At 37.0% G+C, this 72,089-nt stretch overlaps 2 protein-coding genes and 2 long non-coding RNA genes across 8 annotated transcripts; 3 read left to right on the plus strand and 1 right to left on the minus strand.

Moving 5' to 3' along the window:
• Positions 1 to 2,060: 2,060 nt before the first annotated feature.
• Positions 2,061 to 6,189, plus strand: LOC131022571 (uncharacterized). Its single transcript, XR_009101341.1, has 3 exons — positions 2,061 to 3,427; positions 5,280 to 5,346; positions 5,950 to 6,189. It is a non-coding gene; the product is annotated as an uncharacterized LOC131022571 (long non-coding RNA).
• A 23,705-nt stretch (positions 6,190 to 29,894) lies between these two features.
• LOC131022573 (uncharacterized) lies at positions 29,895 to 30,984 on the minus strand. The gene is made up of 3 exons (XM_057952080.1): positions 30,557 to 30,984; positions 30,322 to 30,468; positions 29,895 to 30,247 (listed from the first exon to the last, which is right to left on the minus strand). The coding sequence occupies exons 1-3, from the start codon at positions 30,557 to 30,559 to the stop codon at positions 29,909 to 29,911; spliced, it is 489 nt and encodes a 162-aa protein (XP_057808063.1). The 5' UTR covers positions 30,560 to 30,984; the 3' UTR covers positions 29,895 to 29,908.
• A 17,615-nt stretch (positions 30,985 to 48,599) lies between these two features.
• Positions 48,600 to 52,274, plus strand: LOC131022574 (uncharacterized). Its single transcript, XR_009101342.1, has 3 exons — positions 48,600 to 48,968; positions 51,229 to 51,291; positions 51,914 to 52,274. It is a non-coding gene; the product is annotated as an uncharacterized LOC131022574 (long non-coding RNA).
• Positions 52,275 to 58,982: 6,708 nt separating this feature from the next.
• Positions 58,983 to 66,308, plus strand: LOC131022575 (uncharacterized). Of its 5 annotated transcripts, none has more exons than XM_057952081.1 (20): positions 58,983 to 59,151; positions 59,284 to 59,502; positions 59,830 to 59,938; positions 60,031 to 60,402; positions 60,498 to 60,553; positions 61,048 to 61,291; positions 61,363 to 61,418; positions 61,555 to 61,801; positions 61,898 to 62,061; positions 62,210 to 62,352; positions 62,435 to 62,536; positions 62,823 to 62,958; positions 63,136 to 63,222; positions 63,279 to 63,440; positions 63,917 to 64,270; positions 64,474 to 64,622; positions 64,749 to 64,870; positions 65,323 to 65,504; positions 65,616 to 65,804; positions 65,912 to 66,308. In XM_057952081.1, the coding sequence occupies exons 1-20, from the start codon at positions 59,107 to 59,109 to the stop codon at positions 66,191 to 66,193; spliced, it is 3,420 nt and encodes a 1,139-aa protein (XP_057808064.1). In that variant the 5' UTR covers positions 58,983 to 59,106; the 3' UTR covers positions 66,194 to 66,308. The 5 variants fall into 5 exon arrangements, with proteins under 5 accessions (XP_057808064.1, XP_057808065.1, XP_057808068.1 ...); XM_057952082.1 differs by having other exon boundaries at positions 65,326 to 65,504; XM_057952084.1 differs by having other exon boundaries at positions 59,040 to 59,151; positions 59,834 to 59,938.
• Positions 66,309 to 72,089: the final 5,781 nt, after the last annotated feature.

A 72,089-nucleotide genomic window follows, 5' to 3' on the forward strand; every position in this document is an offset into this window, starting at 1 on the left:
GATTCAGCTACAAGAATTGCTCGAGTTAGGTTTTATTAGACGTAGTGTATCTCCGTGGGGAGCACCAGTCTTTTTGTCAAAAAGAAGGATGACACGTTGAGAATGTGCATAGATTATCGAGAGCTGAATAAATTGACACTCAAGAACAAATATCCTTTGCCGAGGATAGATGACTTGTTTGATCAATTACGAGGAGCGAGTTTTTCTTGAAAGTTGACTTGAGATCATAATACCACTAGTTCAAATTTTGACAGGAGGATACACCTAAGACAGCTTTTCAAATGAGGTATGAGCACTATGAGTTCATAGTTATGCCATTCGGTTTGACGAAGGCACCAGTAGTTTTCATGGATCACATGAATCGAGTGTTCCATCAATAACTGGATAAATTTATCCTAGTTTTCATAGATGATATTCTCATCTATTCGAAGAATGAGCAGGAGCGCCAAAACATTTGAGAACGATGTTGGAAACGCTAAGAGTTGAGAAGCTTTTTGCCAAATTCACCAAGTGCGAGTTTTGGTTGAACGAAGTAACTTTTCTAGGACATATTGTATCATCCGAAAGAATTAAAGTTGACCCCGTCAAGGTACAAGTTGTACATGAGTGGAGATCACCAACTACGCCTAACGAGATTCGCAACTTTTTAGGTTTAGCAGGATACTATCAGAGGTTTATTAAAGGATTTTCCATGATAGCAAGACCGAGAAAAGAAGTTAAGTACAATTGGAAAGAGGAGTGTAAAGAGAGTTTTTAAGAGCTTAAAGGAAATTGACTACAGCACCAGTGCTGCTAGTCCCGGAAATGGATAAAGAGTATACCATCTACACAGATGCGTCAAAGAATGGGCTAGGATGTGTTTTGATGCAAGAAGGAAGAGTTATAGTCTATGCATCACGACAACTTAGATCCCACGAGATAAATTATCCAATGCATGATTTAGAGCTTGCAGCCGTTGTGCATGCCCAAAAAAAAAAAAAAAAAAAAAAAATTGGAGACATCATCTCTACGGAGTTAGATGTGAGATTTTCACGGACCACAAAACTTTGAAATACTTTTTCAAGCATAAGGATATTAACATGAGGCAAATGAGATGGCTCGAATTAGTAAAGGATGTTAACTGCGACATTAACTATCACCCTGGCAAGGCCAATGTAGTAGCCGATGCATTGAGCCGAAAGGTCTCGTCAAAGTTAGGATGTCTTCTCACGAGAGAGGATGAGCTTATAAAGGACTTTGACAAGATGAGGATAGAGATGATAAAACCACCAGGGACGATAGCGAGTATTGTTGCGACGATGCATAGTTTGAGGAAAATGGTGATTGAAGCACAAGGAAAGATGAGACAATGAACAAGTTACGAGAAAGGATAAGAGCAGGAGATCTCAAGAGTTACAAAAAAAAAAAAAAAAAAAAAATCAGACAATGCTATCTTATTTGAGGGGAGAAGATGCATTCCCCGCGATGATGAACTTAAGAATACGATCATGAGTGAGACTCATGACACGCCTTACACCGCCCACCCAGGAGGCACACAGATGTATCAGGTTGTGGAAAAAAAAAGAGATTTTTGTGGGACGGAATGAAACGAGACATAGCTTCGTTTGTAGAGCGATGCTTAGCTTGTCAGCAAGTGAAAGCATTACACCAACGACCCTATGGGAAGTTAAAAACCGTTGGAGATTCCCGAGTAGAAATGGGATCACATAGCGATGGATTTTGTGACAGCTTTACCCAAAAGTCAAAGAGGAAATACAGCAATTTGGGTGATTGTAGATCGACTAACAAAATCTGCACATTTCATACCGATCCTAATCGCGTATGGACCAGATAAGTTAGCACAATTGTACGTTCGTGAGATTATAAGATTGCTTTGAGTACCGGTGTAGATCACCTCAGAGAGAGATCAAAAAAAAAAAAAAAAAAGTCATCACGTTTATGGATGAGTTACAGAAAGAGTTGGGTACAAGGATGAATTTTAGCATAGCACGCGATAGAAGATATGATAAGAACTACTATCCTTGATAGAGGAGTACATCGGGAGAATGTGTTGCCACTAATTGAGTTTGCCTATAAGATGTGAGACAAAGTTTCGAGATAGGAGACAAAGTTTTCTTGAAGGTTTCACCCTCAAAGGGGATGAATAGATTTGGAGTTAAAGGACAGCTTAGACCCAGAGTTATAAGTCCTTACGAGATATTGCAAAAGATAGGTCCAATAGCGTATAGGTTGGCTTTGCCACCTAGCTTTGGAAATGTGCATAACGTGTTTCACGTGTCACAATTGAGAGGATATATATTTTCGACCCAAACCATGTGGTTTACTAAGAAGAAATGATCTTAGAACCAGACTTGAGTTATGAAGAGAGACCTCAGATGATGCTAGATCATAAAATTCGGCAATTGAGTAATAAGTCGATTGCATTGGATAAGGTCCAATGGAGATATGATAGTTAGAAAGAAGTGGAAAGAGAGCTTGAGGATAAGATGTGAGAGAAGTACCTGAAACATTTACAAGAGGTACAAATTTCGGGACGAAATTTATTTTAAGGGGGAGGGTATGTAATACCCGGGCTTTTGATGACGTGTTTAATTGCTTGAGTTTGAGTAATTAGGGTTTAGATCCCTTGTTTGATTTACTTTGTAAATAGATGAGGAGTTATATGAAGTTTTCTTGTTATTTTTTTAAGATGTTGAGATGTTCTTTCGATGATGTGAGAATGATGTGGGATTTTATATCCGTATTTGAGTTTGAGTATTTGAATAATTCGAGATAATTATTTGAATGAGAACGATGAACTCGGAAGTGAGATCTGAGTCCGTTAAGACGTTTTTGAAAATTTTGACTTTTTGACGATGAATAGTAAAATACTGCTATTTCGTCTTTTTGTCGACTTTCAAAATCTTACGTGCACGTCGTCGAGAAATATTCTTAGTTTTTCGATACAAGTCCAATAATGAAAGTTTTTATTTTTGGACGACGAGTGAATAGTAAATCGGGATTTCTCGATAAACGAACCGAGCTCGTTTATCAGAATTTTGAGAACGAGCTTGCGTTTTCTATATTTATATAGAATTACGAGTGCAATGAAAGTGAGTAGAGGTTGAGAGGGCGAGTAACAAAGAGTATGGGTTGTTAGTTGTTAAAACGAGACGAGACGAGATATTTAACGACTAACGGGTTAATATCCTAAATATCTAACCTACCCTACCCCTAACCACCCCCAAACCTCCCAAAACCCCTTTCCCCTCACTAACTCACGCTATATCAGCCCACACCACACACACAACTCACATATTCACACACACAACACCTAAAACACACACTACACACGCCATTTTCCATTTAAGCTTGGACGGAGCTTTTGACCTTCGATTTGAGCACCGAGACGAGCGCCGATCATCTTTTCGATCACGTATCTAAGTAGGTAAGATCTCTACCTACGTTTTGATGGTTTTCTTTTCGATTTTCGTCGACGTCGAAAAACGTCGATTCTCGACTTTATTTTGAAACGACGTCGGATCGTCGTGAAATTTTAGTATGTTGTTCTTGGGTAGATGTTGAGCATGTTTAATGAAGAGAGTAAGAACGGAACGAACCGTAGCTATGAAACCCATGAGGGCAGCCCCGTTTTTCACATATTAGCTTGTCTTTCGATTTTTGTTTGATCGTTTTGACTTGATATTTGTGCTTAGGGGTATGCTAGGATCGATATATATTAAATTCGTATTTTTCCAAGCACGAAAATTGTATAAGTTTTTAGAGCATGATTATTTAAATTCGTGAAGTTTGAGACGTTACATAATGAATATTATTGCGTATATGTGTTCTACGATATCACATGAGCATGCTAATTGATTTACAATTTATGGATGATAATTGTTGAACGAAATTAAAACTGGAATTCTGTCAAAATTTTACAGCAGCTTCAAGCTTATGTTTCGATGAGTTTTCATTGCTTGATGGCTCTGAAATTTTAGTATGTTTATCTATGATATGTGTATTTCGTTGCTGCAAAATTTCATGTCTTTTGGATGATGTTTGCTATTTTAAAGATATTTTGAAAAATCCTTGACAGAATCTGTCAACTATTGGTAGACTTTACAAAAACGTTTATATCTATTAATCCATGAAGGATTTTGCATCACCGTTTTTTTTAAACGAAACTAGACTTCAATACTTTTCTAAAAACATAAGATTTCGATTTTTATGACCTCTGAAACAGAGCAGTTTATTATTTCAAAAATGCCCTGTTCTGCTGTCATATTTTTCCAACAGTAAAAGTGTATGAGTTTCATTGTTTATTTGGCAGATCATATGAACGTTTTCTCTTGTGAAATTTTAACCAAATCTTCAAGGATACCTTAGTTTTGGCTGATTAAATTTGATGGAATTTTATTAAGGTTTGCCTTGGTTTCTAATGGCCTAAACAAAATTGGCAGAGACTGTCAATCCTTGACAGCCTGCACTAAAAGAGCAATATCTCCAAAAACCTTTAACCTTTTTGGTTAACTACCATTTTTAGAGTGAACTACACTTCATGGAGTTTTTGAGATCAATTGGTATGAGAGTTTATGATGATTGAGTTGGTTGTTATGAATTTTTAAAGATGACACAAAAACAGCAAAACTTTCTAGAAAACAACTTGATTATATTTGTTTTGATGGATGATACGATATGACTAAATGGTGTGAGTTGTGAGAGTTATGATTAACGCACATAAATGTTGGTATCTGACACTCGAACAATTGGTGTCGAGTATAAATGATAGTTTACTGATAAAGAGTTTTGATGATTTTGAATTGTTTGGTTTGCGTTGAAAAGATGTCAAGATGTTAAGTTTTGAGTCGAGAGACGAGTTCACGTAGTGAGATTCACGCGTTGAAATCTCGTGACTGACATTATATATGAATAGGTCATGCCGAAATTTTTAGTGAAATTAGAATTTGAGCATAGTCAATTCTTGTTGACCCGTGACTCAAATACATGCCTAATGGGAAGTTTAACTTTCTAATCGGTTAATTAGACGAGATGAGAGCGAATAGATCTGCTAAGAAAGTGGACTTTTCGATGTGTTAAATATTTCTTTTAATTGAAGCGCTGCTAATTATAACATAAGGATGTTATAATTAATGAGTAATGACGAGAGATAATAATTGTTATATTGATTAACAATCAAGAGAGATGAACATTAGAGATACTAATGTTTCATAAAAGAGATTAGATTATTAATCGAGGTTTCTTTTATAACTTCTCACCAATTCTTCATAACGATGAAGGTCCTTTTGGGAAGTAACGACTTGAGGGAGAGAGTGACGTTACTCATTGATACAGAGACACAACGAGGTGGGCATTACTTTTACTATACGTATATAGAGATCCCCTGCTTGTCGTAGGCCTCTTATACGAATGAATGCATGAGATGATTTAACTGTTAATTTCAGTTTTATATATCTATCAAACGAGTTTAATGCTACCTTTGAGCAAGTTATTTCATGACAAAATCTTTGAGTTAAAGTTATTTCAAGTATTGTCTTGCCATAAAATGTTTAAATTTTAGTATGATATCTATCTGCTTTGGCTTTGCCAATGATGCAATCGAATTCGGGTCCTGAGCAGTTGATAGCTATCCTGCCAGGACTAGTGTACACCAGTGACCGTGAGTCATCTAGCGGGTTGGCCGGTCAAGTGACCGTGAGAGGTGGCCACCTCTCCGGCACACAGTTTCAGATATGATAGATTACAAAAGAACTTAGTCTGATCAGACGAACTTTAAGAATCACAAATGAACTTAGTAAGCTTGGGCCTTTTTAGCGAAAAACTCCCTTGCTGTACTGTTTATGATGGCATGACAATTTACAGTTTTGAAGCATGTATTTTTATACCTAGGCATACATGCCCACTGAGTGCTTTTGTACTCAGCCCTGCATATGTTTTCTAAATGTGCAGGTTGAGCTGATGTGATGATGGTGCTGCAATGAGCGGAGTCTCCAGGGTTGTTAATAAATAGTTAACCTGTCTAGAATATGTCTTCATACATATGTCTAGCTACTTTCCGCTGCAAGATGTTGTTGATGTTATAGTATGTTATGTCATACTTTGAGTCTTAAGAGAATGGTTTCATACGATGTATAACTTGATTAATGATATTAATTAAGTTTTATGCTGTCTTTCATAGACTGTTTTCAATTGAGTATTAATGAATAAAAATGACGAGTTTTATTAAGATGAGTAAGTTTTACGGCTATAAATGACGCCCCTTTTCTTCCCCTTCTTCTTTAACCCCATCCCTAGTCGTGGATCACTCGGCCTAACTATCCATAGTTAGGGCGGGCTGTGACATATAGGTTTGAAACTTGCCACATCTCAGCCATACACAGGAATAAAGTTAGCGTAAATGAATCTGTGCATGCAGTTTTAATAATTGACATCATAAATAAGTGTCTGCAGACAAGTAAACGACATGTATGTACCGCATCTACAACTCATCATTATAATCAAGGTACTGAGAAGTAGGCCTCCTTCTCAAGCACCGTGACCGGCTGACCTGAAGACGGCTCACGGTCACCTCTGTGTACACAACCCTGCTTGTGGCAGGATCCGAATTCGTCTCATCTCATCAGTAGAGGGTAACATACAAGCTCAACATCAAAAATTGGCAAGTCAAACAGTTCTCAAACATCGTTTATCTCAAAACATTTGTTAAACTCATAACATCATCAAATCATTTTAGAAAGCTCATATGATATATGTATACTCAAAATATTGCCCACCTGAAGTCCTTCGCTAATCCTGGAAAGAAATTAGGCGACTTACTTCTTCGTCTCGCTCGGGCCTTCAAATATCATCATCATCGTCATCGAAGGTTCATGTGATAAAACAAACCTTAGTCAGAAACTCATTTACTAAAACGAATCTCATCTCAAACTATAACTTCTCACTCAACGTCTATTTACCCAATAAAACTCAATCCCTAGGTATACTTAACTTCTAAGGATTCACACGTCCTACTCTCAACTTAACTCTCAACTCGGATCAAACTCATAGCAATCAAGCACAAAAACAAGCATAAACACTTAAGCATATGAAAATTCACACATAGACAAGTCAAAAACAACCTTCACTCTGCACTGACTCGATTTCAAAACCTCACCAGACTCGGTGCAGAACTCCACTGGGGTCGTAAGCTATACCAAACGAAACCTCTTTGAGTCTAGTTTCATTTTAAAAAAAGTAGGATTAAAAACTCCAAGTATTTTAGGAGATATGACTGTTTTACTACAGTCTACTATATTCGGCAGTTTTTGGCAATCGAAAGCTTTGATTTTTGAAAAATAGTAAACGTTGTCAAAAAGGTCTGAAATTTAGTGGGTACATAGATAAGACACTCATGTCTTAACAATAAAAATTTGGTTTCCAAAACGTTAGGGAAAGATACTGGAAAAGGTGACTCTATTGGCCACTCACCAAACATTTCGGCAGAACGTAGCAGTTTTGGTTTTACATTTTATACAAATAATAAACGAAGTCCAAATTACTTGAAATTTCCGGAATGCTCAAAAATCTCAAATATACTTACCATAAAAGTTTCATGGTGTTTGGGTAACAAAAACCCCTCTAAAACAGTAGGTCAGTGCGTCAAGAAAATGACTCCGAACTCAATCACACAAGCAAACATGCTCAACTCAACATTCCTTCAAAGCAAACTCATCAAAGCTCATTTTAAACACTTATAGCACTAAAAAACATTCAAGCACAACATAATACTCATCATACTCAATCTCGACTCTTCTCTTACATCTTAAACTCAAATCTCAAGGAAAACGTTTCAACGAACGCATCATTTCAATTCTCTTCTCATTTTCATGCTCAAAATTACTCAAATACTCAAACATGATCTCATACATCATATAGCTCATTATGCACACATAGATTCCCTTTTTATCATGCAAACTAAACTCTAACAAAAACTCACGTATCAACGTAAACTCTTAATAAAGCATGGCAAACGTTCACATAATGGTCATAAAGCAATTAGACCTCATTATATCATTCATCAACTTCTCAAAATATGAAAACTCAAAAACTCATATAAACTAAACTAAGTCAAAATTTTACTTAGCCAACAAAAGACGTAATCAAGCATAATTAGACACTAATACCATGCTCAATTACATATATCCTAAACCAATTCACTTATTAACACATAGGCAAGAAAGTCCTAATTTTTATTAAACTAAACTCTTTGAAATTTTATAAACACACATGAAACCTTAATCTAATCATAGATCTATCAATTTAACCATTTAAACTCACATATAAACCATCAATTTACAATTTAGGGCATAGATACACATATCCCTAATTTTATTAAACTAACTCACCTCAAATTCATCAATTAACATCATATACTCAATCTACTCCATCAATAATCATCATAAACATCTCATAGACTCATTCTCATCATCAATTCATCACTTAATACATCAACTCACAAATTCCCAAATTTTGGGTAAACTAAACTCATCCAACTTTCACATCTCAAGGCATAGCCTTTCACAACACACATCAATCATCACCAAACATCACATAGATCTCATTTTTCACCCCAAATCAAGGAAAGAAAAAGAAAATTTTTTGAAGGGTTGAGACCCATTTTTTTCGAAAATTTGGAAAACAAAGGAAGGGTGATTTCTTGCTTCAATCTTCCAAAAAAAATACTCACATATAACATCATACAAGTTATATCTATGGATTTAAAGATCACTTACCCAAACTTACACCAAAACTCACACTTTCTGTTTCTAACTTTGAAACCAATCTTCAAGGATCTTCTTGGATTCAAGTAGATAGGAGGTATTTAGGTAAGATTTTGAAGGTGATTTATGTGTTTGGCATAATTTTGTGAAGCTTCGAAGGTTTCATTAATGGTTGACAATGGTGGAAATGTGAGAGATGAGAGAGAGAGAGAGCTCGAAAATGGGGTGGAGGGAGAGAGAGAAATATTTTGCAAGATTTGTGAGGATTTGGTAATCTTAGAGAGATTTGGCAAATCTTAAGGAATATTTGGCATTAAATGCCTTGATCTCTCTCTCTAATCTCTACACTCTCTCAATTAATCGACTTGGCAAGTGGGTAATTAGGCACATGCTCAAAAGAATAAAATAATAATGTGAGAAGGGTGATTGAATAATAATCATAATAATTATGGAAATGTTACTCATTAATAAAATACCATAGCATAATTATTCATGTGACCAAATAAAATAATTATAGCACTAATATTAGTGCACTCGCTCAATTATAATATTCCTCTTCATAGGAAAAATAATTTAAAAATATTATGCTAGGAAAAATTTTCATAAACCGGCATCATTCGATTTCTCGGTAAAAATAAACCGCACTTGCTTTGGAAACTTAATCAAAATTCCAAGTGCTAAAGTCCTCAAATATAAATCATAATAACTTGCTCATAAAGACACACGTAACAAAAATCACATCGTCAATCAGTCACGTAAATTCACATAATATCACGTCAAAGCAGTCGGCAAACACAGACAACTAAACGTCTCTCTGACCGACTCTTTTCATCAAGGGTTCTCACTCTGTCTTTCTCAACTCTATGTCAAACTCATTATTCCTATTTTCTTAATAGGACAGTCAATCTCTGATAACTCGGTATCCGATAATTCTATTCCCGGTAGTCGGAAATAAAATAAAATCTCAACTCAATTCAATCAGCATCTCTAACTCAACTCATTTCTCAAATCTCATCACTCTAACTCTATCATTGGTTTGTCCACTCGTATCTCTATTTAAAAGACAATCTGTCTTATCTGGTCATAAAAAAAAAATCTCACATCTCGTCATCTCAGTACTCTCAATAGTGTTAAGACACTATCTCATAACATAAGGAAAAGTACATGGTGTTACAGGGTCGGGCCTGATTAAAACCTGCATAAAGAAAACCGAGTGGGGTATATAACAATATTATCAACTCAAATAGTATAATATTAAATTTAATGAGTAGTAGTAGTAGTAGTAGTAGTAGTAGTAGTAGTAGTAGTAGTAATAATAATATTAAGAGTTAAGTACCAAATTCCCCCTATCGATGACGTCCCTATTGCGTACAGGACTCTATAGTCAGGGTAAGTGCTGCTTACTACCCCAACGTGGCAAAATCGAACCAATCACCCCCCTCCCCCGACCGTATTTTAACAAACGTTAACAGCGTTAGAATATATATATTCTTTTTAAATTAAAGTGGCCCCAGCTCGCCTCTTTCTCAATTCCGGCGAGCAGCAACGAAGGTTGCTGCCGCCGCCTCTCGCCCTGGTCTCCCTCTTCCTTCGTTCGACCGGACAGTAGCTCCGAGCTACCGCCGCGTCCTAGCCCCTGCCTCCTTATTAGGGCTGTCAAACCTTGCGGGCCGGGCCGGGCTGGCCCAACCCAGCGGGTCAAGGTAATTTTTTGGGCCGGGTCGGGCCGGCCCAAAATTTCAGCGGGCCTCGAACATTGAAGCCCATCCCGGCCCTATACGGGCCGCCGGGCGGGTCGGGCCAAAACGGGCCAAAAATTGATAAATTAATATATATATATATATATATATATATATATATATATATATATATATATAGTTCCAAAAATTAATAAATTAAATCAAATTTAAAGAAAAAAATTGAAGATAAATTCGATGAAATAAAAAGGGCCTTAAACAATCTACACCTAAATTACGTAATTGACTAAAATTAAATGTAAACAAATATGACTAAAACTAAATGTAAACAATATGAATACAAGTAAAAAAACAAAAACTAATTGCAAAAACAACAACAAAAACTGAAAACGATTTATTCACAAATGAATTAATACAATAATCAAATCAATTAGAATCAAATAACAACCACCAAAAATAATCAAAAATAAATAAATCTTTCGAGTAAAAATAATTTAATATTGATTGTTGATTGCTAATTTAAATCCTAAGTTAGACTTCGATTCGTCATTGTCGTCAATTGAAGAAATGGACTTAGATTGAGTTGGGTCCATTGGGATTGGCCGATTGGGATTTGGGAGGAGATATAATTTTTTTGAAATTTTCACCTTATATACTGACGGACCGATTTGGGCCCGAAAGCCCGACGGGCTTTTTGGCCCGTGGGCCGCGTGACCTGGCGGGCCGCATGGGCCGGGCCAGGGAGGCCCGGAAATCCTAGCCCAGCCCGGCCAAAACTACGGGCGGGCCGGGCCGGGCCATTCTCGGCCCAGTTTGACAGCCCTACTCCTTATCTCTCATCGCCTTCTTTCTCCTCTGCGTCCTTGACATGGCAGTAGCGGGCAGAGCCACCATGCCGCACCCTCACTCTTGAGAGAGAGAGAAAAGGCGAGTTGGGGCCACCTTAATTAAAAATAAAAAAATAATAATATTTCTAATGGTGTTAAGCTCCGTTAAGTGACGGGGGGAAATTGGTTCGATTTTGCCACGTTGAGGTAGTAAACAGCGCTTACCCTGACTATAGGGTCCAGTACGCGATAGGGACGCCATTGATAGGGAGAATTTGATACTTAACCCTAATAATAATAATAATAATAATAATAATAATAATAATAATAATAATAATAATAATAATAATAATAATAATAATAATAATAATAATAATAATAATAATAATAATAATAATAATAATAATAATTAAATTTATAGATTATAAAGAAATTAATTTAATTTAATCTCATTTTAAACAAATTATCAAAAATTAAATAAATCTATATAATATTTTAAATTATGATTTTTAAATATCTGACTAATTTTTCATCTACAAATGTATATTAAAATTATTAAAAATTTCACTTTTAAAATTATAAAGTTCTAAAATGAATCAATATAATTGTCTTCTCCTTAATTGCATTAAAATTATTAATATATGTAAATTTAAAATTATTATAATTAAACAATCATATAAACTTTTTGAAAAAATGACATGTACTTATTTTTTATCAACAAATGAAAATAATAAGAAAAAAGAGTATAATGTTCAACATCAAAGGTGGAATTTCATGAGAGCGATGAAAACCCTAACCCTAGCTCCACCGTAAACTTCCTCTAGCCGCTGTTCTTTCCGTCCGATGGCGTCTAACGGCGACAGTTCTCTTGGCCCCTCGGGCGCGGGAGGCCTGAACCTCCCTTCGCTCACCAACAACTTCTCCCCACGTTCGAAAGTTACGCTCGAAAAACCGATTGTTGCTGCTCCAAACCCGCATCAGGCTTCCTCCATGAACGACGATGCTGCTGCTCTTATTCCACGCGGGGACGCTGGTGTTTCTGCCAGGAACAGTTCACGTGGGAAAGAAATCGTCGATGGCTCTACTCTTGATGACAATCATAATGGTCGGTCCTATGCTGATATAACTACTAATCGCGCTCCGCGAAGGCCGGATTTACCTGCCCACCGGTACCATGCCCTTCGTCCCACCAAAGAGGGCGACCAGTTTTCCCTCAAAATCCCCAAAGAACTGCTGCGGAAGGAGATTGCTCAATTTTCTCATGCCTTGACTGGACGGCTGATACTTAAAAAGGGAGAAAAACCTAAAACTGCTATGATGGTGAAGAAAGAGTTGCAAGGATTATGGGGCATTGAAGCCTCCTGGAAACTAATTCCCTTAGGCAAGGGATATTACACGATGGTTTTCACTACTGCGGAGGATAAACTAAAAGCCAAAACTCAAGCGGTTTGGGAAGTGTCTGGTGGGCACTTGCGGATTCGTGAATGGACGAAAAATTTCGATCCCTTCAAGGAGCATTCTTCGCTGGCCAATATCTGGGTGAGGATACATTACCTGCCTATCGAATACTGGAATGTTGAAGTCCTCACTGGCATTGCGAGGTTCGTGGGCCACCCTGGAACTTCAGCTCAGAGAGACTTTGGTCAATTCGCTCGCACTCTTATTGAAGTAGATATGTCTAAACCTCTACCCAATACTCTCCTTGTGGATGGTGATGATATTGCTTTTCATGTTGAATTTACGTATGAATATCTGCCCCTTTTTTGTTCCAGATGCAAAACTACAGGTCATACTGCGGAGAAGTGTCGGAAAGGAAAATCTTTGATTGGTGAGTCCTCACGGAAAGATGGAAACCAACCTCCGAAAGCCACTGATTTAAACAAGCATTGGCAACAAGTTTCTGAGAAGGATCAGACTGCTGGTAGCGAGGAAAGGCAAGAAGGAAAAGGCAGCGATGCTTCTTTACAACAGGACTCAAACCCTACTAACTCGAGAGATGAAACTATGTACTTGCGTCCTTCTCCACAACGGAACGCGGAGGAATATAATGCCAATAGCAGCCCGGGGAGGATGATGGGGAAACAAAAGGAAGATGGGCATGTCGACAGCCGTCGAAACTCACCCGTTCTCAGCGAAAATCGGTTTAACCTGCTCAATGAGATCAGTTCGGAAGGGCAGAAGGTTGGGGCCAGGTCTGGACCAGACTTACTTGAAGACATTACAAGGCCGGTGCAAATTCTTGACTCAACGGCTTCCTCTGATGAAGAAGAACAGGTGGATGAAGAGATTATTGCGGAAGATAGTGTTCCTGGTAATGTTGGAAAGGAAATGAGGGATTCCATAGCTTTGGAAAACGCTTTGAAGGCTCAGCGTCTTGAGCAGATTCTTGCCATTGCCAAAGCCCCGATTCAAGCAGAGGCACCGGCAGTCAAAAAACGTGGACGGCCTCCGAAGAAGGAGCAAGCGATCAAGGCTGCCCAACAGATCTCTAAGCAGGCTCAGGACAGCATAAAGAGCCGGTTACGACACGCCAATGACACCGGACAAAAAGCTCATAACTTTGTCATCGACGATAGTCCTAAAAATTGCATTATTGCCATGGATAATGTTGCTAATGAAAGCTGGGCTGATGAAGTGGAACAGAGCGAGGCTTCTTTCACTCATTTGAATAACTCTTTATGAATATTCTTGCCTGGAACATCCGCGGGATGACGGATGAATCCAAGAGGCTTCTCAAGGAGCACTGTAGCTCATTCTCTCCCATTCTCCTGGGTCTTCTCGAACTTAAGAAGGCTTTTCACAAAGTTCGACATTCTTTCTGGACGTCACTCAATCTTATTCCGGTTTATCAAAATTGTCGTGGTACTAGATGCTCCAACATTTGGGTTCTCACTCACCCCTCGGTGGTCTCGACTACGGTTTTCTCCTCTGATCAGGTGGTGGTGGTGGATTGCTTTTGGCAATCGATGGATTTTCGTGTGGCTGTTGTTCATGGGGCAAACGATCAGATTTCTCGTCGTTCTCTTTGGCAGGATCTTCTCAGATTTGTTTCGGGTAACACGGTGTTCATTGGTGACTTCAATGCTGTCAAGGGAGCTCATGAACGTATTAGTTTTATAGCTCCCCATCGTGGTTCCTGTGTGGATTTCTGTTCGTTTATTGACGCTACTCAATTCATTGAGTCGCCGACTGATGGTCTTCGTTTTACGTGGTCGGGTCGCCATTTCTTGCCTGATCACGTGGAATCGTTGCTTGACAGAGCCCTTTTCTCTCAAAGCTTCGCTGATTTCTGGGACTCGATTATCACCACGGCTCTTCCTCGTCTCACTTCGGACCACTCTCCCTTGGTGATGCAGTGCCGCAGGACTACGCAGTCTGGTCAGCGCCAGTTCCGTTTCCTTAATATGTGGGTGACGTACCCTTCTTTTGGCGGAATGGTCGAAGCTTCTTGGATGAAGCCGGTTGATGCCCTCTGTCCTATAGTGCGGGTTATGTTGAAATTAAAAAGGCTTCGTGCTGAGCTTAGGGTTTGGAACAGGGAGGTTTTTGGGAATGTCGACTTTGCTTTAAGACAATGGCAACAACGATTGTTGGCCATTCAGAAGCAGATTGCTGATACTGGTTACACAGATGATTTGTTTAACGAAGAGGTGCATCTCCAGGCGGAACTCAATGTGGCGCTTTCCAGAAAGAGTAATCTTTTACAACAAAAAAGTCGCGCGACTTGGTTGTCGGATGGTGATCGAAACACCGCTTTCTTTCACAGGCTCGCTAAGTTTAAGCGGCGTAATAATACTCACACGAGATTGAATATTAATGGTGTTGATGTCTACGATCCTGGCCTTATTGAACAACACATTGTTAGTCATTTCTCTGAGCTCTTTACTGATGAGGGGGGAGCGCTCGCCGATCAGTTAGAGATTGACGCTCTTATTCCGCCGTCTATTTCTGCAATTCAAAATGCTGTGCTCATCCGGATTCCTGATGATGGGGAGATCGCTGCCGCGGTTTTTAGTATGGATGCTAACAGTGCGCCAGGTCCGGATGGTTTCTCTGGCACGTTCTTTCATACTTGTTGGACGACGATCAAGACTGATATCATTCTGGCGGTCCAAAGATTTTTCACCCATTCCTATTTGCCTGGTGGTTGCAATGCTAGTACTATGATTCTCATCCCCAAAAAAGATGTCGTCTCCACTGTGGCTGATCTGCGGCCCATTGTCCTCTCAAATTTCCTCTTTAAGATTATTTCCAAGGTGCTTGCTTCGAGGCTTAGTGTTGTCGCTAATTCCCATGTCTCGACCAATCAATTTGGTTTTATAAGCGGACGGAACATACATGATTGTATTATGCTTAGCTCGGAAGGCTTTAACTGCATGCAACGTACTAATCGGGGCGTCAATATGGCCTGTAAAATTGACATCAGGAAAGCCTTTGATACTTTGCACTGGGGCTTCATTTTTCAGGTTCTTCGAGCGAATGGTTATCATGAGAAGTTTATCAGTTGGATTTTTATTATCTTCAGCTCCGCTAGACTCTCCATTCTTTACAATGGCCGTCTCACTGGTTATTTCGCTTGCTCTCGTGGAGTTAGACAGGGAGATCATTTTTCTCCTATCTTATTTGGGATTGCTGAAGACGTGCTGAGCCGTTTGATTAGTAGCTGTGTGGATTCTAGACATCTCACTCCCATGAGTTTCTCTAGATCCTCGAATTTTCCCACCCATCTCCTTTATGCTGACGATGTCATCCTCTTCTGTCGTGCCACGGTTCGCAACGCTAAGAAAATCCTTGATATTCTTCAATATTATGGGTCTATCTCTGGGCAACACTGCAGTCAGGAGAAATCCAATCTCTTCTTCTCTAGACAGGTCACTACTGATAGAAGACGCGCGATTTACAGGGCCCTTGGTTTCTCGGTGGGATGTCTCCCAATGACTTATTTGGGGGTTCCTATTTTTGTTGGACGTCCTCGTGCCTCTTATTTTATGCAGATTTTTGATAAGATTCTCCAGAAATTTGCTAAGTGGAAAGGTCTTCAACTTTCCATGGCTGGTAGGCTCTGCCTTGTGAAGTCGGTTATTCAAAGCTCTACTGTACATTCTATGATGGTTTATAAGTGGCCCAAATCGCTTCTTCACTCTTTAGATCGACATTGCAGAAATTTTGTGTGGATGGGCTGTATTGATCAGAGGCTCAGCTGCTCGGTTAGTTGGGGACGCAGATGCTCGCCTAAGCTCGAAGGTGGGTTGGGAATTCGCTCTTTTACTCTTATGAATAAATCCTTTTTGATGAAGCTGGCTTGGAAGATGATTAGAGGAGTCGACTGGGCTCATCAACTCATGCGTTCTAGATATCTTACTCACTTCAGCTATGCCAAGGATAACATTGTTAATTCTTCTGTTTGGCTGGGATTGAAAGATGAGGTTAATCAGTTGGTGGATGATTCCTACGCCTGCATTAACAGTGGCGATTGCACGTACTTTTGGAGGGATGATTGGCTTGGTTATAAGCCTGTGGATAAGTTGAAGATTCCGCCTTACATGCACGATTTTCTTAATTTTTCTGTGCAGGATTACTTTTATGATGGTCTTTGGCACTTCTCTTCGGCTTTTGTGAATAGGTTCCCTAATGTGGTGGCCGATATCATCCTTCTCCCCGTGAATGGAGGCAAGGATGCTCGTTTCTGGAAACATTCGGTCAGCGGCAATGTTTCTGCGGCGCTTGCCTTTTTGTGGATTGGCAAAAGGTTCCCGGAGGTCAATTGGGGAAAATGGATCTGGGAACCTTTCATCCCTGAGAGACGCTCGATCCTTTGTTGGAGAGTCATCCACGGGCGTCTTCCCACTCTTGATATTCTCATTAGACAGGGCATGGTTGACCCTAATGGTTGCGCTATCTGCTATGAGTGCGAGGAATCAATTTCTCATGTTTTATGGAGTTGTTCGAAAGTGAGGCCCATTTGGATGGAATTGCTCTCGTGGTTTGACAAAGCAACGCTTGGCGATTGCTTGGATATTCACTCTTTTTTGGTTCAGGCTTGGGCGACGAATTTTAGCTCTCAAATTCTTTCTTTCTGGAAAGCGGGTGTTATCAGGACTATATGGAAGATTTGAGACTCTAGAAACTCCTTGATTTTTGATAATGAGAATTTCGATCCCCGCCGGATCTTGGCCTTCGTCAAGTCTTTTTTTAAAGAAATTGATCTCAATTTTAAAGATATTGGCAATATTAGCAACACCTGGTCGGAGTACTTGGTTTCTCGTGCCATTGGTGTTAGCAGTCGTCCGTCTCCTCCGCCTTATATGGTGGAGGTCCATTGGTGGCCGCCTACTTCTCCCTGGATCAAAGTTAACACGGACGGCTCTGCGTTGGGAGCGCCGGGAATCATTGCAGCTGGTGGCGTCTTCAGGGATCACTATGCGGTCGTTCGTGGTTGCTTTCACATTAAGGGCGGCACTGGCTTCTCTTTTGAAGCCGAGCTTCTTGCTGCCATCACCGCGATCAACATTGCTCATGACAGGAATTGGCTTTACTTGTGGATTGAGTCGGATTCCATGTATGTTGTTCGTCTGCTTGAGTCCAGATCTATGGACGTTCCTTGGCGTTTTTTTGCTTCCTGGAAGAATACTTTGCGTCTTCTTCAAAACTTCAACTTGATCGTCTCTCACATCTTTAGAGAAGGGAATCAACCGGCGGATATCATGGCTAGTAATGATCGTGTAGAAGGTTTGTGGTCCTTTGCTATTGATGATATTAAACTTGCGGTTGCAAGAGACATGAATACGCATAGCCATGTGCGAATCATACGAAAATAGGCGTTGGGAATCCTAGTGGCAACCTGCGTGTCTGGCGCTGATGAAGGAGGAGCAGTTGGTTTGGAGCGTCGTTTCAACCTTTTTTCAGTCTTTGGGTGCGCTCAAAACTGGGGTTCAAACGGTCGGGCTTCTTTGGCAGCTCGGTGGTAAGAATTTCTTCTTATCGAATTCGAGATTTTGGGGCAGCATGAATTGTCGTCGATGCGCTGGTCCCCGTTCGTGGCTGAAGCCTTTTTTCGGCTCTCTTGCGTGCCTTTTTCGGAGAGCCGTGTCTCTGCCTTCTTCTTGGCAGTTTTGGGCGCTGAACGTGAGCAGGACTCGGCGTCCGTTAGTTTGCTGTGGTTCTAGCTTTCGCCTTTTGTTCCTGTGGGCGAGCTCTTGCTGTGGTTCTCTGCTCGTTATTCTTTGCTGTGGTTCTCTGCTTGTATGCTTTTGCCTTTTGTTTCTATGGGCGAGCTCTTGCTCGAGAGGGTCGAGAACTTTTCTCGTGTGCGTGGGTTTGGTTTGGGACGTGGGCGACGGCGTCTTACCGGCCCATGTCCTGCTTCTTTGTTGCTTGTTGGGTTTGTTTGATGTTTCGTTTCTCGAGTTGTTGTTTCTTTATTTTTTCTTTTTGTTTGATTCTGGCGACGGCGTCTTACCGGACATCGTCTTTCTGGGTTTCTTTCTTTTTGTTTTGGTTTTGGCCAGCTGGAGCCGGGATCGTTTTGGGATGATGGTTAGGCCGGAGTTCCAGAAACTTTCCTTTCCGCTCTTCTGGCCCTGTTGGTTTGTCTTAGACGGGTACTCTTTTTCCTCTCCTGGTTTTTCCCATTGGGTTTTCCATGGAAAGGTTTTAATGAGGCTCGGCCCTTAGTCTGCTTTTCGTGTGCTTTCAAGGGTTTTAGGTTTTTCTTTTCCTTTTAATAAAATCGCAATTTAATAATGTTCAACATCAAAGGTAGATGAGAGAGATTTTTTTTTTGACATTATGAACGATTATAACATATTCGTCTCAAATTACTTTTTTTATATTTTACATCAAATTAAAGATTTTGCCATGATCTTTAATTTAACATTTATATTGAATATTTTTTTTTAAGAATTTACGTTTTTTTTTTTATAAACAATCAAAATAGAGAGAGAGAGAGAGAAATTTGGTGGAAAAAGAAATTAGAAGAGAAAGAAAATTTGGTGGGAAAAGAACTCCTCTTTTATATACTACATCCATCCACAAAAAAACTTCTTATCTTTCATTTTTGGGACGTCCACAAACAAATTTCCTACCTATTTTTTGGACTATACCCCACCACTTATAAATACTCTTACTTTTCATTTTTTCACAACTCTCAATATTAATTATACACTTTCTCACTACTCTCAATACATTCAACAACATTTTCTCTACTCTCAATGCACTCAATAACTTTTTTTTTAAAACTCGTGTGACTCTCTCCTAGGAAGTTCTTTTGTAGACGGAGGGAGTATTATATAGATGTGCTTTTTTGTTTGCACATTGTATAAGAGTGTTTTGTCATTAGTTGAGTCAGTTGTCTGATTAGTTTTTATGTAGATTTTTTTTATAAAATTGTGTTATTTAATAATTTAATTTATCTTGTCAAGCTTAGTTTGTCGTTGGTGATTTTGGTACTCATGGTGTGAAGTAGAAGAAAACGATTGCAGAATATGAAAATTTTGAAGATTAAGCAAAAAATGACTTGAAAGAAGAAAATTTTGGACTTGGGCATAAACTCAAGTTTGTCGTGGATGACTTGAAGAAAAAATCAAATCTTTGTAGAAAAGCCCAAGTCATTCGTGGATGACCTTAGTCAATCGTGGATGACTCGAATCATACTTGCACGCAAAACAGAACCCTGAGTCATCCATGGATGATCAGAGCAGTTTCTCAAAAATTGGCATACAAAATTCTCTTTTGAAATAGGGGGAGGAATAGTTTTTTAGGACCACTTTTATTCCATTTTATCTTGTCTTCCTTTAGGCTACAACTTGGGAATTATGTCTGTAACATTAGAATTATAAGAATCTTCTTTCACTTTTCATGCATTTATTTTATGGATTATTTTCACTTTTATTTGAATTACTTGACATGATGAACTAAATTTCTCATCTAGGGTTCGAAAAATTGATCGAGAGTGATGAGGAGTAAATCATGCAGCCGTTCAGATTATGACACGTGTAATACTACCAGGGTCGTATTTCTCCACGGTGTGTACCCAACGCTGGAGACTAAGGGAATGTCTAGAGGGAAATATACTTTTCAAACAATGCTTATCCACATTCGTGTACAGGGTTGGAAATGTATTCGTCCATCTTCACATACAGGGCTGGAAACAAGAGGTATCTTATGAGTAATATACATCTCGGGTGAAATTCGATCTACAATGCTGTCAATGGACGCCTGTGTTATAATCCATTGCTGCATGAAAATGACAAAGCCCAACAATTACTGACACCCTCCGCAACCTATACATCTATGGCCGTTAACTAGTACATGAGGAGCGCGTGTATGAGTGGGAAAAGACCATTATGCCCTTTGTTGTAATTCTATAAATAACACCTTCAATTGTATTCATCGGTTACACTCTAATTAATATAACAGTCGCCATTTCTTATTTCATCTCTTTTGCGCTATTTCTCGACAACAGGTGACTAAATTCATCATTCGCCGTAGATTTTAGGTTTACATTTTCTGAGTCATCAGAGAGTTAATTTACTTGGAGTGATTTATGCTTTATCCGATTGAATTGTCCATATTTAGATTATCAATTGGTCATTGCTTAATCTTTCTAAATAACGAATGAGATCGAGAGAAGATTTCGTTATTTGATTGTGGTTTAATGGGAGTTAGGCTTAATCGGAAATGTGTAGCCTAATTATTAATTAATTTTATTAATTTACTTTGTGTAGCTTCAATTCATGAATACGAAAGTTAATGATTGAGCATCTATGCAAAGTTATTGTTGAAATTAAACGACAACATAATTACTTGCTAGCTGTGTACTTTCGAGATTTTTGGACCCTATACTTGTTTTGTACTTTATACTTGAAAGGTTTTACCGTGTTTATTTGTCTTGATTTCTTTCTTCTTGGTTTAACAATTCTAGAAAAATGGATAGAATGTTTAGGATGTCTTTCATTTCAATGTGTATCACATAAAATCATTAGCCCTGTTAAACTTTCTTCGAGAATACGACTTGGGCAACTTATCACTCTATGATTGACCTCTTTCTCTTGCGAGCAATCAAGAAGTATACTTTAGGTTAAACAAAGAGCATGCCGCGCTGGGTGGGCTCGAGCTGCACTCCAATGAGCCACCCATTGTCGCAGCCGCACCCTGGACTCGAGAGCCGACCCTTTCTTTCGTGTCGGGCTCGCTATGTATTATATATATATTATGTGTACCATGCATGCGCCTATTATAAAAATAAAATAGAAAAAAAATTAATATATTTTTAATCCACAACTGTTTTAATGAAAAAACTTAATCAGATACATTTGGGCACGATTTGGTGCAATCCATCCATAGTTAAATTAATGTAATTTTTTTTATTATTATAATTTATTTTAATTAATGTAATTTTTTAATTTTAAATTTGATGAAATGTTCAATTTTATATTCAATATTTATTTGGGTAAATATCATATTAAGCCTTGAACTATACCCGTTTTATGAAAAATATCCTGAAACTTTCGAAATGCTCTCTAAACCCTCAAAGTATCAGAAATTTATCAAATATATCCCGCATCTTTTTTCCGGTCACCAGAAATACGACGTGGCTCGCCGGATGCCACAGTGTAATTTAAATTATATTTTTTTTAATCCATGTTATTTTTTTATTCTCTTTTTTTTTAATCCATGTCATTCTTTTATTCTCTTTTATTCTGGAAATTAAAATATACGATTAACTTCCTTTTTAAAATCTCTTAACCCTAATTGAAGAAAAAAAAACACGCTGACCTCCCTGTACCATCTCAAACTCGCGATATCTACCAGAGAAGAAAAATCTCTCAGAGAGGGTGGAAATTAAAATACACTGTTGTCTTTCTTTTATTCTCACAATTTTTGAGATGTACTGCAATGGAAAGTGCGGGTACGCGGCGGCGAGGGCGTGGACGGAGTCCGACCGCCACGTGTTGCGGACGGTGCAGAGCGTTTCGGTGGGCGCTGGAGTGATTCCGGTGGTGGACGACGGGAGAAAAGGGAGCGCCGCGGCGGGGGGGGGGGGGGTTTGTGTATATGAGGGCCCTGTTTGAGAGGGTGGTCGGCTGCCGTGACTGTGAAGCTTCCTACATGTTGAACCCGGATGGAAATGGTGGGCCGAGCTCATTATTTTTCTACTCGGAATTTGATTTTTTTTTTCTTTTTTAAATAAAGAAAATGTATGGTTGCTTGTAGTTGTTGGGTTCGATGTTATTTTTTTTTACATATATAAAAGATAAATAAATTGAGGTTGCGCTTAGGGAGGTTGTACTTTGTACTTTGTGATTTATACTTGGATGTGGGGTCAAGAGAATAAAAGAATGACATGGATTAAAAAAAGAGAATAAAAAAATAACATGGGTTAAAAAAAATAGAATTTAAATTACACTTTGGCACCCGGCGAGTCACGTCACATTTCTGGTGGCCGGAAAAGAGATGCGGATTGATAAAGTGGATATAGTTCAAGGTTTAATATGATATTTACCCTATTTATTTTATACAAAATAAACATGAATTTTTTGGAGCCCGTCTCAAGAAGAAATGGCGGCAATCACATTGCTAGTGGTAGTCGAGTGTGGAGATGTATGGGAATAGGAAGAAGAGGAGCGAGTTCGTGTTGGAGAAGAATCGGAGTGGTAGATATTCTCTTAAACACATCGACAATGGCCTCCTCCGGTTCTACTTGACGCCCATGCGAGGCAGTCGGAGAGGGGCAATGGGGAAGATCAAGCCGACAATCTGAACAATGCAGTATGCGTGTGTTTGTCTACTCGTAGCTAATGAAGGCAACAAAGAGAAACAGAAAAAATCTGTAAAAATAAAAATACACTTGACAGGATTTACATTGCTCCTCGTCGTCGTCGTCGTCATCATCATCATTGTTACAGGCTTACAAGTGCATTTGAAATTACAATAATTGTCATGAAGGAGCCAAACAAGAAGCAACTCTCAATGAGAAAAAGTTTGAGAGCTCGAGATTACCTTGTTGCGCCGGAATTTTGCGCCCATCACGGCTTGATTAGGGTTCAAACACACGATAATCTAATTACAAATTCAACACTGCCGCCAACCCGACTACATATACGAGAATAAGCACCACCGACGACGCCGTTTTGGGTCGCTTGTGGCTTATCAAAACTCAACCAGTGAGCCCACTTCTAAATCGGGCTCAAGCCCAAAAAGGGCCCTTTATGTTTGTAGTTAGTATACATTTCTTGTTTTCCATTATGGTATCAGAGCAATAATCTTCCACATCTAAACTTCATCATTCACCTCCTTACGCTTCTCAGGGCAATCTAGCTCGCATTTGTCAATTAAAGCAACAACTACTAACTTTGAAGCAGGGATCTGGTGATGTAGCCATATATTTCACCAAGTTGCGTATTCTGTGGTCCTGCACTCATACTCAAGACTTCTCTTATTCAAATTTTGCACCTATACATTATTAATTTGGAATAAAAGAGTTCTAAAAATTGTAATAAAAAAATGGTAAAAGTTTAAATTTCAAATTTTCAATTTCACTTCAAAGTGAGTACGTACCGTCGATTAATCCCCGCTCATTCCGTCCCGTCCCAATTTAAACGGATATGAATACGAAATTGAGTGCTAGTTTTTATGGTGGGTATGAAGATGAGAAACCAATATCCGACCTCAAATCGCCCTATTCCATCCCTAGTCGTGCTCAAGGATCAAGAGCTCTCTCATTAAAATTTTGCACCTATACATTACTAATTTCGTGATTGTAAAAATTGAACGAAAATTGAAGATACAATCAACAATCATAATTTATTTACAGTGTTCTTACTTAATGACTTTATTTTTTTTAAAAAACCCCGTATGAATTACTTATTGATAACGTATTTTGCCACAACAATAAGATTATGAGATGTTTCAAATAGGACAAAAATGTTTTATGTCGCGAATTTTTAGTGTTTTTCATAAAATATCCTGAACTTTCATTTTCTCTCAAAAATTTTCAAACTTTCAGCATTTTCCTTAAAATATATCGAATTTTTAGTGGTTTTCTATAAAATGTCCCAAACTTTATATAATGAGTCATTTTTCGGGTCACCAGATTTTGTATAATGAGATATTTTATGAAAACAACGAAAGTTTGAGGTTGTTTAGAGGGAAAAAACAAAGGTCGTGACATTTTATGAAAAACGCTGAAAGTTCGAGTTTTTTTTAGGAGAAAGGGAAAATTCGAGATATTTTATGTAAAATGCTGGATGTTCGGGTTTTTTTAAAAGAAAATGAACGTTTGAGATATTTTTATGAAAAACGTCAAAAATTCAGAACATAAAACACTATAAACCATCTTAATAAGATTTTCTTCGTTTTACGTGCTTTTGTTAGTTAATTTCTACAAAGGCGAAATTTTCGGAAATACTAGAACGATGTTACACCATCACAATGGTGATGGGCCCCAATTTAGATTTCAAATTCGAATCTTGTTGCACCAATTAAACTAGCCGTAGCCATTTGGCTCTTGTGTCACAAAATATAGTGTGACAATAATTTGGTTTAAAATGGGCAAAAAAAATTTGCCCCTTATATGTATATAATGTGAATATGTCCCAACTTAGATAATAACTTACTTAAATACAGGGCTTGTTTAACTGAAAAGATTGGGCTTAAACTGAAATATAAATGTACAAAAATAACAGCAACATTTAACGAAAAAGCAGTTGAACGCGGCCAGATATTTTGCCTTGAAGCTGGGCTTTGATACAGTCCCTGCTCCCTAGCCATTTGTAAATCGACTTTAGAAACCCTCCTCGTCGTAGGAAAGATTGGTCTGCATTCAATATTGATTTTCTCGAGCGCAAGGCAATTCTTCGAATGTGATCACCAATGACCCCACAAAATCCTCTAACCTCGAACACTTTGAGACATAGGTGTGGAGATCTTCTAAAAGTCCTTAAATCTCTTTCATATGAAACCACATGATTTGCAAACTGGATTCATGAAAAGACTCGTTGAAGAGAATAGGAGAGAACAAACAGCACAAGTTAATTCACCAACCTCTAATTCGAATTCTTGAAGACGAGGAGATGCCCATATTAAAGCAGTTAATGGCAGGACGCTGTACTCATACAGCACTCCTGTATCTGTAAGGATTAACTTCTTCAAGTTAGGCATTTGACGAAAGGGAAAAGCAGCATTCGAGAAAAACAACTGCAAAAAATAACAATGAAAAAAAAGCAGTTAGTAGCCAATTTTCTGAGATATATATGTGGTAGCCTAACCTGGGGATAATGGAGATTTAAGTTAAGAGTTTTCAGTAGGTAATTGCAAGAAGATATTACAGAAACAAAATGTGGTACATTATGCATACTTGCACTAGTATAGGTAAAGAATGCCCCAACAAGTTTTGGGACATTCACAGCCAACAGCTTCGTTGATGCGTCGCCAACGCCAAGCAAAGTAAGATTTCGCGCAGAAACTTTCACGGATTTCCCACCCTCGCAGTGGAGTATCTCCAAGGAAGTGATTGGTATGATGGAATGGAATGAGGGTGGAATGGAATAAAGATAGGAATGGAATGAAGGGATGAAATGAATGACAAATCTTGGTGATTCCTTTGCTTGGTATGCATAAGGAATACAAAAGGAATGGAATTGTAATTCCTTGTTTGATTTCATTCCTATGATTGGTATCTAAAAATAAATTCTAGGAATGGAATGAAATTATTTTGTTTTACTAAATTAACATTTACATCATAACTAGCATTTGCACTCGTGCAACGCACGAAAAATATTTTTATATTTTATTATATATAAAATTTATATTAATTTGATATTTATATAAAAAATTCTAAATATAATAAAAAATACTGTAATTTAAGATAAATATTTTAGTTTAATATAAAAAAATAAAGAATAATTCACATTAATAAATTTATTATAATCACAAATTTGCCACTCAAATTTGAAATTGAGAACTCTCTTTTTAATATAGTACAGATTTATCAAATTGGCATTATTTTGCATCTCTCATCTCTATTTTGTGTTATATTTGTAAGGACAAACCAAAATCTGCACTGGGGTAAAATCGAAAAGAAAAAAAAAATTGAATATTAATAATTTTTTTTAAAAGCTGGCTTATTTACCATGCATATTACTACACAGAAACATGCACCCCCGCAAGTTTTTCTTGCCACCCACAACCCCCCCCACCCCCTATCTTTTTATTAAATTTTTCTTGCCACCCCCAACCCCCCTCCCCCAAATTTTTGTTTATTTTACTCGCCACCCCACACCTCCCCCCCACCTCCCAATTTTTTTAGGGTAAATTTGGTTTAAAACAATAATAAATTTTCAAATTTTGGTTTTTCCCACAAATATGGCTGAGCATTGGTTCAAAATCGAATCGAACCGACCCGATTTATAAAAATCGAAACCGAACCGACATGCCTAGAAATCGGACCGAACCAATGGGGCATGTGTCTTTGTGGCATTTCTGCATCATGATGGATGGGTGTGGGTGTGGGTGTCGGTGGGGTGGGGGTGGTGAGTAAATTTTAAAAAAAAATTGTGGGGGTGGGGAGAAATTTTTTTTAAAAAATAAAATTTTTGGAGGGTGGGGGTGGCAAGAAAAACTAAAAAAAAAACTTAAATTTTTTTTGGGTGGGTTAAAGGGGGTGGCGAGAAAAATTAAAAAAATTAAAATGTTGGAGGGTGGGTGGGGGTGGGTGGGAGGCAGGTGGGGTGGGGAGAAAAACAAAAAAAAAAAAATTGGGGGGAGGGGGGGAGAGGGAGGGGTGGGTGAGGTGTGGGGATGGCGAGAAAACTTAAAAAAAAATAAAATTGAGGGGTGGGAATCACCCATTCCTTTAACGATAAGATAAGTAAGTATCGTGTTTGGGACAACCCGAGCCCTTAACAATAAGATAAGTAAGTATCGTGTTTCGGACAACCCGAGCCCTTAACGATAAGATAAGTAAGTATCGTGTTTGGGACAATCCGAGTCCTTAACGATAAGATAAGTCAGTATCGTGTTTGGGACCACCCGAGCCCTTAACGATAGGATGATTTTAAGTCGTGTTTAGGACTATCGAGCCTTTCACGAATACCAGATGTATGGTCGAGTTAGATTCTTTGAATCTTTCCGGCAATAGAAAAGTTTCATGAGGCATTTAATGTCAACATGTTTCTAAATCAGCTGTGCCATGGCTGCGGTGGGGGGAAATGAGAGCTGGTGTGGAGACGGGTGTGGTAGATCGCGAAGGGTATCGGGGTGGCACGGCGCGGTGGTGGACGACGGTGGAGGGAAAAGGGAGGAGGCAAATCGGCGAGACACCCATTGACGGCGGTGGTGCTAGGCGCAGGGCAGCCATTGGCGGCGGTTGTTAGGCGCATTGGTCTTCTTCTTCTTCTTCTTCTTTCCTCTAAAAATTCCGACGACTGGTCCACGTTCTTAGGCGCATTCTTCTTCTTCTTCTTCTTCTTCTTCTTCTTCTTCTTTCCTCTAAAGCTCCTCTATCAATTTCCCAATCTGAGCCCTAGTTCTCCTTCATCACAGATCGCCGCCGCCTTCACACAATCCGGCGAGGTTGATGCTCATCGGCCTGCACAGCAGCAGACCTGTTCTGTCGCGGTGAACACGCCGCTGCTTCCTCCTCTGAAGCGCCTCTCTTTGACTCGAGCTTGGACGCCAACGCACCGACGACCGACGGGATCTGTCCGGTGAGGCCGCGTGACTCCGGTGGCGGTGGCGGGCTGCAGGGAAAGGAAGCGGCTGCTGCTAAAACTTTTGAAAACCCTAGCAGCAAAAAGAGTTTGGGTTTGTGTAGAGTTTGGGTTTGCAAGAGATTTGTTGGAATTAACCAGTTAATTCGGTTAATCGGTTAACCGAATTGTAATTCGGTTCGGTTTTCGGTTATTAGTTCGGGTATAGTTCGGTTCCGGTTAACCGGTACCGATTACCAGCCCTAGAATTGGGATTAGATATTTGATAAAGTTAAAATAAGAGGGAGGGGAAAATAGATATATATAAAATAATAATTGATGTGGAATCATATTGCCACATCAGTAATACAGAATTGAGGTAGAAGCTCTATAATTGTAGGGATTTTAAACCTTGAATTCTTAGATATGTCACATAGAACTTAGGATTAAGGAGAAGCCAGGAATCACCTTAAGCCAAGAATCCTTAATTATATTATATAATAATAATAATAATAATAATAATAATAATAATAATAATAATAATAATAATAATAATAATAATAATAATAATAATAATAGATAGATAGATAGATAGATAGATAGATGACGTGTGCCATGCACGCCCCTGTTAAGCTATGTCCAACGATGACCCTATTTGAGGGTCACCAGTTAAACGACAAGAAAAGTCAGCTGCTGATTTGTCTCGGAGGTCCCCCTCATTCATCTTAAAGTTTAAACCTTGTACTGTAATGTGTTCATTTATTTATGATTATTCAGATTTTCTTTGATAAAATTAATTTTATATTTTTTACAAAAAATATATTAAAATTCTTACTAATTTTAACTCTATAAATAAAACTCAATTTTGTTATATTCTCACACACAATTTGGCATATAAGGGAAATATTTGGCACTGGCATTAAGAATATAATTTGCATTTTGTAGTTGTATCTTTAAGTTTTATGCATCAATATGTAGTTTGATTTATTTAATTTCAGTTACGTGTTTATTTATTGTAATTTTTTTTATTGAGTGAAGTATCGATTATAATGCATCACATTGTTTAATTTTAATATGATTATAAATTAAAAAATAAAATATTTTAAATAAATTTAAATTAAATTTTTTAAATATAGTGGAAAATATTACAAACTCTAAATAATTAAAATTAAAGTGAAATAAAAAAAAATATGTAGGTTAAGTTAGTGTCACTAATGGGAATAGAAAGTACTCCATATTAAGTTGTGAGTTGTGTATGTGGACGAGAGATAAATGAATATTTTATTAAAAAGTTGAGTTATGTTGGGTTGGATGAGTGTGGATAGTCGTATACAAATAAAATAGAAAAAAAATAATATATTTTTAATCCACAACCATTTCAACGAAAATTAATCGAGTACGTTTAGGCATGATTTGGTGTGATCCATCCTTAAATTAATGTAATTGTTTTAATTATTGAAATGTTTTATTATTATTGTTGTTATAAATTTGTCTCATGCCAAAGAGTATCTCCCTACTAGATTTCTCCTCGCTAAGAGAATTTCGTAATTTATTAGAGAAATTCTGCTGCATTTGTTGTGTGTGATCACATAAGGCTACATAGTTGTTTTTGCAGTGCATTTTGAATCTGTGATCAGATGAATACTGTGAGTTGTTTCAATAATGAGAACTCTATTTGATCTTGTTTACAATTGTTATTTGAATTGTTCATAGAGAATTTTGATTAGTGACTATTTGCATCACAATCTCTTTCTTTCTTTTGGAGTTGTCTGCTTCATAGTAACTAGTAAGTATATGTTTTTCTTGTTATTGCTTTTGTTAGTAGAGGGATGTTACACCATCACAATGGTGTAACATTTTGCATGCTTAGAAATAACTTACTTAAATTCAATGCTATCATTTTCAATGTACCATCACAGTAAATAATCGAAGGGCAGTTAACTTAAAAATCTTGGTTTAAACTGACAAATAAAACAGCAATATTTAACGAAAAACAGTTTAATGTCGTCATATATTTTGCCTTGAAGCTTGCCTTTGATATAGTCCTTAGCCATTTGTAAATCCACTTTAGAAGCCCTCGTCGTGGGAAAGATTGGTCTGCAATCAAGAATGATTTTTTGGAGCGCAAGGCAATTATCCGAAATGCATTTCACCAATTCGATGTGAGCACCAGAGTCCCCACAAAATCCTCTGACCTCGAACACTTTGAGGCAATAGTGTCGAGATCTTTTAATATTCCTTATATCTGTCTCAAAATAAGACACACGATTTGCAAACTGCATTCATGAAAAAACTCGTTAAGAGAAATCGAACATAGGAGAGAACAAACAGCACAAGTTAATTCACCAACCTCTAATTTGAATTCTTGAAGAAGAGGAAATGCCCATAATAAAGCAGTTAATGGCAGGGCATTGTACACATGCTGCACTCCAGTATATGTAAGGACTAACCTCTCCAAGTTAGGCATACGAGGAAAGGCAACATTCGAGAAAAGCGACTACAAAAATAACAATGAATCATAAGTAAAAATAAAACTGACAAAAAACAGTTAGTAGCAAATTTCTGAGGTATGAGGTAGCCTAAACCATGGAATCACAGAGAGATAAGGTGAGAGTTTTTAGTAGGTTTTTGCAGCGAGATATTGCAGAAACAAAATGCGGTGCATTATCTATACTTCCAGCATAGCTAAAGAATGCCGCAATGGGTTTTGGGACATTCACAGCCAACAGCTTCGTTGATCCGTCGCCAAAGTAAGATTTGGAGCAGAAACTTTCACGGATTTCCCACCCTTGCAGTGGAGTATCTCCAAGTGCTTCAACGCGAGAGTTGCACCACAAACCTCAACATGAGAGGTGAGATTCGCGCAGCAGATGCTCAATAGCTCCAACGACGGGAGCTCACGCAGGAACAGCTTGATATCTTCACCACTCACTCGCAAATGTTTCAGGCACAAGCTTTTGAGGGATGTGAAGATGGTTAGATTCCGACAACCCCAACATATCCCGCTCTCTCTGTAATTTAATGAACAACTCGTTTGGTTAAACGAATCAATCTTGAACATGACGATACTCGATTCTTTTTTATTAAATATCTAATTAACATCATTTATTTACAAAAATAGTAAACATATTACATTGTTGTGAATAAAATAGCTTATATATATATTTAAAAACTAACTTATGTATTAGAAAAATAACTAAAATTTTAAACAAAAATTTAAATTTAAAAAGCTCGATTAGACTCGGTATTATATTCGACTCGATTAAAGCTCGATCGATAATCAAAGCGAACAGCTTGGTTAGCTAAACGAGAGAAGTTCTCTCATTAAAATTTTGCACCTATACATTAGTACTAATTTGAAATAAAAGAGTGCAAAAAAATTGAACAAAATTGTAGATAGAGTTAAGAATAATACTCCCTCCGTCCTATGAAACATGACCTAGTTCTTTTTGGCACGAGAATTAAGAAATTGATATTTTGTATGTTAAGTGTGGTAAGTGAAAAAGTGAAAAGGTGAATAAATGATAAATTTTTTGTCATTTTTAGAAACATGTCAAGCTTCGTTGGACATATCAAAAAGGAAACTGGGTCATGCTTCGTGGGACGGAGGGATTAATTTATTTTAGAGTGTTCTTATTACTCTATTAAAAGAAAAAAGAACATAGTAAATGAATTACTAATTGATAACGTATTTTGTCGCAGCATTAAGATTATGAGATACTAGTTTCAAATAAAAAGATTATAAGATAGTATTTTAAATATTGGAAGCAGAGGGAGTATTTTAAATACTAGTATTCCACCTGTGCATACGCACCGGGTAAATGATTGTAATTTTTATAAATTTATTAATTTATTGTAAAATAATTAGTATTTTAATATTATAGTAAAATAATAAATAAAAATTAATGTATTGTATAGGAAAAAAATAAATAACCTTTAATTAGTTAAATGATTTTTTATTGAATAATTTGAAATAATAATAATAATAATAATAATGTAAAACTGACATTTGTAAAATTAAATAAAGCATGATAACACAAATTAATAAATCTATAAGTTTTGAAAAACTTCTTTGTAGACAACATTCATTGTACTTAATATGCTATTATTATCTTTATCACATGCTAAAATCTTCAGGACCCTCCGACTTCTTACTCTTGAAATAGCAACGTACGTAAAGTTGACCATGTGAAAATACCGGTTTCTTGAGACAAAGCCCCACATGTGACAAAGATTGTTTTTGACTTTATTGATTGTCATGGCATACGAAACAATAAGAGGAAATTGTCTCCGTTCAAACTTGATCCACTGCCAAACAAATCATGTTTGAAATAAATCCGCTATTAAACAAATCATGTTTGAAATATCCACGGAAATAGATCCACAGCCAAACAAATTATGTTTTGTAAGATGCTACTTATATTCATGGTCATTTTACCAAACAATTGGCGACCAATGCTATATCAAAGATCTTTAAATGAAAGCAAAATAAAAACACACAACTCATCACATAGAGATATTGACTAAACAATGAAGAACATACCTCAAAATTCAGAAATTGATGAACGAAGATGAAGATGAAATAGAAATTACAATTTATCTGAATGTATGTAATTTGAGTGGGGTAAAAAAGTAGAGTGTTCAAACCATTATTTATAGTTGAAAAAACTGTATAATTCGCAGTAGCCAACGATTATAAGCTTCTTATTCCTGCAAAATTCAGATAATCAAAAGTCTGATGCTCATTCCAAAAATGATGAAATTTACCGTGAAATTTCATTGACTATGGAGACATACATACAGTAAAGAAGAAAGGGTGGAAAAGGTTGGAGAGAGAGAGAGAATCGTGGTTAGTTGTATAGTAGTAGGGATTAAATTAGGGGTAAATAATTAGGAATGGACTAATGTTTTATGCATGAATGAAGCCAGATTAGACTCTGCTGGTAACACTCTCATTTCTCCTCTCTTTCTACGTCCAAAAGGGGCTGCTCTGCCATGACGCCACTTCCTTAATATCCAAAAATGAGTGACTATGAATGGGGGATAATTTAAGCCTCATCACTAATTGCATATTAGGGGCTCAATATCTATATACCATATTGAGATTACAAATATATTTGATTTAGTTAATATATATCTAAGAATATTAAGTCTCATCACTAATTTGAAAATATCTTGATTAATTGATTTGATTAAATTTCTATATTTCAGTATTGGATTTTGTTTTTTTTTCGTGCAAAATCATCTATTGCTTAAAAAGCATTTTTGCTGAGTTTTAGTTTATTACATGTTCATTATATTTGCTTGCATGGAAGCTAGTTGCTGGCAGTTTGCATGAAAGCTTTCTCGCACGTGTCAATCCTACAACTATTCATATTCAAAGACTTTTATTAGTTTATTACATGTTCATTATATTTGCTTTGATGAGTGCTATGTGCAGAGACCTCAAACTAAGATTCCATCCCCAATAAGCTATGCTCATTGGATCCTTTTGGTCCAATGGAATTTGTTTTCGCGTATCGCACTAATAAAACTTGATTAACGTCAACACTCTGAAAACAATGGCGAGAAATGGGGTGATCGCCGCCGCCTTGGTGGCTCTTGTGATGACGGCGTCGGTGGCTGAAGCGTTGGAGCGAAGCGGAAATGCTCATTGCATGGCGGAGTGCTACTTCGATTCCACACAAAACAAAATCTTCAGTGATGATGAATGCAAGTAAGATTGCGTCTCTGCATGTGCTAAATATATGCTATTGGCAAGAAAATGAGGGAGCAAGATGATGATAAATTCTTCCCTTCCTGGATTTAATTGTTATATATATTGTTGGTGATAAGTATTTTCAATCAAATGAATAACGCAAAGACTTGTGTGCGGGTGGCCGCATGGTATGCGGACCACCCGAACACATGTGTTTATATATTAAGTTATAGTAATGATTTTCAAACTTATGATGTGGTATAGTGGTAATAGCCACTATTCTTTCTCCCCAAGGTCAAGATTTCAAATACTGTTGCCCCCATTTGTGTTTTTTGTTTGTTTTTTTTTCTAGCTTTATTTCTTTCTTTTTTTTTCATTTTTTTTCCTTTTTCTGTTTTCTTTATTTTTTATCTTTATATATATATTCTTTTTCTTTACAATATTTTTTTTCTTTGCATTATTTTTAAATTTTACTATTTTTCTTTTGCATTTTTTAATATATTTTGGTTTTTTTATTCTTTCGGTATTTTTTATATATTTTTGTGAAAAATGTAATATTTTAAAATATTACATTTCTTCAAAAACGTTACATTTCTTCATGTCAATAATTATTTTTTATTATAATAATTATTATTTGATAAAATAACTAAATGTAATGTTTCTAAATAATTACATTTGTTCACGATAATTGTTACTTTTATTTATGTCACGACCGGACATAATTAAGGATAATTAAGCCGGGGAAACCGTGACTAATGGAGGGAGATTAGAAGCGGGGTAGAAAGGGGAATAATCAAACAAGAAAGGATCGCAGTATCATTGTTAACAACAGGGATATTTATAATATAACGGAGTTTTAGTCGTATAGACTCAAATAACTAGTAAGTTCGGATAACTCCGACTTATCCAAAATAACATAAAACTTCTGAGTACGCAGCGGAATAAGGTTCTGATTACATGTATGAAGACATGTAACCCTAGAGTTCATTAATACATAATAAGACAAAAGAGTCCCGCTCGTCACTCCATCACCATCGGCAGCTGCTCAACCTGCACATTTAGAAATATATGCAGGGCTGAGTACAAAAGTACTCAGTGGGCACATATGCCTACTATGAAATATAACATGCTTCGTAAAGTTGTAAATTGTCATGCCATCATAAACAGTACAGCAAGGGAGTTTTTCGCTAAAAATGCCCAAGCTTACTAAATTCATTTGTGATTCTTAAAGTTCGTCTGCAGACTAAGTTCTCTTGTAATCTATCATATCTGGAACTGTGTGCCGGAGAGGTGGCCACCTCTCACGGACACTTGACCGGCCAACCCGCTAGATGACTCACGGTCACTGGTGTACACTAGCCCTGGCAGGATAGCTATCAACTGCTCAGGACCCGAATTCGATTTCATAATAACTGGCAAAGCCACATCAGATAGATATCATACCAAACATTGAAACATTTATGGCAAGACAACAGTTGAAATAATTTTCAGTTCAAAGATTTTGCAATGAAATAACTGTTCAAACATAACATTAAACTCATTTGATATATATGAAAGTAACCCACCTGATAGCAAAGCTTTGCTACAGATTAGTGACTCCTTGACGAGCTCTTATTCTTGCGCTCGACCTTTAATCCGAGAAAATAACGTAAGACTTTAAATCGAGGAAAAATTCTCAATTAAATGAGAATGCGTAATTAAACTATGCATGAATCTCGTATGCATGAACTATTATTCTGAGATAATAATCAGGGAATTTCTATTGTTAATCCAGGCTATCGGATTTAAACAAAAGCTAAGTCTCGTCTCATGAAGCCGGATAATTAACAAAAATTAATCCGTTCTCTTCGGGGTGTTCTAATCCGTCAATTAAATAAACCCCGCTCCTCGTAGTCAATAGAAAATAAATAAATACTTCAGCTTATTCACTTTATAACCTCATAATTAATCGGCTTAATAAATAGGAATAAGTAATGTTATAAGATTAAATAATTAAAAGGCTCAACATAAGGCAACCTAATAATTAAGTAAAAGTGGGCTTGAATAATTAACATGAGAGGCCCAATTGAAATAATTCATCGGCTCAAGTAATTAAATAAATCTTGGCCCAATAAATAATTATTTGATTAGCTGGGCTCAATTAAATAAATCAAAGGAGGCCCAACGAAGATAATATAACAAAAGCCCAATGAATTAAACTAAAGCCCAATTTGAATTAAAATAAATAAGGCCCAACTAAAATATAATAACTAAGGCCCAACTGAAATGATACAGCAGCCCAAATATGTGAATAATTAAAGGCCCATATAAATAAATTAAGAGGCCCAATCAGTAATTAAAATCGGCCCATATAAATAAAATCAGAGGCCCAATTTATAATTAAAATCGGCCCAATTACAATAAATACAACAAAGCCCAAAAATAAATAAATAATGAAGCCCAAAGAAAAATAAAGGCCCAAATTTTCGGCCCAACTCAAGCCCACTGAAAATTAAAACAAAATCGGCCCACTGAAACGAAGCCCAAATAAAGAGTCCAACATAATTAAATAAAATCCGGCCCAATGAAATGGCCCAATACTCTTTTCTCCCTTATTTCTCCCCACAGCCGTTTCCCCACATCTCTCTCTTCCCATCTGCAATTTCACGTCTCACACACACACAAAAGAACGCACACCTCTCTGTCTCACTCAAAACAGTCAAGCTCTCTCTCTCTATTTCTCCCTCTCGCTCCAGCCGAGGCGCCGCCGTCGCCGCTCCGAAATCCGGCGAGTCAGTTTCTGCCACGCCAAGGTCCGATGCTTCTTTTCCCTAAAACCCCTCTTCTCCATTTTCAAAATCAGTCAAGGATTCCTCCTTCAAGAAATTCGAACTCTCTCGATTTGTCCTCCGTTGAGGAGCCCACCACCGCCGCTCTGGAATTCCGGCGTCCGTCACTGAGCAACCGGCGAATGGCTGGAAGCGTCGTCTCGCTCTCTCCTCCGACAGAGCCCAAAATCGTGCCCTAGACTTCTGGAAATCGTCACCGCGTTCTGGTCTCGGCCGCCTCCGTCGATTATCCGAGTCCCGGCACCGCTGCTGTTATAACTTCTTCTCCGGCGAAGGCATTTCTGGAGATCCGTGAGCGCTCGCCACTGTGCTTAATTTCCGCCGAGCAGAGGTCCGCCGTTGCTGCTATCTCCGGAGTCGAAGGTTCGAGCCACGCCACCAACTACAGCTGCTGTTTCGCCGGGTCGCGGACTGGAGTTCTGTCGCCGCGTCCTCGATTCACTGAGCAGGGCAGTCAGCCTCATTTCCTAAAGCTAAGTTCGATTCCCAATAGTTATGTAAAAGAAATTCTTGTGGTATCTAATACTCTATGAATCTCATAAATGTTATTGCTATCTTGAGTACTTGTTTTAGAAGCTAAAATGTTGAAACGTACTTATCTCGCATAAAAATTTTAGTCTGATGTACTGCTATTTATGCCTTTGGCTTGTGAATAAAAACTGATTGAGCTATTCTATATCTGAATTTGATTGATCTAAGCATGCTATGTTGGGGTGTGAAATATGCAAACATATAGACTAACTTGAGATGGTAATACCTTGATTGTTTTGTCCTTTTGGCTGTCTGTTGCTCTGTTTGAGTTTAATGAGAAGATAGCTGAAAAAGAGTCACATATCTTGTTTTTCTTTAACAATGCAGGGAGAACTAAGAAGAGAAAAAAAATGGATAAGGCTAAGCCAATCTTACCTCTTTGAAGTTTTGCAGCAGCTAGACAATTCTCTCAAGCTATTGATGCTTAAAGAAATAAGGACGATTGTTGGCTGAATATAAAAACTATGGAGGTGGTGGTTGATTGTAAAGCTAAAGGTTTAGAGATAGTGGTGGGGAAAAGTGATGATAATGGTGTGGAGAAGTTGGGGAACAAAATTTATGGAAGAAAAAGAAATAATAAAAAAAATGTAGAGAAGAATTAATGATGTTTTTGCTATGTCTCGGTGATTCTATAACTGTAAGATGGATCGCGTGCTCGTATCTGCTTGGTACTGTTTATTAAAATAAATCTCGTATTTCGACATGTGATTTTTCGCTTAAATCGATAAATTATAAAATGAATCTAAATTAAATCCGCAGATTTAATTAACTCACGAGTCGGAAATAATCCACGACTTGAGTAAAAATAAATTCTAATTCCATCTCGCTTAAATAAATAACGTGACTTTGCTAAGTCAGTTATAACTCTGAAATAAAATCATTGACTGTTTTAACAATATAAATTCAGGATCATAAGCTGAATTCATATCAGGATAATAACCGTTTTCATTCACTGATGAACAAAAATAAACACTCATTACTGGATTTAAAATATATAAAAGAGCGGGTCATTACATACTATCCCTCTTAACAAAAATTTCGTCCCGAAATTTGCATATTTCTTCTAAAACAGTTCGGGGTATTTCTCCTTCATTTTGTCTTCAAGCTCCCACGTGGCTTCCTCTTGTCCATGGTGTCTCCATAAGACTTTCACTAATGTGATTGCCTTACTCCTGAGTTGTTGTACTTTTCGATCTAGAATGGCCTCTGGTCTTTCTTCATAGCTCAAGTCTGGGCAAAGGATCATCTCTTCTTGGTGGATTATGTGTTTTGGATCGAAAACGTATTTTCTGAGTTGTGATACGTGGAAAACATTGTGAACGTTTCCAAAACTTGGCGGTAACGCCAACCTATAGGCTACTGGGCCTATTCTCTCCAAAATCTCATAAGGTCCTACAAATCGGGGCCTAAGTTTTCCCTTGACACCAAACCTAGTTATCCCCTTGGTAGGAGATACCTTTAGGAAGACTTTGTCTCCTATTTCAAAACATAACTCAGTTCGACGTGCATCAGCGTAAGATTTCTGTCTATCTTGCGCCTCCTTTATTCGCCCTCTGATTTGGCGGACTATCTCAACCATCTCATTGACCATGTCTGGTCCTAAAACTTTTCTCTCACCCACTTCATCCCAATAAAGCGGTGATCTACATTTTCTTCCATATAATGCCTGATATGGTGCCATATCGATAGTTGCCTGGTAACTGTTATTATAGGCAAATTCAATCAACGGCAGCACTGCTTCCCAACTTCCACCCCTGTCTAACACCACTGTTTTCAACATATCTTCAAGGGTCTGAATTGTCCATTCAGACTGCCCATCTGTCTGCGGATGAAAGGCGGTGCTAAAATTTAGCCTCGTGCCTAACTCCTTTTGTAAGCTCATCCAAAATCTATAAGTAAATTTTGAGTCTCGGTCTGAAGTGATCGACACGGGTACACCGTGTAAGCGTAAAATCTCTCGAACATACAACTGAGCTAGCTTGTCTGACCCGTGTGTGATCGGTATTGGTATAAAATGAGCACATTTTGTGAGTCGATCCACTATTACCCAAATGACAGTGTTTCCTCTCTTTGTTTTGGGCAAACTGGTCACAAAATCCATTGCGATGTGCTCCCACTTCCATTCTGGAATTTCCAACGGTTGCAGTTTTCCATATGGCCTTTGATGTAAGGCCTTCACCTGTTGGCATGCCAGGCATTTATCCACAAATGACGCTATGTCTCTCTTCATGCCTTCCCACCAAAAGTGTTTCTTTAGATCCTGATACATCTTAGTACTCCCTGGGTGGGCAGTATAAGGGGTATCGTGAGCCTCACTCATGATTTTATCCTTAAGCTCATCATCGTGGGGAATGCATATTCTTCCCTCAAAGAGGATAGCATTATCTGATGCTTCTTGATAATTCTTGACTCCTCCTTTCCTTACTGCTTCCCGTAGTTTCTCCATTTTCTCGTCTTTTCTTTGTGCTTCTACAATCATCTTTCTCAAGCTAGGTATTGTTGCAACAACGCTTGCTATCGTCCCTGGTGGTTTAACCACTCCTATGCTCATTTTTCCAAACTCTTTGATGAGCTCATTCTCTTGGGTGACGAGACATCCCAACCTAGATTGAGTTTTACGGCTCAATGCATCAGCTACCACATTGGCCTTACCCGGGTGGTAGTTAATACCGCAATCATAATCCTTCACTAGTTCGAGCCATCTCCTTTGTCTCATATTAAGGTCCTTTTGCTCGAAAAAGTATTTCAGGCTTTTGTGGTCTGTGAATATCTCACACCTAACTCCATATAGGTGGTGTCTCCAAATCTTCAGCGCATGCACCACTGCAGCTAACTCCAGATCATGAGTCGGGTAATTCAGTTCATGTGGCCTAAGCTGTCGTGACGCATATGCTATCACTCTTCCTTCTTGCATTAGCACGCAGCCAAGTCCATTTTTGGACGCGTCTGTGTAGATCACGTATTCCTTGTCAGCTGTTGGGACGGCTAACACTGGTGCCGTAGTCAACTTTTCCTTAAGTTCTTGGAAGTTCTTCTCGCACTCCTCTGTCCAAGAAAATTTTATTCCCTTCCTGAGTAGTTGCGTCATTGGCCTTGCAATTTTGGAAAATCCTTCCATAAACCTCCGATAGTAACCTGTCAATCCTAAGAAACTTCTTATCTCATTAGGGTTAGTAGGTGATCTCTATTCGCGCACCGCTTGCACTTTTTTCAGGGTCCACTTTAATCCCTTCTGATGATACAATATGTCCTAAAAACGTGACTTCGCTGAGCCAAAACTCGCACTTGCTGAATTTGGCATAAAGACGCTCCGTCCTCAACGTTTCTAGGACAATTCTCAGATGTTCCTCATGGTCTTTCTCGTTCTTCGAGTAGATCAGAATGTCATCTATGAATACCAAGACAAATTTGTCTAAGTACGGATGGAATACTCGATTCATGAGGTCCATGAACACAGCTGGCGCATTGGTTAGCCCGAATGGCACAACTACAAATTCGTAGTGACCATATATACCTAGTTCGAAATGCTGTCTTAGGTACGTCTTCTGGTCGAATCTTCAGCTGGTGATAACCAGACCGCAAATCAATCTTTGAGAACACGCTTGCTCCCTTGAGCTGGTCGAAGAGGTCATCTATCCTTGGTAAAGGATATTTGTTCTTCACTGTCACTTTGTTCAGTTCCCTATAGTCTATGCACATTCGCAATGTGCCATCCTTTTTCTTCACGAAAAGTACGGGTGCACCCCAAGGTGATACACTTGGCCTAATGAATCCAAGTTCCAAAAGTTCTTGCAGTTGTATCTTGAGTTCTTCCAACTCTTTAGGAGCCATTCGGTATGGTGCCTTCGAAATGGGAGCTGCCCCGGGCTCCAAATCAATGGTAAACTCAATTGGTCTGTCCGGTGGTGGCCCTGGCAGAATCTCTGGAAATACATCTGAAAAGTCCCGTACAATTGCTACATCTTCTATACTCTTTTCAGTACCCAGTTCTCCGTGCAAGTATACGAGGTAAGCTGAGTATCCCTTCTTCATCATTTTCGTTGCTTGCAGGGCGGAGATGATCATCTTTCTTCTTCCCATACTAATTCCGTGGAAATGTGACGGCTCACTTCCTGGGGGTCGAAACGATATCCGTCTTTCGTTACAAAGGATGGTGGCATAGTTCTCGGCTAGCCAGTCCATTCCTAGGATTATGTCCACATCTCCCATCGGTATAACATACGAGCTGTTCACTACAATCTTGAGTGACCCTATGTTCAGTTCTACGTTCAAGCACACATGATCTACTGTCGTCATCCCTCCTATAGGTGATGATATATTCAACTCCTGATCAGCTCTTTCCATTTTAAGTTTTAAGGTGTCGACACATGTACTTGAAATGAAAGTATGCGATGCGCCCGTATCAAATAGAAGTACAACAGGAGTATTGAGTAGCATGCCCATACCTGCCAGGTTTCCCTGGTTGTTCTCGGGCTGTTTCTGCCTCATAGCATAGGCTCTAGCATGACGAGGTTTTTCATGTTGTTTCTGTTGTCGCTGCTGTTGTTGGCGGACCTGTTGCTGATACGGTTGTTGAGGTTGTGGTTGGTACTGTAGCTGTTGGTGCTGCTGTGGCTGCTGATACTGTGGTTGCTGCCTTGGATATGGTTGGGGCAAAGCTTGAATTGCTCGCAGAGGTGGAGCCTGGATAGGTGGGTTTGGTCTTGAACCCGTTCCATGTTGCTTATTCGGGCACCGGTTTGCATAGTGCCCCTTCTGGTTACAGATATAGCAACTATCACTGCCGGCCTTACAGATTCCCACATGATTTTTGTTACATTTGGGGCAATGTGGGGCTCTCTGTTGGTTATTTCCCATCTGTTTCGGTGCACTCTGGCCTCCATAGCCTTGTGACTGGAAGACCCATCCCTGCCATGGCCTTTCTCGCCTTGGTTCGGTTTACTGTTGTCCCATCTCCTTTTTCCGTTAAAATTCTGATTATGATTTTGATCCTATGGAGGTGCTGGCGCAGGTACAATTGCAAGTCTTTCTCCAGGCATGGCTGCCTCAATGTCTAACGCTCGGCTGAGCGACTCAGTGTAAGACAATCCTCCGTGGCTTGCCAAAGCCATCCTAATCTCGTGCCTCAGTCCGGCACAAAACTTTTCAGCCATCTTCTCATCTGTGTCAACTTGTTCCGGTGCATATCTAGACATATCGTAGAACATCCTGTCGTATTGAGTTACCGACATCTTCCCTTGGTTTAGATTGTAAAATTCAGCCTCTTTTTTCTTGCGGTAGCTCTTGGGTATATACTTGTCATATATACCGGCTTTGAATTGTTCCCAAGTCAGGTTTTCTAACTGCTCTGCTGTCATCGTTTTCATCCTTGCTTCCCACCAGAAATCAGCTGACCCAGTCAACTGAAAGGACATACAAGTCAGACGTTCTTGGTCGGTGCAACGCAGGAAGTTGAAAATGCGTTCAATAGCGCGAACCCAAGTTTCAGCTTCTGCCGGGTCTCCTGTCCCGTTGAAGGTAGGTGGGTTCTGTCGTAAGAATAATTCTTCAATCCGTCGTTCTGGCTGAACAGGTGGTTGAACTATTTCGGGTTCTGGTTCTGGCCCTGTTTCTGGGCCTCTTCTTTCATTTCGGGGAATCCTGCCCCCTCCTCTTGGTCGTCCTCGTTTTGACGGCATTCTATTAGGTCAAAACACAAGTTGTTAATGCAACATCACAAGGCATACTATTGTTCTATCCAACTTCTCTCGGACGCCTTTGCTTTGTTGGCATTCCGATGAGTCGACATATAGTCACCAATGTAATACACAGATGCATATCATCGATTCTGTAAATTGTTTTCTTGATTCTCAAATCTCGCTCATACTCTTCCTCATGAAAGTATATAAATAACATAGCAGAAGTAACTTGCCGCAAAAGACTGATAGGGTCGCTACATAGACATGGGAAATTAGTATCAATGAGGACTATTTCATCAACAATTGAATATAGATCTGGTGATCTATCCAAGCATTATACACGATGAACTAGCTATCTAGCAAGGTCATCATGAAAGAGCTCAGTTCCGAAATGCCCTATGAACCAGCATTTTCGTACTAATACTTATCAAAATAACTAAGCCAACATAGGGGCATACAAAAGCATCGAAATGATCATCGTTTTTGAAATACACAAATAACGTCCTACTAAATGCAAAAGAGAATGTTTGTATGCATTACGTGCTTGACCCTTGGATTGAAGCATACGTGTTTGATTGATTTAATCTGATGAGTATCTGCTTGTCCTTGGGTCACAGAAAATCTACCAATAGCTAGTATATCGCAATGATTCAAATCACAAATGGCAATTAGGCAAAGTGTTTCAATAATTTGCCAAATAATTGAAAATGAATAACCATAGGGTAGAAATGAATTGACTGAAAGGTCGAAACGAAATGACCTAATAGTCTGAACCCGTTTGGCTTTTCAGATGAAGGTTTAAAATATATAGGTTTAAAGACCCATATATGACGACTACTGAGATTTTGGCCATGTGGACTGGCTAGGTCCGACATAACTACTTCTCTGTCACTCGGAAATACTTTTCCGAACTTGGAAACTCTTATTCCTTGGCTGCAAAAGGTATATTTGGTCTAAAATCACTACTTTCTTCTTAATATCTTGAACATGTCCTTGAGAATATTCTAGAGCTTCTCAAACTTGGAGTCTGCCTCCTAGTTTAATGCAATCCTTAAACATCTTCTATAGGTGAAATAAGGTAGGCTCGACCTTACTCAACAATGTTCCTCTATATGATCTTACTGTAGTACTTCTAGTACTTAGTGTTCCTTCACATAGCTCTTGAAATGCAACCATATAATTTGAAGCACTCTTCCGTGTTATTGCAAAAGACCTTCTGAATCATCACGCATTCAATAAGGAAATAGCTTTTGCTCATCTGAGTACCTTTATAGGGTATGTGTCCCCATGTGTAATGCTAAGTCATAAAATGACCTTAGTCAATGCTCTCATTGCGGCTACCAGACTAAATGCATAATCCAAGACGTTCTAACTGAGGCGATGTCCTCGATAGGTTAAGGTATATATATTTATCTTGAGTATATCCTTAGGGTCTCATTAGAATCTTAATTCTGTTGTTTCAGCATTGATCCACTGTCGGCGCTTCTAGCTATTATTAAACTCTAAACCATCTTCGAGAACTTCTCTCGTCTTACACACTTGCGTAAACTTTTATGATCAATCATAATGGTTGGTAACTTCTAGTTACCCATGGCACCTATCCTCCTTTCGATTTGTAGCAGGTGATCGTAATCAATAGGGATTCTAAATCATGCTCACGTGTAATATAATAGGTAATTGTAATCATAAAGGTTCTGAATATCTGAAACTGTAAGCTGGCAGTTCTAATCGCGATGCTATAACATCATACACAAAGTGTTATAACTGCATATGAGTCCGACTCTGAAGTTCAAACATAAATCATGAAGGTTCTCTTCATGCCATAACTGGTGATAATCGAGAGTTAGTAATGAGTCTTAGCTCATTATGCGATAGCTAGCTGATTACATAAGTCACACTCGTCGCTACGAGCAATGACTCACGTGATCTATCATCAAATAAGGCAATAGTCGATTCGGTGTTCTGTCACTCGTGAACAACCTGAATGAAGAACTATGCCTGCTTCAGTGATTCGTGCGTGGCACTCCGCTTGCACTGCTTTCATGGGATTCTCTTTTTCTTTCTTAGCTCTTAACCATGGCTATAGTGAAATATAACTGAGTTTCTAGCTTCTATTGTTCTTCTCGTAACAGTGATCATGCATTCTTAACGCATCTAAGTTCATTGAGATATCTAATCAATCAATAAAGCATAAAACTTGAATGTAAGCATCAGTACATTCATATAAAACGTGAACTTCTCAATGTTTTAAAATCATTACCACCTTCTTTCTTGCTGAGCATGACGATGTGATGAAGTGATGAGCTTTGGTTGACTGACTCATATATATTAGTGATCATACTAGAAAAATGGGCTAACTCTAGGGTTCAGAGCAAATGAACTGCTCTGATACCACTCTGTCACGACCGGACATAATTAAGGATAATTAAGCCGGGGAAACCGTGACTAATGGAGGGAGATTAGAAGCGGGGTAGAAAGGGGAATAATCAAACAAGAAAGGATCGTAGTATCATTGTTAACAACAGGGATATTTATAATATAACGGAGTTTTAGTCGTATAGACTCAAATAACTAGTAAGTTCGGATAACTCCGACTTATCCAAAATAACATAAAACTTCTGAGTACGCAGCGGAATAAGGTTCTGATTACATGTATGAAGACATGTAACCCTAGAGTTCATTAATACATAATAAGACAAAAGAGTCCCGCTCGTCACTTCATCACCATCGGCAGCTGCTCAACCTGCACATTTAGAAATATATGCAGGGCTGAGTACAAAAGTACTCAGTGGGCACATATGCCTACTATGAAATATAACATGCTTCGTAAAGTTGTAAATTGTCATGCCATCATAAACAGTACAGCAAGGGAGTTTTTCGCTAAAAATGCCCAAGCTTACTAAATTCATTTGTGATTCTTAAAGTTCGTCTGCAGACTAAGTTCTCTTGTAATCTATCATATCTGGAACTGTGTGCCGGAGAGGTGGCCACCTCTCACGGACACTTGACCGGCCAACCCGCTAGATGACTCACGGTCACTGGTGTACACTAGCCCTGGCAGGATAGCTATCAACTGCTCAGGACCCGAATTCGATTTCATAATAACTGGCAAAGCCACATCAGATAGATATCATACCAAACATTGAAACATTTATGGCAAGACAACAGTTGAAATAATTTTCAGTTCAAAGATTTTGCAATGAAATAACTGTTCAAACATAACATTAAACTCATTTGATATATATGAAAGTAACCCACCTGATAGCAAAGCTTTGCTACAGATTAGTGACTCCTTGACGAGCTCTTATTCTTGCGCTCGACCTTTAATCCGAGAAAATAACGTAAGACTTTAAATCGAGGAAAAATTCTCAATTAAATGAGAATGCGTAATTAAACTATGCATGAATCTCGTATGCATGAACTATTATTCTGAGATAATAATCAGGGAATTTCTATTGTTAATCCAGGCTATCGGATTTAAACAAAAGCTAAGTCTCGTCTCATGAAGCCGGATAATTAACAAAAATTAATCCGTTCTCTTCGGGGTGTTCTAATCCGTCAATTAAATAAACCCCGCTCCTCGTAGTCAATAGAAAATAAATAAATACTTCAGCTTATTCACTTTATAACCTCATAATTAATCGGCTTAATAAATAGGAATAAGTAATGTTATAAGATTAAATAATTAAAAGGCTCAACATAAGGCAACCTAATAATTAAGTAAAAGTGGGCTTGAATAATTAACATGAGAGGCCCAATTGAAATAATTCATCGGCTCAAGTAATTAAATAAATCTTGGCCCAATAAATAATTATTTGATTAGCTGGGCTCAATTAAATAAATCAAAGGAGGCCCAACGAAGATAATATAACAAAAGCCCAATGAATTAAACTAAAGCCCAATTTGAATTAAAATAAATAAGGCCCAACTAAAATATAATAACTAAGGCCCAACTGAAATGATACAGCAGCCCAAATATGTGAATAATTAAAGGCCCATATAAATAAATTAAGAGGCCCAATCAGTAATTAAAATCGGCCCATATAAATAAAATCAGAGGCCCAATTTATAATTAAAATCGGCCCAATTACAATAAATACAACAAAGCCCAAAAATAAATAAATAATGAAGCCCAAAGAAAAATAAAGGCCCAAATTTTCGGCCCAACTCAAGCCCACTGAAAATTAAAACAAAATCGGCCCACTGAAACGAAGTCCAAATAAAGAGTCCAACATAATTAAATAAAATCCGGCCCAATGAAATGGCCCAATACTCTTTTCTCCCTTATTTCTCCCCACAGCCGTTTCCCCACATCTCTCTCTTCCCATCTGCAATTTCACGTCTCACACACACACAAAAGAACGCACACCTCTCTGTCTCACTCAAAACAGTCAAGCTCTCTCTCTCTATTTCTCCCTCTCGCTCCAGCCGAGGCGCCGCCGTCGCCGCTCCGAAATCCGGCGAGTCAGTTTCTGCCACGCCAAGGTCCGATGCTTCTTTTCCCTAAAACCCCTCTTCTCCATTTTCAAAATCAGTCAAGGATTCCTCCTTCAAGAAATTCGAACTCTCTCGATTTGTCCTCCGTTGAGGAGCCCACCACCGCCGCTCTGGAATTCCGGCGTCCGTCACTGAGCAACCGGCGAATGGCTGGAAGCGTCGTCTCGCTCTCTCCTCCGACAGAGCCCAAAATCGTGCCCTAGACTTCTGGAAATCGTCACCGCGTTCTGGTCTCGGCCGCCTCCGTCGATTATCCGAGTCCCGGCACCGCTGCTGCTATAACTTCTTCTCCGGCGAAGGCATTTCTGGAGATCCGTGAGCGCTCGCCACTGTGCTTAATTTCCGCCGAGCAGAGGTCCGCCGTTGCTGCTATCTCCGGAGTCGAAGGTTCGAGCCACGCCACCAACTACAGCTGCTGTTTCGCCGGGTCGCGGACTGGAGTTCTGTCGCCGCGTCCTCGATTCACTGAGCAGGGCAGTCAGCCTCATTTCCTAAAGCTAAGTTCGATTCCCAATAGTTATGTAAAAGAAATTCTTGTGGTATCTAATACTCTATGAATCTCATAAATGTTATTGCTATCTTGAGTACTTGTTTTAGTAGCTAAAATGTTGAAACGTACTTATCTCGCATAAAAATTTTAGTCTGATGTACTGCTATTTATGCCTTTGGCTTGTGAATAAAAACTGATTGAGCTATTCTATATCTGAATTTGATTGATCTAAGCATGCTATGTTGGGGTGTGAAATATGCAAACATATAGACTAACTTGAGATGGTAATACCTTGATTGTTTTGTCCTTTTGGCTGTCTGTTGCTCTGTTTGAGTTTAATGAGAAGATAGCTGAAAAAGAGTCACATATCTTGTTTTTCTTTAACAATGCAGGGAGAACTAAGAAGAGAAAAAAAATGGATAAGGCTAAGCCAATCTTACCTCTTTGAAGTTTTGCAGCAACTAGACAATTCTCTCAAGCTATTGATGTGTAGTAGCCCGCTCTTTTAATTATGATTAAAACCAGTAAATGCAATTTTTATAAATGAATCCAGTTTATAGTCCTGATTTTTTTTATCAGAGATGGAGTATTATTTTAGCCGTATGCTTTTGTATGCATGAGAAAAATGCGACGAGGATTATTGAGCTATTCAATAATTATTATTTCTAAGTTATAACTGACTTAGCAAAGTCAAATTATTTATTAATCGAGAAACAGAAGCAGTTATATTTTATTAGTGCTACTAGAAGTCGAGGATTTATTCCGACAGCAAAGCAGATTAAATCTACGGATTTAATTTAAGTTATATTATAGTTTATCAAGTTAGCAGGCAAGGAAAAAGATATCAAACAGATACAGTAACAGATGATAGAGAATAGAAGCCAATATATTATTATAGTTCACGAATACAGTCTACTTCCCAGCTTGGGGAAAATCATATAGTATATTACAAGGTTAAATTTACGTGGCCACCTTACTGCCACTCACTCTAGTTGGCACAACAATTAAAGAAGATAGATAGAAATGTCCATAAAGTTAGTGGAAAGCAAAATAAGTGTGCTGCCACCCCACTACCTATTGCTCCCCACCTATTCAAACCACCTCCACCATCTCGATTCTTTAAGGCTACTAGCCAACACTCCTTCAAGCAAACAATTCAGCAGCAACCTACCTCCATTCATTCTTTACTCACCTGTATTTGTTAAAGTAGCAACCTTATTTCAGTTCATCTCATACAAATCAACAACAACAGCCATCAACAACAAACAATTACAGGTATATACTACTATCTCAGTTTATTTTCTCAATTTATTCAAGCCACATACACTGTCATAATACCCAAGCATAGAACATGGATATCAACATGAATCTTGTTAACATCATTCACCTTAGCAACTAGAAGCTTAAACAGGAAACAAGTATATATATATGCACACAGGGACTTAGCAATCGAAATCAGTTTATGCTATATTTTCTTATCACACGAGGCAAGCAAGGAAAATTCTTGATACATTAGCAAATCACAGTGCCTAGTTTTAATCTCTAGCATAACCGATATGTATATATATAGAGAGATCAAGAGTATTACATCTCACTGTTTCAGAAAAGAAAATAGCAATAACACTTATGGGATTCATAGAGTATTAGATACCACAAGAATTCCTTTTACACAAAAATAGGGGAGAGGCGAGTTCGACTTAGCCTTAGGAAAAGCGGGCTGACTGCCTCGGTCGGTTTGAGACTAAGACAACGACGGTAGGGGCAGGGGCGAACGAAGCTGACCGGTATCGAGCCGAGCAGCGGCTGCTCTGCAGCGGCGATCCATTTCTTTCTGGAAATTCGGACAGCGTCGACGGTGAAATTAGAAGGCCTACTGTCACGCAGAACCTCAGCGCGACAACAGCAACAATTTCACTCAACGATTGCGGAGAAGAGGCAGTAGAGGCGGGCTGAATTCTCAGAATAGGAAGCTTGAATCTCGGTTGCGGATATGTTGAAAGATGAAACGAGGGGAGGAGAAGGTGAGCGAGGCCGACCGACTCCAGGCCGGAGCAGCACTAGAACGGCGACCAGCCATCAGATTCTGACGGAGACGCGGTGCAGCGGCGACCTGATATTTGACGATTAGGGCTCGAATTGGGGCTCTGCGGAGAGGAGAGTCCGACGCAGGAGAACGAACGAGACGCAGGCGGTTCGCCGGGAATTGCAGCGGCGATTGCGATGTCAGGAAGGACCTAGGGCACGCCCTCTCACCTCGGACGAACTTCAGCAAGAGAGAAGATACGGAGATAGACGGGTGCGGTCGCGCCGGACCTAAACTCGGCGGTAGCCGACGCCGGTCGGAGCAGAGGCGGCGACTGAAATCATCGACTGATGTTGAGATGGGAGTTCTCGACTATTTTTGAGAAAGAATAAGGGGCTCGTCTGATAAGAGAGAGCGAGAAGAAGAACAGGGCCGAGAGTGAGAGAGAGGAGTTGGGCTTGATGTTATTTTAATGACTTGGGCTTCATTATTATTTACTTTGGGCCTCTTTTATTAATTCAATTGGGCTTTAGTTATTTAATTTAAGTTGGGCCTAATTTATTTTTATTCTACAAATGGGCCTTCGATTTTTAATTCTTTTGGAGCTTGTTTATTTTAAGTAAATTGGGCTTTGTCTTTTAATTCTTTGGGCTGTTGTACCATATCAGCTGGGCCGAGTTTTATTTAATTTTAAGCTCAGAATAATTCATTCTATTCTTGGGCAAAATTGTTGGGCCTTCATGAATTATTTCAATTGGACTGAATTATATGATTCTTTGGGCCGGATCCTTCACTTTGAGCCCAACAGACCTTATTTTAATTTGGGCCTTATTATTTTATTTCTTTGGGCCGAGGCTTATTTAATTGCAGCTGAGCCTTGCGTACTTATTTAACTTAGCCCAACTATTCATTATTTATTCATTGGGCCAAGATTTATTTAATTACTTAAGCCAAGGAATTATTTTGATTGGGCTTTCGTACTATTTATTCAGGCCCACTTCTACTTAATTAATTATGAGGCTGCCTTGTTGAGCCTCTTAATTATTGAGCTTATATTATTGTTTCCTTAAGGCCAAATTATTATTTTGAGCTGCCATTATTTATTTGAGTTAAGCTACTCGTTTTATTTAATTAATTGACTACTCTCTTTTGAGCCTATTAATTATTTGAGATTACGTTAGTAATTATGTTTCTATCGAAAAGCCCGATAATTTCTACGAGGTCACACCTCGATTAAAGCCGAGATAGTTCTTTTATTTCGAACGAGTACAAATGCGAGGTTTACTTCACAGCTAGAATTTTCCGATGAGAAAGGAAGAATCAAGTTTTATTCGACCGCGCTAGACGAGAGTTAGTTAAATCTATTAACGAGGATAAATAGTAGGATGCCCCGAATATCGTTCGAAAAGATTAGTACATGCATACCAGATTCATGCATAGTTAAATTACGCTTTCTCATTAATTAAGAATTTTCCTCGAGGCAATGTCTTATTTTATATTCTCGTGATTAAGGTCAAGCGCGAGAGTAAGAACTACACAAGGAGTTAGAGTACCTTAGCAAAACTTTGCTATCAGGTGGGCAATTTCTTACGCGTAAATAAAATGCTATGCATATGTTATGCTTTAAAATGCAAATTGGATCTTCAAGTGTGGTATGCTTTATTATGCTTTACGCTAAATGATTTACGCTTGATTACGCTTGAATGCTTTACGCTGATAAGTTTATGCCTGTGATTGATGCTTGCGTCTGTTGGGGGAGGCCTCCCTCAACAGTACGATGCCGTGTCCGTTGAGGAGGGCCTTCCTCACGGCGCGATGCCCGTGTCCGATGAGGGAGGCCTCCCTAGCGGCGCGATGCCAGTATGCCAGTATGCCAGTGTTACAGCGTCTATTGGGGGAGGCCTCCCTCAATAGTACGATGCCGTGACCGCTGAGGGAGGCCCCCTCTCACGGTGCGATGCCCGTGTTCGTTGGGGAAGGCCTTCTCCACGACACGATGCGTGTTTATGATTGTTAATGATAAAGAATGCGCTCATGCTATTTATGAATTTGGAAATGTTTAATGAGCAAAGAATATGAAAGAAACTCATGCCTCTTATGCGATATTGTGAAAATGTTAATGATGTTATGTTATATGCTTGGCAACTGCCCACTAAGTACTCTTGTACTTAGCCCTTCGATGTTTATGTTTGTGCAGGTTGAGCTGTGATGGGCGATGAAGTGTTGTTGCTGAGTGGAGTTTTTGTCGAACTTAAAGTAGGCTCAGAAAGGATACATGTCTTCATACATGTATCTCAGTTATGCTTTCCGCTGTAAACACTGATTTTTTTTTAGTTACACCTTCCGTTGCAAACTCTGATAATGTTTTAGCCAAGCCCCTAACGATGCCTTTTTCCTTTTTAAGGAATATAACGCGTATACAAGTTCTTTGAGTACCCTTTTTATGCGAACTATGCCTTTTTCCTTTTTAAGGAGTATTTCACACGTATTCAAGCTCTTTGAGTATTCTTTTATGCACCCCTTTCTAAACCCGCTTCGTAATTTCCCTTCCCCAGTCATGGTTTTCCCGGATTAATTATCCTTAATTAAGGCCGGTCGGACGATTGTTGGCTGAATATAAAAACTATGGAGGTGGTGGTTGATTGTAAAGCTAAAGGTTTAGAGATAGTGGTGGGGAAAAGTGATGATAATGGTGTGGAGAAGTTGGGGAACAAAATTTATGGAAGAAAAAGAAATAATAAAAAAAATGTAGAGAAGAATTAATGATGTATTTTCTATGTCTCGGTGATTCTATAACTGTAAGATGGATCGCGTGCTCGTATCTGCTTGGTACTGTTTATTAAAATAAATCTCGTATTTCGACATGTGATTTTTCGCTTAAATCGATAAATTATAAAATGAATCTAAATTAAATCCGCAGATTTAATTAACTCACGAGTCGGAAATAATCCACGACTTGAGTAAAAATAAATTCTAATTCCATCTCGCTTAAATAAATAACGTGACTTTGCTAAGTCAGTTATAACTCTGAAATAAAATCATTGACTGTTTTAACAATATAAATTCAGGATCATAAGCTGAATTCATATCAGGATAATAACCGTTTTCATTCACTGATGAACAAAAATAAACACTCATTACTGGATTTAAAATATATAAAAGAGCGGGTCATTACAATTTATGAGAATTTGTACTTTAGTTATTTGATCAAATAATTATTTGTGTAAGAAAAAGTAATAGCACTTTTAGGGTTTAGTATTCCCTATTTAGGGTGTAGTATTCAGTGTTTAGAGTTTACAAAATATTGAATGATGGTTAATACTTATATTCACATAAGTATACTTTAAGCATGGAAATGTATATCTTAGATAAAATTAAAGTAAATATTGTCATTTGAATTTATTATTGAATGACTAGGGTTTATTATTGAATATGACTAGGGTTTAGTATTCAAGGTTTAGGGTTTAGTATTCCGTGTTTAGGTTTAAAAAATACTGAATGATGGTTAATACTAATATTCACATAAGTATACATTTATGCATTAAAATGTATATCTTAGATAAAATAAAAGTAAATATTGCCATTTGGGTTTATTATTGAATGATTAGGGTTTAGTATTCAGTGTTTAGGGTTTAGTATTCAGTGTTTACAAAATATTGAATGATGATTAATACTTATATTCACATAAGTATACATTTAAGCGTGGAAATGTATATCTTAGATAAAATTAAAGTAAATATTGTCATTTGGATTTATTATTGAATGACTAGGGTTTATTATTGAATATGACTAAGGTTTAGTATTCAAGGTTTAGGGTTTAGTATTCCCTATTTAGGGTTTAGTATTCAGTGTTTAGGTTTAAAAAATATTGAATGATGGTTAATACTTATGTTCACATAAGTATACATTTAAGCATGTAAATGTATATCTTAGATAAAATAAAAGTATGCATTCAGTGTTTAAGTTTGAAACATTACATTTCTTCACAACAATGTTTATTTTTATTCATACGAATGTTTACTTTTAGTTAGTTACTTAAGTAATAATCTTTGTAAATAAAAGTAATTATTGATGTGAAGAAAAGTAAGCTTTATAACAATAATTACTTTTTAGACAACAATGATTACAATAAATATAATATTTTTGAAACATTACATTTCTCCATATCAATTATTACTTTTTATTATATATATCAATGATTACTTTTAATAAACATAAATAATAATATTATTATTTGATCAAATAATTATTATCGTAAGAAAAAATAATTATTGATATGTATAATGCTTTATATTGAATGAAGGTAAATATTTATATTGCCATAAGTATACATTTGTGTAACAAAATGTATATCTTATGCTTATTAAAAGTAAATACTCATATTAAGGTTTAGTGTTTAGGTTTTAGGGTTTAGTTTACAGGGTTTAGGGTTTAATTTATAGGATTTAGGGTGTAAAAATATAATACTTTATATTAAATGAAGATAAATACTTATATTTACAAAAGCATATATTTGTGCGAATAAATGTATATGTTATGCTTATTAAAGGTAGCATTTACTATAAGCAAATGTAATAATTTGGGGTGACGGATCAAATGGGCGCGGGTCAGGATCAGGGTTGGGGCGCGGGTCGACCCGGCCGCATCCCATGCGGGTGCCCTCACCCAAGTCCAACTCAATGAATAATGCTTTCAATTATCATTTTTGTAAGAATGAAAATACAATTAGATTAGATGTGTGGAGCAACGATTTGTAAGAATGGGATTTTATATCTAAATAAGTTTATGTTTGATGATGTGTCGGTCCAAACTTGTGAGGTTTTTGCATTGTCATATATTTATGGCAAGATGTTTAGTTACAGAATCGTTTGAAAGAATGTGTCGATTCATTGTGGCAGAAGAGTAACATTAAATTGGGTTAGTTGAAGTTTTTGATGAGGTCTTTATAAAAATATATTTCGGGCAATGTTTCATCACGCCTAAATACCATAATTTTTTTACACCGTTCTTTAGACTACCCACAGTCGTGACACTCACCCAACCCAACCTTACTTCACTTTTTAATAAAATATTCATTTCTCTCTCATCCACCTACACAACCCACAACCTAACATAATTTTTACTCACAATGGTGACACCAACCCAATCTACATATTTTTTCTTTTCACTTTATTTTTAAATTATCTTAATATCTAAAATAAAATATAAATTAAAATTAAATATTTATTTATTATATTTAATAAATAAAATATTTTTTTTAAAAAAAAATTGTAATTATTTTATAATTAAACATTGTCATATATTATAATTGATATTTAACTCAATCACAAAGGAAGATTACAAGAATTAAACACACAACTGAAATTAAATATATGAAAGTACAATACGTGAAATATAGTGAAATTGAGAGAAAGAGAGTTTTTGTTTGGTGTGAAAATATAGTGAAATTAGGCTCTATTTATAGAGCTAAAAATAAGAAAAATTTTAATATAATTTTAATATATTTTTTATAAAGATAAACCATTATAAAATTTTGTTTATCCAAATATTTAATCCACCAGTTAAAATTTGACAAGTGGCAAGGAAAGAAAAAAAATAGAGAAGCATGACTTGGGGCGGCAGATCCCCCAGGTCACGCAATTTTTGTGACTTTCCAATTATTTTTTTATCCAACTTGTTTTGTCCTATTAGCATGACTCTCCCTCAATGTCACCGTTGGGAGTAGTCTTATAGTAACCGGTCCAATCATTTAACTTTTTAATATTTCCCAAGAAAGAAAAAGGGTGTTTGGAAATACGAAAATTATGTTATTTTAGAAGAAAATATGTTATTTCAATAGATAAAAAATGAACACTAAATTTAATTGAAAAGAGCTATTAAATACGCAACGTCAACTCATGAATAAAAAGAAAATATAAAATGGGAGAAAGATAGGAAAAATCAAATTAAAGAAGCAAAAAAAAGGCAGCACCGACTCATGAATGAAAAGAAAATATAAAAAGGGAGAAAGATAGGAAAAATGAAATTAAAGAAGAAGCATAAATACGATAAGCGAGATGGCTAATGGAAGACACAAACTTCTGAATTTCTTTGTGGAAAGACAATGAAAGAAAAAGTTCACTTGTTGACTCACATATTGCGCAATATATATACAATAAACTGAAGCTAATTAGGAGCAACTCAATTTCAGCAATTGTTAATTATGGGCAACTTAATTTCATCATTTCTTAATTAACATAATTTTTAGAACGTAATTACCGTTTAATAATTATTTAACGCCAAAATTTGAATAATGAAAGGAGCCATTTTTTTTATGCACGTGAAATAATGAAAAATATGATGAAGGTAGTGAAGAATCAACCTATGCTTAAATTTTTTCAGATCGCACAAATATTTATAGTGGCTGTTCGGCTATTAATCGCCATTAATTGAGCTCAGTTACAATTACAGTAGAAGTTCGGAGAATAGAAGAGCTGTTCATATCATATATTCCATCCGTCCCAAACGAAATGTCCTGTTTTCCTTTTTGGGCTGTCCCAAATGAAATGTCCTGTTTTCTTTTTTGACAATACTCTCTCTCTATACTTAATATTTAAATAATTTCCACCAACCCACTTTATCTACTTTATACACATTTCTTAATCTCCGTGCCGAAAAGAAATACTCCCTCCGTCCACAATTTAATGCCCTGTTTGGCTTTAAAAAACTGTCCACAAATTAATGCCCTGTTTTGCTTTTTGTACCCTTTTACTCTTCTATTTTTTCTATATTTACTACCATTTGCCACTAATGGACCCACCTTCAAACACCTTTTTCACTTTTATATTCTATATTTACTACACTTTATCACTTTATCACTTTAGTCAACTACTTTATCACTTTAGTCAACTACCCTTATATTTCATCCACATCACCTTTTTCAGCTTTCTTAGTCTCCGTGCCAGGACCCAAGTAGGGCATTAATTTATGGACGGAGGGAGTAGGACATTTCATTTAGGACGGAGGGAGTATTATTTTTAGAGTTGCGTATCATAAGGAGGCCGAAACGGAAGCGACAATTTGCCCACCTCACTTAGATTCAATCTTATGCCTATGTTATGTGACATCATTAAAATACTTGTAGCAGAGCTAAATGCAGTAGAAAAAAAGTTTCTGTTGAAGCTACATATGTTATAGTGGAAAATTTAGGATTGGGGAGATGGGAAAAGTAGAAGTCTATAAAAGTGGAGTTTTCAAACTTTGGTAGCTTTTTAAAAATATTACTCCAAATGTGCTATTAGTGGTTTATTGATGCTACTCTTAACATATCACAAATTAATGCTGTCATTTTCGCTCTATTTAACAAAAAGTAAATATATTATTTATAAATATCAATTGTAAAATACGCGCTATTAGTGGTTTATTGATTCTACTCTAACAGATCACAAATTAATGAACGGATTTTAAACTTTCCAGATCTGAAAATTAAATTTTGAGCTGAATTGAAGTTACTATATACGGAATTCGGGGTTGTTATTATATACTCCCTCCGTCTCTGAAATAAGTTCTTATTTTTCCTTTTTGGGACGTCTCCCAAATAAGTTCCTCTTTCTTTCTTTCCATTTTTGGACAACTACCCCACCACTAGTAATACTTATTTATTCTTACTTTTCACTTTTTCACCACTCTGAATACTTTTTCACAACTTCCAATAATAATTACAACTTTTTCTCCACTATCAATACACTTACAACATCTACATAATATATAAAAGCACAGTTTTAACGACTATATTTTGCCGCCAATTTTTAAAATTTCAGTTTTTTTTTCTTTTTTCTTTTTGGACTATCCTACTTCTTCGCACATACCGTGAATTCAGTTTTCATATTTTTCTTTCCATTACTTTTCTTAATTTTTAATATTCTCTCTCTCTAATATTTGTTCCTAATTACTATTCTCTCTCTAATATCTATGGCTAACACCTAACAAGCCCACGATCCTCCATCTTCCAACATTTCTTTTCATTAATTTAGAAACGAGATTTCTTTTTCTTTTTCATCTAGCTTAATTTCAAAAGCATTGTAAAATGCAAATAAAAAATTTTTTAAAAAATTGCCATGCTCTCTGAAATTCATAGAATGATAACGGAAAAATCAATTCACATTCGGAAATATCGTAAACATAAAAGAAATCTCCATCGATAATAATAACAAATTTTAACATATTTATTATTATTATTTCTTAATTTAATTTAATATTAGATTGACAATTACTTATCTATTAAGCAAAAAAAATATTAATTGGATAATCATTATTGATTCTCTTTAAATTATAAAATAAAAATAAATTGAAGAGTTTAATTTTGTAGTAGCATGTCTATTCAAATTTAGTTAAATCAACTGCACATTTTATTTTTGAAAATGAATGACACGTTCGGCCCTTTATTTTTTCGGCTAACTCATTGATAAAAAACATTTGTCAGTAAAATACACAAATACTAAAAGTTTTGATGCATATAAAAATAATTGATGTCATGTTTATTCAAATTACATGGCATGTATGCACTTATGACTCACCGATGAAACCATTTTTCAGATAAATTTTTTCTTATTAAAATCGAAACCCCAACTAAAATAATGCAACATCATTATTCAATATTATAAAATTAAACTTAATAAATTGACCATTTTTATTATGAAAATGAATCCTGTCTTTTCGCAAAATCAATTCTTTGGATGTTGTATAGGAATTTTATTTTATAATTTGTATTTAAACAAAATGACCACATAAATATGATTAAATATATAGTAAAAAAATATACTATTAAACTATATGCAAATAAATAGTTTTGAACATGTTAGAATATTATATGATATATAATGATACTCATTATCATTTATACTTACTTTTGATGGTGCATTTATATATTTATACACATTATCAATGAAAATCATAATTGGTAATTGAAAATACAAAATTGAAAATTTATATATTTTTTAATTCATGTTTTTTTTTATTGAAATTATGTCGTAGATAATTTAAATTTTTTTATTTAGATTTATAATTACATTTATTTATATTTAAATTATATATATTTAATATGCATATTTATTTATTTAAAATATCTTTCATTTTCGATACTGATTGTGCATCGCACGAGTGGGTCAGTGGGTGTGTGCTAGTTTTCTTAAAACTGTGCCGTCCCCAAAGAGGAACTTATTTAAGGGACCGAGGAAGTATTATATAGATATGGATTGGAAGCAGACAAGCAGCTGTAGCAGAGAAACAACGTACGAATTATTGTTTCTTTAATTCGCGCTGATTTCCCGCCTCTCTCTCTCTCAGCATATACATACAGAATTTACTACCACCGTGCTGCTGTGTACTATCTAGGGCTTCTCACCGGACAACATGAAACGAGGCAGAAATCGGAGCAAACCAATTGCGCCGCAAAATGTTCGTGCAAGCCAATCTCGTCGGCATTCTCTGATTTATTTGTTTGTTTATCGTTTTAAAACAATGAGTGATTTGGTCTGTATTTCGTTCGGACCTTTTTTTTTAAAAAATTGTTTTTATTATTATTTGCAGCTGATATTGGAGGAAGTTATTGGTTTAACTATAAAAAATGGGAATGGATTGTCGTCGAGCGTTTCAAGTTCGAAGTGCGCGTATATTGCCGGTTGTGTGGTGGTGCTGTACGATGTCGTTTCGGGCACTCAATCGCACCTAATGGCGCCGAATCGAGTTCCGAAACCATTGAGCTGCGTCGCTTTATCGAGCGACGCAGGGATTGTTGCAGCAGGCGAGGTAATAAGCTCTGTTTTTAGGCACATTTTGAGTTTGTGTGGTGTTTTTTGACTCCAAAGTAGAATTGACACCTTTTTTATCCGGATAGTTATTATTAATGAAACTAGAATATGAATGGTAACTGATGTAGGCTCAGTTAAGGCTGTTATATACAATATGGTTCTAATCCATCACTTTCCTTATGAAGAAAAGTGAATTTGATCGGGAAAAAAAATTCTGTATAACTATTATTAGATGTTCTTTTTTTATTTATTTTATTATGTATAGATTTGTTTTTTCTGAAGTAGGGATTCATATTAAAATTTGACATCTAATATGGTGTTCCAGTCAGGTCATCAACCTGCAGTATTGGTATGGAACTGTGAGACCTTAGCTTTCATATGTGAGTTCAAATGCCACTCATACAGCGTGGCATGCATGGCTCTGTCTGCTGATGGTTAGTTAGTTAAATTTACTCATAATTTATGCTTGGAAAGATTGATTCAGTTGTGATTATTTATTTATGGAACCATCTACTAATACTTACAGGCAAATACGTGGTCTCTGCTGGAGTGCCTCGTGATGGATATATCTGTCTCTGGGATTGGCAAAATAAGGTTTTAGCCGCAAAAGTTAAATCATCTTCAGTTTCTTCTCCTATTGCATCTATTGAGTTCTCAATAGATAGCAAATTTATTGTTGCTGCTGAGAAGAATCAGCTGAAAATCTGGAAAGTCAGATGGTCACCTGTGTCTCGTATGAGTACTAGATCTGCGTTACTGACCTTGCTGAGGAAAGTTGATCTTGGTCCAAAGGACTTGTCATTTGTAGCTGTTACATCTCCTAGCTGGAAGAGTAGTAGTAGTGCCAATCATAATCAGGCTGCTGAGCCAATTCCTTTCTATGCAGTTACCAATAAAGGCAAAGTCACAACTTATAGTCAAGTAGATTATTTTCCCCTAATAAATTCAACAATTTTCAATTGATAAATATTACTCACTTATATTTTTCAACAGGAACTTTGTACATGGTATGCCCTGGCTCGCCGGTCAATAAATTGGTGGAGTTAGAGGTAGATACATATGTTTTTCCTGTATGTTCATCTTAAATTTAAGTTGACATATGTACTTTTATCAAATGCTCAGTGTATAGCCGGATTCTCAGTGGCTAGCCGTTTGAATCGTCTATATGTTACATTTTGTCTAATAGAAGTACACTCTGATGGATCTTCTAACCTACCTTAGCAAACTAAACCTGTTTCAATCTAACCATCCTGTTTCATTCTAACCATCCTGTTTCATTCTAACCATGTGTCATAAACTCACTTTCCCACTAGATGGGTTTGTTACAAATTTGTCTCATGCAAAAATAGTATCTCCCTACTAGATTTCTCCTCACTAAGAGAATTTTATATTTTATTCGAGAAATTGCATGCATATACAATGCCAACTATAAACTAATTGATTTTATGGATCAAATATTAATTAACTTAAATCAATTTCGCAGAAACAGCTATGACATTGGACTGTCATTCGTGATACACCCCATTTTTTGTTCCAATTTCAGGTTGAGAAATGTTATGCAATATCGACATCCACAAATTTGATTGCTTGCGCTTGCAATAATGGAGTTGTAAAACTATTTGCCTCCCGCTCTCTTGAATATGCTGGTGGATTATGTTATGAAACCAAAAGATGCAAAGAGTCCAATTCTGTAGATTGCCAAGTAGAAAGTGGCCAAACTGAATTTCAAAGTTTGCCTGCATTTCCCGATGCCATTGCTTGCCAATTTTCAACTTCAGATAAGCTTGGCAAGTTACTATGGTTCTTTACTGTTGAAAATTTTCAATACTGTCTGCTAAGCAATCTTTTTACTCTGCAGTGGTGGTTTATAATGACCATAGCCTTTACGTATGGGATATTAATGATATACACAAGGTAGTTTAGATATTATTATTTTTCTCAATCTTATCACCATTATTCAGTTCTTCTATAATCTTGATCCTGAAGTCACAATCTTTAACTTATGCTAGTGACATAATTTATTGCAGTAATAGAATCCTATCTTATCCAGGCTACCAGGTGTTGTGTCCTCGTCTCACATAGTGGATGCATATGGGATATTAAAAATGTTCCATGTGAACATCTGCACGATCCATCTCTGTCTTGTGTTGCTAAAGGTTGTTCTGGTGGATTATCTTTTGCAACATGTTCAGCTGATGGTAACATTAGGTTGTGGGATCTTGCGCTTCAATCTGCCTTGTTAGACAGTAGTTTGTCTCTTCCTGGGAATGGCAGCTCTGGTGGAGCCATGTGTTTAGGTGGTTTCTAACTTCTTGACTTTTTTAACCGAACAATCTAAGCTTATACTTTTGCTAATAAGTTTTCCTCATGTCTGCTCTGTTTCCATGCTACAGTGAGTGCTGGGATCTTTGAACGCGACTCTGTTGCAAAAGATATTTCCTCTCATGGGTTTAGGGCAATGGCAGTTAGTTCAGATGGACAGCACCTGGCAGCAGGTGATTGCCAGGGAAACATCCATATCTTTAATTTACACAGTTCTGATTATATTTTCATTAAGGTAAAATATTTAGTTTCAATTGCGGTCATCTCTAAAATAACAGAAGATATTACCAAATATATTATCAGTTTATCACCTCTTTTGTATTTTTTCTTTGTTTAAAAAGATTTGTATTCTTGTTGAGACTCTACGTGTTGGGCACTTGTAGGATGCTCATAGTGCAGAAGTTCTTTCCTTGAGTTTCAACTTGGCTGACAAGGATGACATTCCATCCAGTGAAGCTTTAGAAAATTGTCTCTTTCTTGCCTCAGCAGGACGGGATGGACTCATCCATCTTTTCGATGCTTCCAGGTTACATTTTCATAGCATATTATAAACTCTTTGTAAGTGGTGGACTTACTGAATGCAAACTCATTCTTTTACTTTGAATCAGGAACTTTAATCTCCATGGAAGTATTGACTACCACTCATCTGCCATTACTGCAGTAAAAGTCGCCCAAAGTGGTCGTGAGATTCTCAGTTGTGGTGCTGATAGGTGAGTCATCTGAGTGATTTGGGACCACCAAAAAATTACTTCATGTTAGTATTAAATATGAACATAAAAATAGTTTGTGTTTCATGTAGGTTTGAATGTTTACATAAAGCATCTGTAGTCTAAAGCATTTTTTTGTTAAATGAAACTGGTTACTACTATGTTTATTAACTGTTGATTTGTAATATTATGTAATATGCTAGGCGTGGGTTGCGAAACATGTAGGGATGCACTTTTAGGTTAATGCTCTGTTGTAGCATGTCCAACTGACAATGTTGTTTCTGTGTAGGTCCCTGGTTCTTCATAGTCTGGATGTGAGTGATACAGGGTGTAAGATTTCTTGCCTTCACAGAATCGCAACTAATGGAACCATTTACGATGTGGCTGTTGATCATCCAATGAATGTAGCAATAACTGTGGGCGAAGTAAGGATGACAAAGAAAGTACCCTTACCTTCAGATTTTCAGTTGAAATGATGAAACATGGGTCCTTAACAAACATTGTTATGCGTAATCGTTAACTTTTATACAATTCTGTGTTAGTTTATCCTGATTAGTTGATGAGATTGTTCTATCTATAATAGCCACGTGATATTCTTGCAGGATAAGAAGATAAATGCATTTGATATTCGATCTGGAAAACTAATTAGATGGTTTCAGCATGATGGAGACATTGGTGACCCAATAAAGGTATGCCCACACAATTCCAAGAAGTTTCGTCCAGATATCTTACATTTTGACTACAGGTTACTGTTGATGGAAGCGGCAGTTATCTTGCCTGCTCTTATTCTAATAGATGCATCTACATCTATGACTATGTGACTGGAGAGATGGCTGCACAAGCCACAGGGCATAGTGGTGTTGTTACAGGCATCATCTTTTTATCCGACTGCTCACATCTTGTGTCTGTAAGTCATTTTTATTTTATTGGTCTTTTGATTTCTTTGGCTGTAGAACTTGTAAAATAGTTACAGTCTAAATTTTTTTCATGGTGTTCTAATACTTAGACATTCCATAACGCGCATTAGCAAACACAGCTGATATCTTGAAAGTGGATTTGGTTATTGGAAACAAAAATTTCCTATATGCTTTCAAATTTCCATTGTCCTCTAGTTTGAGTGATCATTTACTGGATATATTCTTATAATTAAGAAATGACAAGCATCTGTTTCTTAATAAATTGTGTTATTCTTGTTTTTTCTAATTACTTACTGCCTACTTATTAACCTAGCAAAAGAAGTGGACATTGCGATATTGTATACTTATAAATGACAAATGTTGTGCTCTGTTTTTAGTACCCTTTGAAATTAACTCAAATTATGCACATAGTAAGTCAAGTTTCTCACATCTTTCTTGATGGTTGTCAATTTTCTGGTGACTTCAGGTTGGTTCCGAAGGTTGTATCTTTGTCTGGAAGCTCCCCGCTCTTCTATCTTCAAAAATGTTGCAAAGATCTAAGGGCATTTCTGGTCAATTTCCGCAGGAAATCACAAATCCTCCTGTGGCTTCTAATCAGATAAATTCCAATCAAGTGTTTGACCTCCTGCAAAAAAACCACAGCAAAGAGGCACTTGTAAATGAAAATCTTAGACACTGGTCCAGTGACATGTTATACCAAGATGGAAAAGATCTGGAGAAAGAAGGATTTAGGTTCAGTGTATCACGACTTCCGAAATGGGCACAACATCAAGTTACTGACAATTCGGCACCCCCGGATACAGATCCTAATTCATCCAAGGTAGAGCAGCTTAATTTCACTCTTCAGACTTCCATTTTGTTTTTTCAATTATTATTTATTTATTTTGTGCAAGAAAAAGGAACATTTTGGTTTCATTCATGTCAGAAACAGCTATATATATGGACAACATTTATTTATTGTCCAACACAAATTCACCATGTTTCTATAACAGTGCAATCACTTACTATGACTTATTCCCTTAGGTTGACTCACAACAATATTCTGCATGTCATCAATCACAAAGTCTGTCTAAAGATAATGAAGAAGTTGGCCATCTGTATTCTGGAACCATACCCAGATGTTTCTCAGAGACTGAAAGCAGTGTATCTCCAACACCTCCAGAAAGTTATAGGTAAGCAGGCAATTTTCTGTTTTGGAACTTGGAAGGATGGTTTTGCTTATCTAAGGGGTTCTGTTTTGGAAGGATGGTTTTGCTTATCTAAGGGGTTTTCACATTATGTGCGTGGTTGAGTCGCAGGGCATCAAACACTCGCTGGTTAACCATACATACTGTTTGCATGGATTTTCTTGATTCCCCCACAACCTGTGATATGAAGGGCCTAAATGTGCAGGGATCAATAACGGACAGCAGAGGCATGGGTAAGATACTTATATCATCACACTACCGTCAATTGTGAATAGATCATATGCTTCTTCAAAGGCGACTAATAATAATGATGGATGGATATCTCAGTAGAATTGTTCGATTATTTGATCAAAATACATGAATGACTAAATTCTTGAGTACTTATTGCTTTAATGATCAAGAAGAATGTTAACCGACTCTATGTGCTCATGCCAAAACGTATTCAACATTCCTAAGTAATCAGCAATGTGCTCTTGAATGTACCAAATACATTTTCTGTCAAGAAGTTTATTCTACCTTGTGTCATCTTAGAAATGAAATCACTAGTTTGATGGTTAGTCTTTTTCAGTAATATTTGTAATTTTAAGATAATCCACTAGATTTATTAGCTTGTGAATTGTGCCCTTGGAATTGGATAAAGTCTATAGATAGGTTCTAGTATACTAACTCCATTGTTATTGTGCAGCAGAAGGGCTGGTTACGGAGAATACTCATTCTAACAAGCGCATCAAGCTCTCTTCTCGAGGAACCAACATTGACACTAATGTACACGATGCCTCTTTGGACAGTTCAAGCTTTTCTAGTGGAACAGACGAAGAACAAAAGATTTACAAAATGAATTTTGGGAACTTGTCTGCAGAGCTGAAGGTTTGAACATAAGAAACCCCCTCTTTCTAGCACAATCGCTTACAGTTTTCTCTCCCTCTGCTGATGTGGTGCCTAAATAGGCGAAGTGCCTAATTTTCTTTTCCTTGACAGACAGAAAGGGGAAAATCATTGAGCAGGAGTAACTATCCTTCTGGATTCCTTGTGCGTAGAGAACTTCTTCAAGGCAGAAAGAGGTCTTTATCTTTATGCATGCATGCTCAAGATTCCATTGGTGGATCCCCAAGAAAGGCTGATTCCCCTTTTTTGCCAAAGAAATCTATATCATTATCATCCCTTGAGGTATGACATGAAAAAGAATCTTGAGAAGGTGCAAGAGAAAGCGCACTCTTTTAGCATAAACATTTGAAAGATCACTATCTAAAATGCTAGTGAAATTCTGTCTACAGGATGCTGGAAATGCACTTGATGTTGCCAAGGAGGCTGACTCGTCGTTGAACTTGAAAATCGATGAAGTTGGAGAATCAGAAATCATGACATCGTGTGAAGAAGCATTGCGTAATCTGGAAGCTGCAGCTGAGAATGCACTGCAGTCATTTTGCAAATTAGCAAATGTAGATATTGCAGAAGAGGAGTCGAGGAGGTTTGAACGACTTCATACAATAGAGAGAAAGGTTCAGGCTCTAGTGAAATTACTGCATCCATCCAGCAATGCCCAGTGCGAAAAATGAGGTGAATTTTTTCCAACCAGCTAGTTTCTTTAGGACTCTCTAATACAAAACATCGATATAATGTTACTCACTTTTATCTATAATCAAATAAATGGTTCTATTATCTTTTGCCTAATGAATTAATTCCATCAGTAAGTCCTAAGTTCGCATGTGGGGCTCTATATCTTTTTCATCTCATTTTTAAAAATTGAATTCTAAACAAAATTTTTAAAATAAAAAATTTCATAAATTTAAATGTGAATAAAATAATCTTAAAAAGATTAAAATATTTGTTTTATTTTGTTTGTATGTATCCAATTTGTATATATGTTGAATTCAATTTTTTAGGTTAAGTATTGAATTCTCTCTATCGATGATGCCCCTATCTCGTTCAGGACCTTATAGTCAGGGTCAGAGCTGTTTACTACCTCAACGTGGCAAAATCGCACCAAATACCCCCGTGTTTTAACGGTGCTTAACATTGTTAGATTTTTTTATTTTTTTATTTTTATTTGGGGCTGCCGACGTTGAAATCCGGCGACATCGTTGCTGATAGCTCCTATGTCTGGCAAGACCAAGGCTGTCATTGTCGTTACCAGTTGGAGGATGCCACCACCGCTAACATCTTGAATTCGTCTGCCATCGAAAAGCGAGGAAAGAATCCTTCACAAATGGCGGTGGCTTGGGCTGCCGTCCGACTGAGCGAAGGAAATAGGTAGATTGGGGACCTGGGGCTCGGTGGAGGCGGCTCTCCGGCCGTGCGTTCGCCGGAGATCGAAGGGGATAGGAAGTGTCGTCTGGAATAGGGACCTAGGGTTCAGGCGGGGAAGAGGAGATGGAAGGGTAGTGAGGGAGGCGGTAGTCGCGACATTACCGTGATCCTCGGAGACGTGGGAGGCGGCGGGAGTGCTATCCGCCGAAGAACAGAGAGATGGGGGTGTCACTGGTCGGATTCTGGCCTCGCGGGTGGAAGGGGCAGGTCAAAGTGGTGGAGGTTTAAGGAGAGCATAATTAAAAAAAAAAAAAAAAATCTAACGGTGTTAACCTCATTAAAACGTGGATTAAAACGTGGGGGGTATTTGGTGCGATTTTGCCACGTTAAGGTAGTAAACAGCTCTAACCTTGATTATAAGGTCTTATATGCGATTGGGATGCCATCGATAGGGGGAATTTGGTACTTAACCCAATTTTTTTATAACTTCAAAATTATAATCTCACTTCAAAGTATAGTTTATCTTATTCATTTTTATTTTTTTTGAGAGACTTAATCAAATTATTAGGAAAGTATAGGCTGCTCCACCGTATAATTTATTATAATTAAAAGAAAAGTTACACTAAGGGCGTGTTTGAAAAGTGTGTTGAGTTAACGACATTTTCACAAACCCAAGGAAATGTTACTGGATTTGGGCCGGTAAAGCTATATGGGCTCAATGTTTGGTAGTAGCTTGTTAGAGAGTCAAAATTGTAGTGAGACTGTTTGATGACACATGATATTGTCAAGAAATAAGAATAAAATGTCGAAAATATCCTTAAAATTAGGGGATGAGAAATCAATGATTTCTCTCTCTGGTCTTTCTCTGCAGAAAACCACTGTCGTGAAGAAGAAGAATAACTATTCTCTCTCCCTCCCTCACAGTCTCACTCTTCACCGCCATGAACGGCTCCGGCAAGGTTGTCCGACTGAGAATGTGTACAATCCCCCAAATCAAAATCTTCTCTTCAAATTGTCTAAGGCAATAGAAGGCAATTGAAAAGTTAAATTTTGTAGAAATCAAAAATTTCAATTTTTCATTAGCTTTGTAATTTAACAATCAAAATATCAAAGATTCACCTAAGTAGATGGGGGGTTTTCCGTTCGAAACCTTAGATCAGATCATAAAAGGAAATAGAAAATGAAATCACTATGGCGGCGGCATGAAGGTAGGGGCGGCGCTGCCGAGGAGGGAGGCATGCTGTAGCTCGGCCTCGTTGAACTGCGCCTCGCGATCCATCTCGATGATGAGCGGGATCCCTAAGATGATGACGGTGGTGTCGAGGATCCAGGCAGCTTTGCCGGTGCTCTTGAGGAGGCGCTTTTAAAAATTTGGGTGGGCGCTTCTAAAAACTTGCAGGAGGCTGCCATGGAAGATTTTGGGTGGGAGGCATGCTGCTAGGGCTTGAGCGAGGTAGGCAAGGGAAGGAGGCAGTGAGGGTTAGGGTGGGGGATGGAAACGGCGAATGCACGAGGCGGCGGCCCAATTGACGGTGGTCGACGAATCAGTGGCGGAGCCACATTGGTGCAAGTTGTACCCCCAAATTTCTTATATTTCTTACTCCCTCCGTCCATGAAAGAACTTCCTAGGAGGGAGTGGCACGGGTTTTAATAAAATGTTGTATAGTGTATTGAGAGCGGAGAAAAGGTTGTAAAGCGTATTGGGAATTGTGAAAAAGTATTAATAATTTATTGTGTTGTTTTAATTAATGTTATTTGAGTGGTGGGAATTGTCTTTGGTGGGGTATTGTCCCAAAATAGGAAAAAGTAGGAAGTTCTTTCGTGGACGTTCCGAAATAGAAAAATAGGAAGTTCTTTCGTGGACGGAGGGAGTATTTTATATAATACAAGAAAAAATATAATACATCATTTTAATAATTATAATATTCATGTTAATTATTTAATACTCCCTCCGTCCCTAAAATAACTTCCTCTTTTTCCATTTTGGGACGTCCCCTAAATAACTTCCTCTTTCTTTCTTTCCATTTTTGGAAACCTACCCCACCACTAATAATACTTTATTTATTCTTACTTTTCACTTTTCACCACTCTCAATACTAATTATAACACTTTTCACAACTTCCAATAATAATTATATCACTTTTTCTCCACTATCAATACACTTTACAACTTTTTATTAAAACTCGTGCCGTCCCCAAAGAGGAAGCCATTTCAGGGACGGAGGGAGTATTTTATAGTGATTTGTTATATTAGTTTGTTAAATTTGTACTCCCTCCGTCTCTAAAATAACTTCATATTTTTCCATTTTGGGACGTCCCCCAAATAACTTCCTTTTTCTTTCTTATAACACTTTTCACAATTTTCAATAATAATTATATCACTTTTTCTCCACTATTAATACACTTTACAACTTTTTATTAAAACTCGTGCCGTCCCCAAAGAGGAAGCCATTTCAAGGACGGAGGGAGTATTATTTTTGACTTATTTTCATTTCTTAGATAATTTTTAGTATTGAATTTGAGTCAATGATCGAATCAAAGTAAAATCATGAACTATTAATAATGAATTAGTTTATTTTTTTAGAATATGAAAAATATATATATTTTTAAATGCGTAACAGTAGGTCTTTATATGCTTTCAATGTACTTGTACGTCGTTGGATGAATAGAAGTGCGAACAACTATTTATTATATTAAGTGATTGATTCTAATTAAGTGATTGATTCTAATTATAAGTTCATTAAAATTCTACTTGAATATAAAAATAAATTGTACGGAATGTTTAAAATAATTAGCTCGGGAGCTCTCGCTCCCGAACCCTCATACAAATATTTTCAGACATCGTATAAATTTAGTACCCCCAAATCATAAATCTTGGATCCGCCACTGCGACGAATCCAGAAGTTGTGCGACCAATTCCCAAACTTTCAATTTCTCAAATGGGGGAAATCGGGGCAAATTTGTGAAAGGAAATATAAGCAGAGTTACTGTTCAAATCAGGTTCGCTAACCGAGGCTCCCCCCTCATCTATATCCGTTGTGTAACAGTACTTTTTCGCCGGGCCATGACTTTTTTGCGGGCTTCACATACTGGGTAGATTGGTTATCAAACGAGGAAATAAAGCCTATTTAACGCTCCAAACTAGGCTTAAACTACTAGTCAAACACGCCCTAATTTGATTTTGTATGAAATCTCACATTGAAGAATATCAACCAATTTTACAACAATCAGTTCACCGTGGATAGATAAGTTAGATTAATTTGATTTTATATGTGCTAATCTTCTTGAATTTAATAACTATAATAATTAGATATTGCACCTGGCTCGCCAGAACGAAGCCTCAATCGAGCTCTCCTGTTCGAAAACGTGATGAGGCACGCCAAGAGCTGATCAAACCTCATTACAGATGTGAAAGTGTTGCTTCGCATGAATCAAGTGTTGTGCATTGTGTTATTGTAGTACACAAATGCACATGGAGCAAACAGCGGAAATAAAAAGAAGGCAACGGATGAAATATTTTCTACAAGTTAGTGAGTTATAAAGTATAACTAGTATGTGCCCGCTCGTGCGATGCACGACCATCATCGAAATTGAACGATAATTTAAATAAATAAATAAAAATGTTAAACATAATATATATATATATATATATATATATATATATATATAAGTAAATATAAACATAAATGATCTCAATAAAAAATAAATTATTCACAATATAATCTCAATAAAAATATCAATCTGAAAACATTCGAATTTTCAATTATTGAAATAGCAATTAATTGATTTAATTGATAATGTGTATAAATTTATAAATAAATAAATTATGAAATATCAAAAGTAAGTATACATGATAATGAGTATCATTATGGATCATATAATATTCTAAGATGTACAAAACTATTTATTTACATATAGTATAACTATAGTTTAATATAGTTTTCGAATGCATATTTAAATCATATTTATGAGGTCATTTTGTTTATGCTCAAATTTAAAAATAAAGTTACAATGTATACATTTTTTTTTCAATTGGAAAATGAAAAAATAAAGGGTTTAACATGAGATATGTGTCGTTCATTTTCCAAAATAAAATGTATACAATTTCAGTAAATTTAAATAAATGTGCTACTAAAAAATTAAACTCTTCAATTTACTTTTATTTTTTATTTTTAAAGAAAATCGATAATGGTTCTCTAATTACTGATTTTCCAATGAGTAATTTTGAAGCTTAAAAATTCGATTTTTAAGATATACTATATATTAGTTATTTATCTACAAATTTATATTAATATAAAGTTGACCTTTAAAAAAATATTTTTAAGCTAAAGATTTCTAAAATGAACAAATATAAGTTTCATCATTGTAATTGCATTAAACTGATATAATAAAAATATAAATAGTAAAATATAAAAAATACTGATATATAGTAAAAACATAAAAAATAAAATAAAAAAATATGGAAAAAGGAATGAAAGAACCGTGAATTTTAAAAAATGAGAAATGAGAGAGGAGATGATAGAGGAGAGAAGAGAGAGGAGAGAGAAAAAAATAATTTGGTGACTTTAAACTATAATAACTTATTGGTTTTAAATTTATGTTTTATAATTTTTACATCAAATTAAAGATATTGTCATTATCTTTAATTTAACATCCATATTGAATATTTTTTTATAAATTAAAGTTGATGATTTTAAAAGAGAATCAAAATTATAAGAAGAAAAATAAAGAGAGAGAAATTTTGGTGGAAAAAAATTTACGTTAGACTCCTCTTTTATATTATATATAGATTTAACTACACATGCTACAAAAATTTCTATATATTTTATATCAACATACATATGCCTCGTTTGTGGTGGTAGGGATAAGCATAATTGAATCGTAAACAAAAAATCATATCAAATCGATTAGTTTCGATCGGTAATTTTTGCTTGATTGTAAAAAATGAGAAGCGAAATTATTTCGATCAATTATCGATTTTGGGCTAATTAATTCAAGGTAACCGACCGAAAAACTATTTATTTCAATTATTAATTATTTAATTTTATCATTTAAATACCAATTCAACTCCATTTCTAAAGTGTGTGACACGTCTTTATCTTCAATTAAGAAAATAAATAAATTACTTGTAACCTAAGATAAAGATTATTTCTTCAATTTTAGTCTGACGCCGCTCAACCGTCTCTCATCCATGCCGCTCAATCTC

The sequence above is a fragment of the Salvia miltiorrhiza genome, chromosome 4, assembly GCF_028751815.1.
Source record: "Salvia miltiorrhiza cultivar Shanhuang (shh) chromosome 4, IMPLAD_Smil_shh, whole genome shotgun sequence".
Taxonomy (NCBI): domain Eukaryota; kingdom Viridiplantae; phylum Streptophyta; class Magnoliopsida; order Lamiales; family Lamiaceae; genus Salvia; species Salvia miltiorrhiza.

What these genes read in the sequence shown, in the direction of transcription:
- LOC131022575 (XM_057952081.1), top strand. Translation starts at nt 59,107, where the DNA reads ATGAAACGAGGCAGAAATCGGAGCAAACCAATTGCGCCGCAAAAT. An exon ending in ACATTGGTGACCCAATAAAG is followed by an intron (nt 63,223 to 63,278) that starts GTATGCCCACAC and finishes TTTTGACTACAG; the next exon opens with GTTACTGTTGATGGAAGCGG. An exon ending in ACTGCTCACATCTTGTGTCT is followed by an intron (nt 63,441 to 63,916) that starts GTAAGTCATTTT and finishes TGGTGACTTCAG; the next exon opens with GTTGGTTCCGAAGGTTGTAT.
- LOC131022573 (XM_057952080.1), bottom strand. An exon ending in TTCAAGAATTCAAATTAGAG is followed by an intron (nt 30,248 to 30,321) that starts GTTGGTGAATTA and finishes TCATGAATGCAG; the next exon opens with TTTGCAAATCGTGTGTCTTA.